The sequence below is a fragment of the Salvia miltiorrhiza genome, chromosome 3, assembly GCF_028751815.1.
Source record: "Salvia miltiorrhiza cultivar Shanhuang (shh) chromosome 3, IMPLAD_Smil_shh, whole genome shotgun sequence".
Classification (NCBI taxonomy): Eukaryota; Viridiplantae; Streptophyta; class Magnoliopsida; order Lamiales; family Lamiaceae; genus Salvia; species Salvia miltiorrhiza.
The window spans coordinates 8609346-8680573 of NC_080389.1; the positions used below are offsets into that span (position 1 = coordinate 8609346).

Below are 71228 nucleotides of genomic sequence, written 5' to 3' on the forward strand. Positions count from 1 at the left end.
CTGAAATTTCCAGGTGTTGACGAGGTGAGATATCTTGGAGTTTGAATAGTCATGTAGGCTATGTAGCTGACATCTGAATTTTGATAAAAGATCCCCAGTCATGTAATTTCTTTCCATCTGTTTACTAAAATAAATTTATTGTTGAGTTTTCCAATTCATTATGATTGGATGAGAAAAGTACAACCTAATGTGACAGGATAGCTCCTCATCCATATTAGTTGAATTTATCAAGTTTTCTCTGATTTATTCCCTTAGAAGTAGATGCACAGTTATTGTTTTCTGCCACATGTTAAGCAGTTCCTAATAATTGTAGAGAGTTGGAGGTTTATGGAAGGAGTAGTTTAAATCTCCGCTGAAGGAGGAGCTGTATGTTGAAAAACATGTGAAGCCTTCAGTTGACTTTTGGAAGGTTTTATAGACAATTATGTGATTCTAAAATTTCTCTGGGGCATGATTTTTCTAATTTAATCAATTCATCTAGTGATTTAATTTCAAAGAGCAGACACTTGGAACTCGTGTTATTTCTTACATTATGGCTTTTTCAGAAGATCTCATCTCTTACATGTAGCACATTTTCAGGTGGAGGAGATTGATGATGTTGATGGTACGTCCTCTGATCCATTTATCGCTGATGCTTTAGCAAATGAGGGAGATTTGAATCTTACTGATGAACAAAAGAAAAACTTTAAAAAGGTAAGTTTTGTTTCCAAGGTCCTTCGAATTGGTGAGTTTGCTTCATGCTGATTGAGCTAGATAACTTTCTCTTCACAATTTGAAAAATTTTAGAGAATTAATCAAGTTACCAAGTTAAGGTCATTTTCTTTCTTGATGCAGCAGGCTGTTCTGTTGTGCATTTCATGTTAACAATTTATTTACTCCCTCCGTCCACCAAAAATAGTCCTAAAAGGGGACGACACGAGTTTTAATAAAAATGGTTTAGTTTATTGTAAGTGGAGAAAGGGTTCCACTTAAAAGGTAGTGTTAATAATAATAATTAATTGTATTGTGAGTGGAAAAATGGGCCCACCATGTGCTAAAAGTGGAAATGGACTAATTTTTGTGGACATTCCAAAATGGCAAAAAGAGACTATTTTTTGTGGACGGAGGGAGTATTTGATATAATATTCTTCTAGATGAGTGAATTTACATAGAAAACTTGATAGTAAACTTGTGAAAATGGCAGAAAAAGGGTGAAAATATATGTATTCTCTCATTTTCCATCAAAGTAAATGGACCCTTATGTGATAATTTAACCCCTTCAGCTGGATCTGATAGCTGATTTGAATTACTTTTGCTTTATTTTTTATTGCTTGTTGACAGGTTAAAGAGGAAGACGATGCAAATGCTGATCGCAAGCTTCGTAGTAAATTGAAAAGAAGGAGGCGTAGGAAGCAAATCAAAGAGGTTTACTTGGTTTAGTGAATTTAATTACAATTTCTACTACTATATTTCCTAGTAGTTATGATTTCCGTGAAAAGATGCTCAAAATTTGACATTAATATGTTTTCTTCAAAGTTATATTGATAGCATAATCCTACTATTAAATCAATGGGCTTGGACAAATATAGCCTAGCTGGACAAGGATGACACACATTTCCATGCATTATGATTGCGTGACTTATTAATGCTTGAGCTGTTTGTATATACAAAATGATATTGTTTGGAACCCTTTGTCGTTATAAAAGCAACATCAGAATATTGTGACTTCATTATTCCCTACAAGGGAACTCATTGAATGACGTAATACACTCATTTATATCGATCAAATTCATGTGACTAATAACATCTTCAAGTGTAATAGCTTCAAATTATGGAATTAGATTTTGATGTTACATCCCAGATAGCTCATGCTTAGAAAAGTTAAGGTCACAGGAGCCTAACCAGTGTTGGTTGGGCCTTTTTGGGCTTGATTTTGGTAATTCTTTGGCTTAATTTTGGGAAAAGAGGAGGCCCTTTTACCTGGTTAGGATATCTGAGTACAGCGAGATAAGAATTCATATATCTAAAGCTTTCCGTCTTCAGGTCACTCTCGTGAACTGAAAAGATAATTGCGAAGAAGTCTTATTCAACACCTTCTTCCACGTTTTCCACCCTTCTTTTGCTGACCGTCACATTTATATCTCATGGAGGGCATGCCACTCTTGCACATTTACTGATAATTGTTACCAATTTAGCCGACGTAATCAGCCATTGGATCTTGCTTGTTTTTTTCAAGCTGTAGATCTATGGCTGGGATCTGGTTCTAATTAATATTTACCTAATAGTTCCTACTCTTAGCAAATATATGAGTTTTGGTTGCTTTGAATTGCTCTGTCTTGAATAATATGTAATCTAATAGACTAATACAAAAATTTACCGTATCAAAAAGATACTTTTCAAATAACATTCTTTCTTATCTTAAAGATATTGATTTAAGAGTAATTCACATGGAGTGGACCAATAGATATTTTGATGCTACTTAGTATGAGCTGGGATTTTGTTACAATAATTTAGAAATCCTATGATGTTTGGGCAGAGGGGGTGCAGGGAGGCAGAACTCATTTAATAATCTTGGCATTTAGACATTCTGCTCTTAGTATTATGGAAGGTCCAATCACAAGGTTTTGGTTTAGTTGCAGTTTAATTGGTATTTTAGTATGTTACTGGTACATGATTGACTCTTTATAAGACAAATATATCTAATTAAACCTGCCGAATAATTATGTCAAACTTGAGCGGCATGTACTACTCGTTTTTTTGTTGGTTCATCTCTTACTACGATCATGCTGTCAATGACTTAATGTGTTTGATTGATTCTTTGCTGCTTAACAATAAGCTGCATTACAGCATGCAGATGCGGGAAGATCTTAGATTTTAGTGCTCTTCTACAGTAACAAGAAAAAAAGAGAATAAGAAAAAGAAAAAGGGAAAGAAAATTAGTGTCCACATGCTTGATGTTTGGATCATTATAATTTGGGCCAATCTTCTAGGAAATATTGATGGTTCACTAGATTTTAAAAGAATTGGCAGTAAATCGACAATTTAAAGTAAGGTCACTCTCATAACCAGAAAATTGTAGCATCACTTTTTTAAACTCTAGAATTACAGAAATTTTTGTGTTTTCCTCTTTAAGTTAATGAATCAAACTACTAAATCTTCAAGGCCAACTATTGTGAATCAATAGGTCGTTGACTGTATTTATTTATGTATAAAGCGTGAATCCTAACAAATCATTGCTTTTAAAAGTAGGTGATTCAATTAATGTAATTGGCTTTTTAATCATGCAATCACTAGGTTGACATTATAAATCGAATAGTAATTACAGCGATTTGCAATCCCTGCAAACTAGTAGGTCAGAAAGTCAATTCTATTATTCTATTATTTTCCTTATTTACTTTCTACCATTCTCTCAGTCATTATCGTCATCGGCTCTCTATTTTTGGGTGTTCTTTGGAGACTGATTGGGTATTAAACAAAAAGTATAATAGCTAATGTTTACTGCTTCGCACCTAGAAAACGAAACGGCAGTTCATATGATGCATGTAAGGCCATCTTCTGAATCTTTTAACAATATGCAATTGAGTGTACAAACCATCTAACTGATATTATAGGCATGCATGTTTTGATTGTTTTTTGCCCTTTATTTGGTAATAAAGGATTACTATTGAAACAAAGCAATTGAATAAACCAGTGTTCTACCACTTGGAAGAAAATCTTGGTCAAGAGCAAAGAAACTGAATTTGGTTGTGTGACTTTCTCATGTAAATTAGAACGATAAGAATAAAGTCGAGAAAGAAGTTGGCGACAACATGCTGGTGCAGTGGTCAAATGTAAATTTGCTTGAACTCGAGAAACTGAATCTGGATATGTTTATTATCAGTTTATTAGATACATACCTGTTCTTGCAAGAAATGTTAATAGCTTTCTTACTTGTCAAACTTATTCCAGATTTAATATATCTGTACAACCAATTTGTTGGATATGTTTAGCGTGAATGCCTATTATGTCTTGGTTCTGTATGGTCCATATTTATTACAATGGGTGTAATCTGTTTCTGGCATTCCTTTTTTTTATTATTATTATTTATTTATTTATTTATTGGTACTTGTATACTTGATGATGTTCATGTTTGATCTATCTTAGGCATAGTACCCACCTTTCCTTTCTTGCAGCTAGCCCTTCTAAAATGTTGTTGGCATGGTTTTCTTATTTGGATTAGGATTCTACTCAAGGAGAACTTTCCTCATCTGAAGGCATGAGAGAGCGCCCACTAGATTGTTCGATGGGTAAGGAGGATGGAACTGCTGAAAAAGATGTTGGAGATCAAGAACTAAATGATAGTGTGAACGAGTTGTCTGGCATTGTTCACGGAGAGAGGGCAAAGAATAATCTTGAGGCCTCTTCTTCTGTGGATGTGGTTGAGTTGAGGGGCATCAAATGTTCAAGTGAATGTGATGAACAACCAGATAGTAAGAAATTCTGTACAATTAATTTGGATAGTGATGGTGAGGGTCCAGATGCTGGATGTAAACCATTGAATATGGAGGAAGCCACCAAATTAGATAGCCAAATTATCTCTAGTTCAGAATCTGATTCAGATTCAGATGATTCAGATGCTGACAGAAGTGTCAATGCCAGGTACACTGGATTCATATTCTGTGATTGTGTACATAAATTTACGTGAGCCATGAATTCTCTGCACACACACACATAATAAACCAAAGACCCTTCTTTTCTTATGATCTTATTATGCAATTTCTATTTCCTTTGCTTTTGATACCCTATGCCATTTCTTGAACACATACAGTGATCTTCTGATACTTGTTTCTCGAAATTGAATTTATGTTTCAATTTGGGTGTGCCGTTATTTCAATGCTATTGTCCTGTCTTTTGTTCCAGTACTAAAAGAAGACGTAAAAAGATAATTCGGAGGATCATTGATGATGCTGAATTGGGAGAAGAGACTAAGAAGAAAATTGCAATTGAGAAGGTGAGAATTCATCCTGCTTCTTATTTTAGTGCCCCATATCAACATGGCCCCTATAAATATGCTTTTACAGGAGCGTCAAGAGCGGCTTAAATCTTTGGAGGCACGATTTTCTACCAAATCTCCAGTCATGAGTTCTTCAGTCAGTAACAGGAGCTCATTTGATGGCACTGGTTTAGAAATACTGGGCGACATATCTTCTGGTTACGTAGTAAATGTGGTCAGAGAGGAAGGCGAAGAGGCAGTTAGAATTCCTCCAAGCATCTCAACGAAATTAAAAATCCACCAGGTTTGGCTTGCCTACTATCATACTGTTTTCTTGATGTCATTTATGTTATGAATTTGAATCTGGTAGGTTGCTGCAATCAGTAAATTGCTGAGTTGAAGATACCCGTCAGTTATCGAACTTCTTTTTCATCATTTTTCATAATTGAAAAGGAAGAATATTTTTATGTGCTTTTTTTCATGAGAAGAAACTGCAGAAAACTTATCTGAGCTGTGCATAAAAATGTCTGCTGTGTTTAAGATTGGGACAAAAATTCATTGATTTTGATTCTTAGCTACTACAATAAGGATTATGCAAACATTTCAGGTAAGCCGTTGGTACCTTGAACCATGATTAATGTCTCATTTGATTTTCGGATGTTACTCATAATATAAGATAGAGTAATATGGTTCTAGACTTCCATTTGCTGACCTATTTTGTAAATGTTCTTGTTAATGTTTCTAACCTAATCTAAGAGTTCACTCATAACTCATAATCCTAATTTCATGTGAGCTTCAGGTTGCAGGAATCCGATTCATGTGGGAAAATATTATTCAATCTGTGAGAAAAGTGAGGTCTGGTGATAAAGGTCTTGGTTGCATTCTGGCGCATACTATGGGGTTAGGTAAAACAATTCAGGTAGTAGTTCTAAACTGGATAGAATATTATTTCTCGAAATTTCTGCCTGTACCTCTTTTCAATCACCTATTAAACAAAAGTTAGGATGATTGTTCATTATTTGGTTTTTCTTTTGAGGGATCGTTATGTGATTTTAAGGATCAATGCAAATATAACATTTCAGTACATGTTCAATAACTTCAGAAGCAGCCTAAGTAAACATCACCACCATGTCTCAGATGCATTGAATCAGAAGCATACTTATCCACACACAAACATATGATGCAATATGTGTTGTACCAAGTCAGCTTACAGATAAATATTTTACGGTAGGCATAAGAGAGGGAAATAACCTTATTGGAATAATATAACAATTAAAGTTGGCAGCTCTTAGGTATCCTTGTTGTGCCATGAGGTGACTCAGGACTTTATGAGTTCCTAATAGCATGAAATGCGATTTTAGTCCACATTATTTTTCTATAGTAGGATGAAGCCTCTACTTGCTAGGGTTATTAAATGTTGGAATTAGGTCTGGTCCTCGCTTGCCTAATCTAAATTATGTCAATATGGATATATTGTTAAGTTGTCAGATTTTTTTTTTTCCTGCACGCAGGTCATAGCCTTTCTGTATACTGCTATGAGAAGTGTGGACCTAGGACTGAGAACTGCGCTCATAGTAACACCAGTAAGTGTTTTACACAATTGGCGGCATGAGTTTATGAAGTGGAGACCATCTGAGCTAAAGCCTCTTCGTATCTTCATGGTTGAAGATGTTCCAAGGTATCTCTTTCTTCAACTGAATGCATGATTGGTAGAAGTTACAAAGTTCAGATTTAGGATCTAATTTATAGAACTTGGTGTAGAAGATCCCTGGATTTGGCAACATTCTTTAACCTCTTTGTCTGTTGTTTATAATTTGTTTGCTTCTGCTGGTCTTTCCGAAGATCTTCTCAAGTTTATTTATTTTAGCTGTCTTTCTTTTATTTCACAAAACTTTATGCTTGTGCTTATGGGAGATTATATCCCTAGAGCATAAAAACTTAAGATGAATAACTTGGAAGTTTTATCAGATACTACTTCCATTTTGTTTAATTTTTATTTTATTTATTCTTTTTGTTCAGGGAAAAAAGGGTTGAGTTGTTCGCGAAATGGAGAATTAAAGGTGGTGTCTTCTTGATTGGCTATACTGCCTTTCGGAATATGTCTCTTGGAAAGTACGCTAAGGACCGAGATGTGGCTAGAGAGATTAGTAATGCACTTCAGGTGATAATCATTTTGTTCAATATGCAAGAAGAAAGTATTAGAAAGTGAATTTGTAATTCCTCCACTTATTCTTTCTTTTTCAGTAAAATTGATCCTACATTATATAATACAGTTAATATTGTAAAGATGAAAATAGCCACAAAGATAAATAAAGGGAAAAAATAGCCGTTTTGCGCTCAAAGTACTGTATTGCCCTTAATTCACGTGAATTAGCTTTAATTCACTACTAAAAAGCTTTGTGGTTGTGGATTGTAGGCAAAATAAGGTCAATTCATGACTAAGAAGTTTCGTGGTTGTGAATTATTATAATAATAAGGGTAAAACTGTAAGAGTGACTATTTTTTATCTTTACAATAGCCAAATGGATATTTTATTAGTTCACTCTTATATTATATGTGGACTATACTTTTAAGTTTTTTGGATAATTCCAGGTTTGCTAGTGCTTGTTCAATTATATTTTCCTCTTTGTTTTCGATTAAAAAAAGTGTTCATCTCCTATCTTTTCTATCTGTTTCTTGCATCCATGATACTGAACGAGTGAGTACAAATAGAAGAGTTTGGGGATTATTTGAAATGTAGATGCTAGCGCGATGTTTGGATATGTTTTGTACAATAAATATTTTTTGTGCGATCATTCCCTCCCTGGCTTGCTGCAATAATGAGAGTTTGCCGACTTGCTCTTCTCATAAAAAATGAGCTTTCCCATCCCTTTTCTATATTCTATGAATGCCCATGAGCTCAACTTTGCTCAATATAGTATAGTGTTATCTCATTTAGATAAATTTGTTAGACTTTGGTTTTAGTGCATTCTCTTTCTTCATCATCCAGTATCGTGATGGAATCTCCTTACTCTTTTATTGATTGACAAGTCCATTCTTATAAAGACAACATATTTTTCACCAGGAGGGACCCGATATTCTGGTCTGTGATGAGGCACACATTATCAAGAACACCAGGGCTGATACAACCCAGGCATTGAAACAAGTGAGGTGCCAGAGGAGAATCGCATTAACTGGATCGCCTCTTCAGAACAATCTTATGGAGTACTATTGTGTATGAGTTTCAAATCAGAAGATTTTTAGGTTTTCATAATTTTTTTATCCACTATGTATTCATTCTGAATTTTATCTGAAACAGATGGTCGATTTTGTTAGAGAAGGATTTCTTGGTAGCAGCCATGAGTTCAGGAACAGGTAAGAACCTTTATCTCATGATGCCTTCCCTTTACCCTTTTTCCTTACCTGCTACATAATTGTGTTTTGCTTTTGCAGATTCCAGAACCCGATAGAAAATGGTCAACACACCAATTCTACTGCAGAAGATGTGAAGATAATGAATCAAAGATCTCACATTCTATATGAACAGTTAAAAGGATTTGTTCAGAGGATGGACATGAATGTGGTTAAAAAAGATTTGCCCCCTAAAACTGTATTCGTTATCTCTGTGAAATTATCTCCACTGCAGAGAAAATTATATAAGAGATTTCTTGATGTTCATGGATTCACAAAGGACAAGATCTCGGGTGAAAAGATAATTAAGAGATCCTTTTTTGCAGGGTATCAGGCCTTAGCCCAGGTATGTGAATTTCCACTTTTCCTTTTATTTACATGTATGTAGGCTTGTGAATGCATGCACAATTGAAATCTGGGAATCGGCTTCATTGTGCTCTGTTAAAGTGAATGTAATACTAAGAAACAGTTGAAGTCGAGGTCTATAAATGAATCAACTTTTTATTTTACATTGTCTCTTCAAATTTCTGAACTTATGCGGAACCACACAGCATACAACATACTTCAGATCCACGTATGTTTATTTTCATGGTTCCTCGCAGCTAGCGAGGTTGATATTACTGGCAAACTAGAATTTTATGTCACACTAATGTATTGAAAGTTCAACAAGAGCTTCTAATTTGTTTTATGTACATTATCTTTTATTGTTTATCTTATCTTAACAATTTTTATATATAATTTTTTTTCTTGTTTAATTGACACTTCTCTCTCTCCGTTAATGTCTGTTCTGGGAGTTACTAATTTCCGCACAATATATTTCTTCACTGCCTTTAAATTTATAGGAACTACTCTATATTCTGAAGAGTTAGAGCTGCCAATATTATTTTCTGAGTGCAAACAATTTCGTTATATTAAATTTGTGGCTTATAAATTCAATACTATATATCATTTTGTGCAGATATGGAACCATCCTGGAATATTGCAACTGAGGAAAGAAAACAAAGATTCTGCTAAATGTGAAGATGTGGAGAATCTTGCAGATGACTGCTCTAGTGATGAGAACATCGACTACAATTTACTCCCTGGAGGTACTCTAGATTTATCTTAGTCATTTTCTTTTCTTTTTATTTTTTAATTTGTTGCAACAACTAACAATTGAACTAGTTTCAATTGCTACTTAAATCATTCATTCATCTCCTCAGCACATAGAAATTTATAATTTAATTTAACTTCAGTCTTTTATTTCTAAGCGATATCGGCAAGTTTTCATCTAGGTTGCCCTGATGACCTAGCTGAAACCGTTGTACTTTATCTTCTTTAAATTCTAGCATCAGCCGTCTCAATATTCCTAAACTCTCTACCCATGTGGCTTGCAGAGAAGCTCGTTAATCCTCAGAGAAAGAATTATAATGGATTCCTTCGTGAGGTGCGTTAACTTCCTTACATAAACTTCCCCTTTACTTGATTTGTAAACGTTGCAGAGTCGCCTAATACATAGTACAGTTTTGGACCTTACTGTTTCTTGCATTACTCTTCTAACAGGACTGGTGGAGAGATCTTTTGATGGAAAATAGCTATAAGGAGCCCGATCAAGGCGGCAAAATGGTCTTGCTACTTGATATCCTCACAATGTGTTCGAGTATGGGTGACAAGGCACTGGTGTTCAGCCAGAGTATATTAACGTTGGACCTAATTGAATATTATCTTTCAAAAATGCCCCGTCCAAGGAAGAACGGAAAATGTTGGAAAAAGGGGAAGGACTGGTACAGGTATATATATGATTTCAAGCATTTCAGAGATGTCACATAAATCTTGATTACTTTACTGGGAATTTCCGACGTCATGATAATAGTATGTCACTAGATTTCATAAGAAAAGGAAGGGGAGTTTACTTTCTTGTGGCTTTTCAAAATTCTTAGACTCCCATTCGAAATGAATTATATGATAGTGTTTTCTTCTGCATCTGCAACAGATTGGACGGAAGAACAGAAAGCTCGGAGAGGCAGAAGTTGGTCGAGAGGTTCAACGACCCATCAAACAGAAGGGTGAAATGCACTTTGATATCGACTAGAGCTGGGTCGCTGGGGATTAATCTTCATTCAGCTAACCGAGTAATTATAGTTGATGGTTCTTGGAACCCAACGTATGATCTTCAGGCTATATATAGGGCTTGGAGGTGCGTACAACAGATTTTTCTGTAAAGGAACAATGTAATTAGATCCATATATGGTTTAAATCGGATACTTGTGGTTTGCAGGTATGGGCAGAAAAAGCCTGTTTTTGCATACCGGTTGCTCGCACATGCTACAATGGAAGAGAAGATTTATAAGCGTCAGGTAATAGGAATTCAAAAATTTGAATGTGTAAGTTGCTAGGTTGAGTAAAAGCCTTATCGAGATAATTCTGCAGGTGACTAAGGAAGGACTTGCGGCAAGGGTCGTTGATCGACAGCAGGTGCACAGAACGATGTCCAAAGAAGAGATATTGCATTTGTTCGACTTTGGTGACGATGACATAGTGCCCGAGTTGGGAACAGAGATCGGAATTGCTGCCGAGCCAAATAAAACTATTCGTGTAGGAAACTTACCAAAGCAGAAGCTGCCACTTGGAAGTTCATCTTCGGACAGGATAATCGAAAGCTTGATAAGCGATCATCATCCCAGGTAACTGAATTTCGGATTTTTATGGATTTTTGGCTACCTCAAGTATATTAGTGTCACATATATGCATCAAATCATAATAAATTGTAGTTGGGATCAAAATGCTCAATTTTGTGTGTCTGCGATGCTATTTGCTTTCGATCTGGTCTCGTTTTTCCACATTTTCATTATGAATTACTTCATACAATAGGTAATGGGGTAATTACGCTTAAATACACAAACTTTTCACCAAATTCTAGTTTTGTACATGAACTGAAAATTCTGCCTTCAAATACATGAACTCTTACGCTTTTTTACACGGTTGTCAATTTCTGGCGAATGAATGTCATCGGGCTAGCTGAAGTGATAAATTAATATCATCATGACTAACTGAAGTGGCGTAAACATCCAACTACATTGTTTAGTAGTACCTTGGCCGCTTAAGCCATGTCGACATTTCAGGCATCCACCTCAGCATACTTTTCGAGGCAATTGATAACTGTGTGAAAAATCAAAACAATTGAAAGTTTGTGCATTTGGAGGAAGAATTTAGATCATGTGAAAAATATGAAAGTTCGAGTATTTAGGCGTAATTACCCAAAAGGAAAAATGCCTGTAAATATGTTTTTTCAGTGCTTCACCTTGCAACATCACATTCCATTTGCATAATTTATAATTTAGCCAAATCCTATTTCTTGCGGTTACCATCCATGCTTCCCATTTTCTTCATTGTTAATCAAGAATATCTCTATAATGAACTATTCTTCTTTCAGCTGGATCACTAATTACCACGAGCACGAGACCCTGCTGCAAGAAAACGAAGATGAGAAGCTGTCGAAAGAAGAGCAGGATTTGGCTTGGGAAGTGTATCAGAAGACCCTCGAGTGGGAGGAAGTCCGAAGAGTTTCTCCGGAAGAGTACATACCCGAGCAGCAGACCGCACAGAATCCACTCATTGCAGAACCTGCAGTCGACCCTCCCCCCATACCGACTCCTAAACGTGACTATGCACTCGAACGAGCCAGACAACGCCACCAGTACCGTTATGGGCTCCGACACTGCACAAACCTCGCCCACCTGCTGACCTTGAGGAGTCAGCAGATAAAAGCAGGCGGCCACGCCATATGCGGGGAATGCGCTCGCGTGCTGCATTGGGAGGACCTCCAGCCAGATCCGAGGTGTTGGTGATGATCTTATGAAGTTAGGGTTTCAATTTTTAAATTATTTTCACCATAGTTTAACTGGAAAAGTATTGCCTCATTTTTTCCAGAACAGATTTCAAACCACATTTTCAATAGAGGAACCACAGTTTGTGTTTATGCTATATTCCAATAATCCTTCGTGAATTGCCACGTTGAAGTTCGAATTTCACTAACGATTTCTAGGTTTAGAAGAAACACTCATAAACATCATTGATTATACACAACGTCCCCCCCCCCCCCCCCCCCCCCTTTTTGAAAAAATGTGTTTTAATGATAAATGGTATTTTACTAAATACCACTCAGTAATACTCCCTTCCTCCATAAAAAAATTGTCACATTGTAAATGATACTCCATCCGTTTCATTATAAATGTTCAACTTTTCATAATGAGATGTCCTATTACAAATGTTTCATTGCTTTTTTGGCAACATATTCTCTTTTTATACTTAATATTTAAATAATTTCTACCAACACACTTTATCTACTAATTACACATTTCTTAATCTGCATGCCCAAAAGTAATGGGAATATGGGATGGAGAGAATATGACTTTAATAAGATGTGAGTGTAGTTGCTAGTTAAGTTGTGAGTGGAGTAAGGATTTTAGTAGAGTTGTGGATCCTATAACTATATATGAAAGTGATTAATTTTTTGTGAACAGACCAAGAAAGAAATCGTGACAAATTTTTCGTGGATAAATGAAGTATATTTTTTTTGAGATATAAGACGAGAATCGTTTGTATCTAAATTTTGTGATAAAGATTTATCCACATTCTTTGCAGATATATTTGTGATTTAAATCCAATATTGTCACGTGCCTACTATCCTGGTAGTCTAAAAAACCACCTAGCCAAAGGTCTTGAGTAAATTTGAGCTGATATAATTTTAAGTAAGCTCGAGCCAATATATGTATATCAAATCCTATATACAAATGCAATTTCTTTAACCAATTCCTACCAAATATACAATAGCTACACACAATGTTACTTGCAATAGTAACAAAATTCTATACACAAGAATCTCAATTGGATTACCTTTTAACCCTCCAATTGGCATGTGGAAATATAATTTATACAGAAGCACAAAAATCACATAGAATTTGCTATTTTGCATCTTTCATCATACAATCTTCAGATGCAATTTGTGTGGCATTCAAAGGCGATCAAGAAGAAGCACCATCATCACCTCTCATCCCCCAACCAGTTATCCTTCTCCTTCGGCCCCGTCGGCCCCTCCTCGCCGTAGAGCTCCGTCGGAAAAAGCTCCACAAAGCTCTCCACTGAAAACCTGAGGAAAAATGGGAGGTTGTTCAGTATCTTCTCCAGCTCAGTCCCTGAGCTGTACACAACAGTTGGACCCCATTCCCTCATGTACTGCAGCCACGGCGGCTCCGCAACGACATCGCCAAGGTACTCAGCCGCAATGACCCGGTACCTCGTGCTAGAATCCACCGAGTAATCGCTCCTAGCACAGTCGTTCTGCGCACCAATCCCGAGTGCAGACGAGCCCTGTATGTAGGACCCCTCGTGGGGGAAGCTAGCGTGGCCGTTCCTCGATGCATACACGACGGCCTTGTTCCCCTCGATGAACTCCAGCTCGGAGGCATCCACCCACTGCCCCCCGCTGTGCTCCGAGTAGTAAATGCTCCAGAGCTCCCCGTTGAAGTTGCTCACACGGAGCGTGTAGTGCTCCCAGTCCCCGACGTGCTCGCCTATCGTGCTGAGGGAGAAGCTGAACGAGGCGACCTCGACCGTGGCCGGGCCGTTGAAGGGGCAAAATATCCACATTGCAATGTCTGTGAAGGTCCCTCCTGAAGCTGGCTTCACATGAACATAAAGCTCTGCTGTCTCAATGCTTCCCGATTTCACATACTCGTGGCCCTTTGCGTCCAGTGGCAAGTCGAGCCAGAACTCCCCGTCGTTGCAGCCACCACAAGGTAAAACCGAGCCGTGAGAATCAACCTCCACTCCTTTATCCATCCCCTCTTTGTAGAGAAGGGCTCCATTGTCGAAGAACCAAGAAACCGATGAGGGCAAGTAGGCTTCATCGGGGTGGAAGTAAAGAGTCGGCCCGTAGTGCTGAATCAGCGCGTGAACCTGCTCCAGATTCGGCATTGCATCCAAGAAAGAATCGAGGTTTCTCAAGCAAGCGATGCTCAGTTCCTCACAACTGTCGTTTTTACTGCAGTAGAACGTGCCAACGGGAACACCTCTACAGAGCATTCCTCGTCTACACGCCCTCGTGCTCCACACGTAAAACTGGCCACTCGAGAAGATTGCATTCCTATCAAATATGACCTCATCAACTTCACAGCTCTCAGTGAGATCACCTCGGACGCATCTCACCTCTTCAAGATCAGGCTGGCCCGATTTCGTGGTGACCACGAATCCCATAGCTTTGTAACCCTGTGGTGGATTCGGGAGCCAAATGTAGCCACTTCCATCGCGATGAGTGCTTTCACTCCACACCAAAGTGTAACCTAGAGGCCTTTCAAGAGGCGGGGAGCTCGATTTCAGGCCTTGAGGCGCGTCACTTGAGTTGCATTTCGCTGCAAGAACATAGCCCCTCAGTTTCTGATCACTAGGCTGACAGTAGTGGCCGAGGCTGAAGTATCCGGCTGGAACGAGGCTAGGCTCGTAGAATGTAACGCCACTAGACGCCCCGAGCAACGGGGTGCAGCTCCATATCTTATCAAAGTTGGTGATTTTAACTACTTCTAGCTCCCCTAGGCTAATTTTCCCAGTAGCAAAGCCTTTGCCTATGAAAGCAAAGAGTTGATTTAGCAACACAAGTTGAAATAAAACCAAATTTGATGATGATTTCATGTAGATTTTCCAAATTGTTGTTCAAAGTCATCTAGTTTTAGAGCTCTAAAGTTTAACATTTCTAATAATTCCTACATCATCCAGTTTGTATATATAAAGCTGAAATGTGCAGCATTTTGTGAGGCATGGAAAAAGGCAAAACAAAACAAAACAAATCAAGAAAGATTTTTCACATTTTCAATCAAATGATCAACTTTGTTGCCTTCTTCAACTGTGCAAGATAAAGGTCACACAAAATGACTAAGCAATGTAATTTTTTATCATACATAATAAAATTTTGTCTGTAGCAAAGATGCTACTGAATGCACACATGTATCATATGCCAAAAACATGAATATTTTCAATACTATTTTTACATATTTAAGTTTGCGTGCAGACTCCAAACTCCGAGCTATTTTTCCACCCCTCAAGAAATTGACTTTTAAATAAGAAGGAAATTTCACTAAAAATAATTGATCCGCACAAATTGACCAAGTCCACACACTGCCAATATTACAATTTCTTTTAATACTAATTGAAATGAGATTTTTTTTCCCTTCAAATATTATTGCAAAGATTTAAAAGGAATCAGTGCTATCAATCTATCAAAGAAAGAAAAAAAGATGGTCATTATTTTGCTCAAACATGCTAGATAATCTTGAGCTAAGAGAAGCTAACTGTAAAAATGAAAACAGAATTCGAACTGCAGAAATACAGAGAACCCAACTTTCCAATAATTAATCAAGAATTCGAAGTTCTTGAGGAGGAAAAAGATTCGATTTTTTTTTTCTTTTTACCAAAATTAATATTTTCAAGAACATACCTTTGGGCCATTGTGGAAGTGGTTGAGGCAGAGAAAAAGGCTCTGGTTCTTGAAGAATCTCTTGAAAATCACCAAAACAAGATGAAGCACAACACTCCCACCACCCAGCTGACATTTTCCCTTTTGAATTCTTGAAAAAATATATTGATCAAACCAAGAATTTCCAAAACCCACAAAGAAAAATAGAGGTTTTTTCTTTTTCTTTGTTCAAGATAGGTGCAAATTAGTGGGATGCTTTGTGACGTTTCTTTGGGAGAAGTTCGGTGAGAAGACGGCAAAGTAACCAACTGAGAGAGAGAGAGAGAGAGAGAGGAAATTGGGATTAGTTGAATAAATAGATGAGTAAATGATACTACAGACTACAGTGCCGTTGAAGACCGGTGATTCAGCGGTTGAGCCAAATTTTAACTTATTCTGTTTTTTGTATGCTAGTAACTTTTATGAAATAAGATTAAATTCAAAAGATTTAGTAAATTAGAAATTTAAAAACAGCCTCATTTGTTGGGGTTTGTATCTCACTTTATCTCATTTAAAAAACACTAAAAGCTCTAAAATTGCAGAAATTTCAAATACTGAATTATTAGACATGTCACATAGGACTTTAAAATAAGGGGAGAGCAGGAATCTATAATCAAATAAAATAACTTATGTGAAATTGTTTTGCCACCTAAGATATATGTTTTAAAGCTAGAAGCTCGCAGGGATTTAAAATAAAGCTTTTTTACGATGCCACGTAGGACCTAAAATCAAGGGGAGGTCAGGAATCTCAAACCATATTATATAATGATGATGATTACCAAGAATCAATATTAACTAATAAATTAAACATCAAATGTTAAAAAAGATAATTGTTTATTCTAATTGAAGATAATAATGATTTTAAAATCAAATTTAAACACAATAAATAAAAATGAAATAAATTCAATATAAAGCTAATAAAAATTCATTGTTGATGGATATTCAGTTTGTGGAAAAAAAATACAATAATATTTAAATAAATGTCATATTTTTTTTTAAAAAAGGATTTAATTCCCAATAATATCATATTTCAAAATTTTATTAAAAAATGATGTCAAACACTATCATGACTTTGCATACTTTTTATATTTCCCACAACTATTATGTTTAAAAAGTGATTTTTTTTTCACTTGATATATATTAATAATATAAAATGACTTATTCGGGACACAAATGGAGTGATTCAATTTATAATTAATAGCATCATGGTCGGATAGAATCAAAAGTTTCATTACTGGAATGGATGATAATTAATGATATAAATGATAATGTTGGGCCGAATTCTTGTTGTTGAAATGATAAGGACAATGGATAATACACTCTTACTCTCACAAAAACATAAATATTTATAAATAATATAAATTTTAAGAAAATATTAAATAAAAATATATTATAAGAAGAAAATAAATTTCACTTAATAAAAATTAGAGATAAAAAGTAAACGAATTGTGGTGAATAGTATACAAAAATAAAAATATACATGTTTTTATGACACTGAATGAATATAATTTTTTGATACAAGTCAATCAATAATAATATTGTCACGACCGGCCTTAATTAAGGATAATTAATCCGGGAAAACCATGACTGGGGAAGGGAAATTAAGAAGCGGGTTTAGAAAGGGGTGCATAAAAGAATACTCAAAGAGCTTGAATACACGTGAAATATTCCTTAAAAAGGAAAAAGACATTTTTAGGGGCTTGGCTAAAACATTATCAGAGTTTGCAACGGAAGGCGTAACTGAAATAATCAGTGTTTACAGCGGAAAGCATAACTGTGATACATGTATGAAGACATGTATCCTTTCTGAGCCTACTTTAAGTTCGACAAAAGCTCCACTCAACAACAACACTTCATCGCCCATCACAGCTCAACCTGCACAATCATAAACATACGAAGGGCTGAGTACAAGAGTACTCAGTGGGCAGTGCCAAACTAAAGCATAACTTAACATCAATAACAACATACAACATCGCATAAGAGACATGAGTTTTCTTTCAAATCCTTTGCTCACTAACATTTCCAAAATCATAAACAGCATAAGCGTATTCTTCATCATTAACAATCATAAACACGCATCGTGTCGTGGAGAAGGCCTTCCCCAACGAACACGGGCATCGCACCGTGAAGGGGGCCTCCCTCAGCGGTCACGGCATCGTACTATTGAGGGAGGCCTCCCCCAATAGACGCTGTAACACTGGCATACTGGCATACTGGCATACTGGCATCCTGGCATCGCGCCGCTAGGGAGGCCTCCCTTAGCGGACACGGGCATCGCGCCGTGAGGAAGGCCCTCCTCAACGGACACGGCATCGTACTGTTGAGGGAGGCCTCCCCCAACAGACGCAAGCATCAAACATAAGCATAAACTTATCAGTGTAAAGCATTCAAGCGTAAATAAGCGTAATAAAGCATACCACACTTGAAGATCCAATTTACATTTTAAAGCATAACACTTGCATAGCATTTTATTTACGCGTAAGAAATTGCCCACCTGATAGCAAAGTTTTGCTAAGGTATTGTGACTCCTTGAATAGTTTTTACTCTCGCGCTTGACCTTAATCACGAGAATATAAAATAAGACATTGCCTCGAGGAAAATTCTTAATTAATGAGAAAGCGTAATTAACTATGCATGAATCTTGTATGCATGAACTAATCTTCTGAGCGATAATCGGGAATTCTACTATTAATCCTCGTTAATAGATTTAGCTAATTCTCGTCTAGCACGGTCGAATAAAACTGTGATTCTTCTTTCCTCATCGGAATATTCTAGTCGTGAAATAAACCTCGCATTTGTAATTGATTGAAAAAGGACTAACTCGGCTTTAAACGAGGTGTGACCTTGTAAAAATTATCGGGCTTTTCGATAGAAACATCATTACTAGTGTAACCTCAAATAATTAATAGGCTCAAAAGAGAGTAGCCAATTAATTAAATAAACCAGTGGCTTTAATGAAATAAACCATGATAGCTTGCTTTAAAATCTGAAGTCCAAAACAATAATTAATAAACTGGGCGGCTCATTTACTGAATACGAATCGGCTCACCCACTGATAAATAATTGGGCTCCATCAAAATTTGATACTGCTAGGCTTAGCCAAAGGAGTAACTTCAGCTCAAGCTTTAAAAGAATTAAAGCCCAACTTAAAAAGTCTTCGACCCAAAATAATTAAAATAGGGGTCCAAATAATAATTAATGTGGATTGAAAAGAATTAATCTTAGCCCAAAAAGGCAATTTAATCGGCCAAAATGATGAATTAAATTGGCCCAACGAAATATAAATGGGACTAGAATAATAGCCCATCATAAAATATGCATCAGCCCAACTCCTTAATTAAATCGAGCCCAATAGGATTAATAAGAAGGACCAATTAAATAAAAGACTGGCCCAGTTCGAATTTAAATGAAAGCCCAATCTTTTATTAAAAATCGGCCCAAGACTCGGCCCAACATAAAGAAATAACACGGCCCAGATGATTTAATTCGGCCCAGTTCGAAATTATTATATGGAAGCCCAAAACCATTAAAACAATTCTCAGCCCAAAAATTTTAAAAAGGAATAAGCCCAAATTCTTTAAACAATTAGAGCCCATCAGCAAAATAAAGAATAAGGCCCAAGCTTAAAAGAATTCGGCCCAAAAGAAAAGAATTGCAGCCCAAACTCTCTCTCTTTAGACTCTCGGTCCTTCTCTCTCTCCCATCTCTCCTTTACCTCAATCACAGCCGACACTCCCCTCTCTCAAACCAGCCGCACGCCTCTTCTCCCTCTCACTCTCGACTCGCCTTCACACGAGGCGTCCGCCGCCGAGACTCCAGCCGTCATCTGCTTCGGTTGGCTTCGACCGGCGACGTCATCTCTCTTCCTCAATCTGCACGCAGAGTTCAAAATCAAGCCCTAACTTCTCCTGGTAAATCGCAGCTGCCGCACCTCCGTATGGAATCCGGCGAGCGGTCGGCGCCGGTCGTGGCCGTCTCTCTCTCCCCTTCTGAAATCCGACGGCTGCTGTCTTCTGGAGCCATCGCCGACTAGAGTTGCTGCTGCTCGGGCTCGGTACCGGTCGAACAGAGCGGTTGCGTCTCGTTCGTGGCTGCGTCGGCTGTTCTTCTCAACCCAATGAAGGGGCAGCAGAAGCCCTAATTTCCTCTCCGATTTTGAACCGCCTCTCCCTCTCTCCCCGCTCAGCGCCGCGGCGTTTTGTAAATCCGGCGATAGCAGCCCCAGCCACCACCGCTCCTTCCGTCGTTGGGCCCTAGTTCTCAGAAAAAGGGAAAAACGCAACTGTCGAGCGACCGCTGCTGCTGCGCACGAGTCTCAGCTCGTCGCCGGGCAGCTGCTGTTCGGGGCTCTGATGAGGTTGGACGAGTTCGCCCTGTCCCGACCGTCGTCGTCGTCCCCGTCCCCGTCGGGCAGTCAGCCCTTCTACAGCTAAGTTCAATACTTAAGTCTATGTGGAGTCTTGGTTTTTGCTACTGATTTATGAGAGTTTTCTCATTGCCTTTATCTTAAGTGAAGAAAATATATACTGATTTCTGTATTATGCAAGAGATAAAACTAAGTTCGTGGTTTACTAATGTATCAAGAATTTTCCTTGCTTGCCTCGTGTGATAAGAAAATATAGCATAAACTGATTTCGATTGCTAAGTCCCTGTGTGCATATATATACACACCTGTATACTATGTATTTCCTTTTTAAACATATGCTTGATGATATTATGTATGAACTGGAGCTGAGCTAAGTATATACCTGCTATGCTTGGTGTTGGTGGCTGTTTGTTGCTATTGAATTCAATGGGGAAGGAACTGAAATTGCAAATATTGTTTTCTCAACAAATGCAGAAAGAACCAAGTATGGAATGAAGAAAACTTAGGCCAAGACTCACCTCTCGATACTTGGCAGTTGGCAGCAGCTTAATGAATTTTCCTCGCTTTGGTGGTTGAAGGAACTAGTAGCCTTAAAGAACTTAAAGAATTGAAGATGGTGGGGAGCAAAGTGGAAAAATGTAGTGGAGGAAAGCAAAAGGTGGTGGCGTGGAGTGGAGTTATTGGGAAGTTTGGTGGTCGGCTCTTTCATATACATTCCCTACTTTTGAATTTTCTCTCTTATTGACTAATGTGCCTACACTTGAGTGAAGGCATTAAGTAAGCCTCGTAGAGTCCAATCCTTTGTAATATACTAAACGATTTTTCCCAAGCTGGGAACTAGCCTGTAATCTATAAACTGTAAATAAATACTGGCTTCGATTTTAAATCATCGCATTTTTGTATCTGCTTGATATTTTTTTCCTTGCCTGCTAACTTGATAAACTGTAATATAACTTTAATTAAATCCGTAGATTTAATCTGCGTTGCAGTCGGAATAATTCCTCGACTTCTAGTAAATAATAGAAATAATATTTCTATCGCATATAAATTAATAACTTGACTTTGCTAAGTCAGTTATTAAACTGGATAATAAATTATTGAATGACTGAATAATCCTCATCGCGTTTTTCTCATACGTAAAAAAAAATATAAAGCTAAAATAATAACTCCGTTTCTGATATAAAAAAAAAAATCAGGACCATAAACTGGATTCATTTATAAAAATTTGCATTTACTAGTTTTAATCATAATTAAAAGAGCGGGCTACTACATACTACTCCTCTTAACAAAAATTTCGTCCCGAAATTTGCATATCTCTGCTAAAACAATTCGGGTACTTCTTTTTCATTTTGTCTTCAAACTTTCATGTAACTTTTTCTTGTCTGCGGTATCTCCATAAGATTTTCACTGGTGTGATTGAGGCTGATTTCGCAAGTGTCCACGTATTGCTGGCAAGGAGGTGCGAGTGTTCCCAATTGCTGAACCTCTTTGTCTGTTGGGCATTGCGTGGAGTAGTGACCTTTTTGGCCACAATTGTAACAACCGTTAGTCCCAACTCGACAAACACCCCTATGCATCTTACCACAATTTGGGCAAGGTAAAACTCCTTTCTGACCTCGGTTACCCCCAGTTGGCTTGAGGTTAGTCTGTGCCTCGTACCTTGGTTGAATAAACTGTTCGGCCCGTTCCTTTTCTTGCCACACTTTCTTACTAGTCTGATTGATATTGTCTTCATTGTTGTCCCACTTGCGCTTCCCTTTGAGAGTATGTGAGGCTACTGGTGGATCATTTGGCATTGAGATCAACAATGGGGCTGACTTGTCCGACGGCATTGCAGCTTCAACGTCAAGTGCCCTGTTCAGAGACTCCGTGTATGAGAGTTCTCTGTGGCTTGCTAGAGCCATTCTAATTTCGTGTCGCAGACCAGCACAAAATTTCTCTGCCATCTTCTCATCTGTGTCCACTTGTTGTGGAGCAAACCTAGACAGGTTGCAGAATTCCTTGTCGTATTCAACCACAGATTTCTTTCCTTGCTTTAACTCGTAGAACTCAGCTTCTTTCTTCTTCCTATAGCTTTTCGGAATATATTTATCATATAATCATGTCTTAAAATCTTCCCAAGTATAACTTGCCCATTGTTCAGGTGTCAGAATTTTTCGACGTGCTTCCCACCAGAAGTCAGCTGATCCTGTTAGCTGGAATGAGACGCAAGATAGGCGCTCCTCATCAGTACAACGTAGAAAGTTGAAAATGCGTTCCATTGCACGCACCCAAATCTCAGCTTCAGCCGGTTCACTCGTTCCGTCAAACGTATGTGGGTTCTGCCTTAAAAAGAGTTCTTCGACTCTCCTAGTCGGGGGCGGAGGGAATGGGTTATGTCCTTGAGCATCTTGTGGTTTTTCGGGTACAGCGTTATGGTTTCTGCGATTGTTATTGTTTCTCACATGGCGTCCTCTCTTAGGCGGCATTCTAGTAGCAAAGATGTGCCAATTAGTACACTCTAGCATAATCTAATACAAGCCTCAAAAGAATTCTTGTACATGTTAACTTATTCTAACTTGTAAACAAGTCATAACTCCAATGTCAACATTGATGTAGTAAGCTTTAAGGGTCCTTAGCATCTCAAATCCATAAGTCATATCAATTCTTAAGCATGTAATATCTCATCATCTAAATTGGATACTTAAGCATAAGTCATGGAGATTCATAGCGGCTATAAAATCATGAGCTTAAAAATTATTCTATACGCATCGCTTATCTTGTTGCCTTCACTATAGCCACCAAAAGATACAATCTAATTTCTTCTATGTTATGTCGTAGTGGTGATCTCATATCTTAATAGCTGTATGTTCATAGGGATTCATTCCATAGGCATATTTAATCGTGCTTGAGTAAATCATTTCATTCAATAACAACATAACATAGCTATTAACAGTTACTCACTTTGCTAGTACGATAATTTGCACTTTTCGTAAACATTCACTCAAAACTTGGAAGAGTTTACCATTCTGCTTCGTTGAGTGTGATGCGATGAAGTGCTGAGCTTTGTCGATTGAACTCTAGACACTTTAGTAATTCATTCTAAGTTTGGCTTAAATAAACTCTTAGGCTCAGAGCAAACGAACTGCTCTGATACCACTCTGTCACGACCGGCCTTAATTAAGGATAATTAATCCGGGAAAACCATGACTGGGGAAGGGAAATTAAGAAGCGGGTTTAGAAAGGGGTGCATAAAAGAATACTCAAAGAGCTTGAATACACGTGAAATATTCCTTAAAAAGGAAAAAGACATTTTTAGGGGCTTGGCTAAAACATTATCAGAGTTTGCAACGGAAGGCGTAACTGAAATAATCAGTGTTTACAGCGGAAAGCATAACTGTGATACATGTATGAAGACATGTATCCTTTCTGAGCCTACTTTAAGTTCGACAAAAGCTCCACTCAACAACAACACTTCATCGCCCATCACAGCTCAACCTGCACAATCATAAACATACGAAGGGCTGAGTACAAGAGTACTCAGTGGGCAGTGCCAAACTAAAGCATAACTTAACATCAATAACAACATACAACATCGCATAAGAGACATGAGTTTTCTTTCAAATCCTTTGCTCACTAACATTTCCAAAATCATAAACAGCATAAGCGTATTCTTCATCATTAACAATCATAAACACGCATCGTGTCGTGGAGAAGGCCTTCCCCAACGAACACGGGCATCGCACCGTGAAGGGGGCCTCCCTCAGCGGTCACGGCATCGTACTATTGAGGGAGGCCTCCCCCAATAGACGCTGTAACACTGGCATACTGGCATACTGGCATACTGGCATCCTGGCATCGCGCCGCTAGGGAGGCCTCCCTTAGCGGACACGGGCATCGCGCCGTGAGGAAGGCCCTCCTCAACGGACACGGCATCGTACTGTTGAGGGAGGCCTCCCCCAACAGACGCAAGCATCAAACATAAGCATAAACTTATCAGTGTAAAGCATTCAAGCGTAAATAAGCGTAATAAAGCATACCACACTTGAAGATCCAATTTACATTTTAAAGCATAACACTTGCATAGCATTTTATTTACGCGTAAGAAATTGCCCACCTGATAGCAAAGTTTTGCTAAGGTATTGTGACTCCTTGAATAGTTTTTACTCTCGCGCTTGACCTTAATCACGAGAATATAAAATAAGACATTGCCTCGAGGAAAATTCTTAATTAATGAGAAAGCGTAATTAACTATGCATGAATCTTGTATGCATGAACTAATCTTCTGAGCGATAATCGGGAATTCTACTATTAATCCTCGTTAATAGATTTAGCTAATTCTCGTCTAGCACGGTCGAATAAAACTGTGATTCTTCTTTCCTCATCGGAATATTCTAGTCGTGAAATAAACCTCGCATTTGTAATTGATTGAAAAAGGACTAACTCGGCTTTAAACGAGGTGTGACCTTGTAAAAATTATCGGGCTTTTCGATAGAAACATCATTACTAGTGTAACCTCAAATAATTAATAGGCTCAAAAGAGAGTAGCCAATTAATTAAATAAACCAGTGGCTTTAATGAAATAAACCATGATAGCTTGCTTTAAAATCTGAAGTCCAAAACAATAATTAATAAACTGGGCGGCTCATTTACTGAATACGAATCGGCTCACCCACTGATAAATAATTGGGCTCCATCAAAATTTGATACTGCTAGGCTTAGCCAAAGGAGTAACTTCAGCTCAAGCTTTAAAAGAATTAAAGCCCAACTTAAAAAGTCTTCGACCCAAAATAATTAAAATAGGGGTCCAAATAATAATTAATGTGGATTGAAAAGAATTAATCTTAGCCCAAAAAGGCAATTTAATCGGCCAAAATGATGAATTAAATTGGCCCAACGAAATATAAATGGGACTAGAATAATAGCCCATCATAAAATATGCATCAGCCCAACTCCTTAATTAAATCGAGCCCAATAGGATTAATAAGAAGGACCAATTAAATAAAAGACTGGCCCAGTTCGAATTTAAATGAAAGCCCAATCTTTTATTAAAAATCGGCCCAAGACTCGGCCCAACATAAAGAAATAACACGGCCCAGATGATTTAATTCGGCCCAGTTCGAAATTATTATATGGAAGCCCAAAACCATTAAAACAATTCTCAGCCCAAAAATTTTAAAAAGGAATAAGCCCAAATTCTTTAAACAATTAGAGCCCATCAGCAAAATAAAGAATAAGGCCCAAGCTTAAAAGAATTCGGCCCAAAAGAAAAGAATTGCAGCCCAAACTCTCTCTCTTTAGACTCTCGGTCCTTCTCTCTCTCCCATCTCTCCTTTACCTCAATCACAGCCGACACTCCCCTCTCTCAAACCAGCCGCACGCCTCTTCTCCCTCTCACTCTCGACTCGCCTTCACACGAGGCGTCCGCCGCCGAGACTCCAGCCGTCATCTGCTTCGGTTGGCTTCGACCGGCGACGTCATCTCTCTTCCTCAATCTGCACGCAGAGTTCAAAATCAAGCCCTAACTTCTCCTGGTAAATCGCAGCTGCCGCACCTCCGTATGGAATCCGGCGAGCGGTCGGCGCCGGTCGTGGCCGTCTCTCTCTCCCCTTCTGAAATCCGACGGCTGCTGTCTTCTGGAGCCATCGCCGACTAGAGTTGCTGCTGCTCGGGCTCGGTACCGGTCGAACAGAGCGGTTGCGTCTCGTTCGTGGCTGCGTCGGCTGTTCTTCTCAACCCAATGAAGGGGCAGCAGAAGCCCTAATTTCCTCTCCGATTTTGAACCGCCTCTCCCTCTCTCCCCGCTCAGCGCCGCGGCGTTTTGTAAATCCGGCGATAGCAGCCCCAGCCACCACCGCTCCTTCCGTCGTTGGGCCCTAGTTCTCAGAAAAAGGGAAAAACGCAACTGTCGAGCGACCGCTGCTGCTGCGCACGAGTCTCAGCTCGTCGCCGGGCAGCTGCTGTTCGGGGCTCTGATGAGGTTGGACGAGTTCGCCCTGTCCCGACCGTCGTCGTCGTCCCCGTCCCCGTCGGGCAGTCAGCCCTTCTACAGCTAAGTTCAATACTTAAGTCTATGTGGAGTCTTGGTTTTTGCTACTGATTTATGAGAGTTTTCTCATTACCTTTATCTTAAGTGAAGAAAATATATACTGATTTCTGTATTATGCAAGAGATAAAACTAAGTTCGTGGTTTACTAATGTATCAAGAATTTTCCTTGCTTGCCTCGTGTGATAAGAAAATATAGCATAAACTGATTTCGATTGCTAAGTCCCTGTGTGCATATATATACACACCTGTATACTATGTATTTCCTTTTTAAACATATGCTTGATGATATGATGTATGAACTGGAGCTGAGCTAAGTATATACCTGCTATGCTTGGTGTTGGTGGCTGTTTGTTGCTATTGAATTCAATGGGGAAGGAACTGAAATTGCAAATATTGTTTTCTCAACAAATGCAGAAAGAACCAAGTATGGAATGAAGAAAACTTAGGCCAAGACTCACCTCTCGATACTTGGCAGTTGGCAGCAGCTTAATGAATTTTCCTCGCTTTGGTGGTTGAAGGAACTAGTAGCCTTAAAGAACTTAAAGAATTGAAGATGGTGGGGAGCAAAGTGGAAAAATGTAGTGGAGGAAAGCAAAAGGTGGTGGCGTGGAGTGGAGTTATTGGGAAGTTTGGTGGTCGGCTCTTTCATATACATTCCCTACTTTTGAATTTTCTCTCTTATTGACTAATGTGCCTACACTTGAGTGAAGGCATTAAGTAAGCCTCGTAGAGTCCAATCCTTTGTAATATACTAAACGATTTTTCCCAAGCTGGGAACTAGCCTGTAATCTATAAACTGTAAATAAATACTGGCTTCGATTTTAAATCATCGCATTTTTGTATCTGCTTGATATTTTTTTCCTTGCCTGCTAACTTGATAAACTGTAATATAACTTTAATTAAATCCGTAGATTTAATCTGCGTTGCAGTCGGAATAATTCCTCGACTTCTAGTAAATAATAGAAATAATATTTCTATCGCATATAAATTAATAACTTGACTTTGCTAAGTCAGTTATTAAACTGGATAATAAATTATTGAATGACTGAATAATCCTCATCGCGTTTTTCTCATACGTAAAAAAAAATATAAAGCTAAAATAATAACTCCGTTTCTGATATAAAAAAAAAAATCAGGACCATAAACTGGATTCATTTATAAAAATTTGCATTTACTAGTTTTAATCATAATTAAAAGAGCGGGCTACTACAAATATATTCATGTTTTTTGATACAAATCAATCAAAAATAAAAATATATTCATATTCATGTATACAAAAATAAAAATATTCATATTTTTATGAGACTGGAGGAATATAATTTTTTGATACAAGTCAATCAAAAATAAAAATATATTCATGTTTTTTTTATACAAGTCAATCAATAAACAGATGGACCCAAAACGATTAATAATACTCCATCCATCCTATTAGTAATGTTATTACTTTTTGACACGAAGATATATAAAAAAAATGTATAAAGTGAGTTGACGAAAGATATTTAAGATTTATTTTAAGTAGTTGGACCCATCACTAATATTAATAATATTAATAATACTCCCTCTATCTTATTAGTAATATAAAATTACATTACACACTGATATAATTGAACTCAAGATCTCTCAAAAAAAAAAATCTCTTGGATAATTCAACTTTATCACTTAGCTATACCCCCATGGGCTCAGAAAAGTCAACATAAACTAAATGAATCCACATAGTATATCCAATGGTGCTAAAACTTGAGGAACAAAAATTCCAACACCTCCTTATACTAACAATTAAGGTATTTCATTGTCACAATAATGCGTGTATTTCATTCGATTATCTACTTTAGAAGAAATGAAAAGGCACCACGATAAATTATACGCTAATTATTGAGAGAGAGTTTCTTTGAAGAATATTCAATTTTAAACCTACCAGATCCTAATTTTGAGAGAGAAGAGGGAGTTCTTCTTTGAAGAATATTCGATTATATTCTTTGTTCCATTTGAAGCAATGTTTCTTTAACATAGAACTAATTTTCTCAACAAAAAAAGAAAAAACATAGAACTAATTAAAGAGACGTTTTGTTCATGCTTCTCGGATGAGGATGTATACATGAATTGATACAGGAAGACGTTTAATGCTTAATTAAAATTCATAAAATAACGAAAAAAAAAAACACAAATAAGAGTGAAAATTTGTTGATTTTTTTATTGAAAATAGGAAGGACGATGGAGATAAATCCTAATTCTCTCTCTCTCTCTATATATATGTGTGTGTGTGTGTAGACTACTTAAACAAATATTGAAATAAAAGACACAAATAAATAAAATATCTAATACTTAAAATACTACTACTAATAAGTAGTATTTTTATTTTGTGCTGTGCTTTCACTACGTTAGGAATTATACTCAATTAGTAGGTCGGGATATAAAGATAGTGTCAGTGCGTGAGTTATTTTATGCATTTTTTCTAACATTAATTTTTTTTTATTGAAAAGAACACAATGATAATCTTACTTACTCCCTCTATCCCACTTATTTTGACACATTTATTTTGATCACGAAAATTAAGAATAAGATGTTAAAAGTGTAAATTGAGTAGGAATCATTTATTTAATGTGTGTACGAAAATATATGAATCATGTATTATTTTAAAAAAAATACAAACTAAAAATAAATGAGTCCAAACTCCAAAGGAGTATATTTTATTTGGACTAATGGGCCGATCCAATTCGGAACTGGACCCAGCCACGTCTAACAGAATTCTGGGCCATGATATACATACCCTTAATAATTATACAAAACCAAAATAATAAGTTTTCCTCCACCATTTATTTGGGCACAAAAGATTTTAAAAAAAAAGTGACAATAAATAAATAAAAATGGGAAACCAAATTTAAAAATTGAATTTCAAGTTCAATTAATTAACTACCCTTTAATTTCTCATGGTTCCTTCACTAAAATCAAAACTCATATAATATATCAATCAAACCTCATATGTCCTCAAATGAAACGATCAATCCATCTAATTCCAAAACGATGTGTATTAAATATAGCTCCTCAAAATAGGCTCACCCATCCATCAAAACCTCAACACATGCATTACCATTATTTTTACCAATCCCACACAACCATTTTCCTTTGTCCCTTAATTTCTTGCACTTCAAAACTCCACATCTCTCATCTCCGGCCACATCTGATCGGCCCACCACCGCCCACCTCGCTCGTCGTCGTCGACGCCGCGGCGGCAGCAAGGCAACCAATCTAGAAGCTTTGACATATCACAGTTACACATAAAATCGATGTCGAGAGTCCCTTTCCAGCTCTTGGAGCTGAGCATTCTCTCAGCACAGGATCTCGCTCCCGCCATCAAGAATCTCTCGAAGAATCTCAAGACCTACGCCGTCACATGGGTCAACCCGGACCGCAAGCTCCGAACCCGACCCGACCCGAAGGGCGGTAACAACCCACATTGGAATCAAAAGTTCATATTCCGGGTCGAGGACAAGCTTCTGGATTCGGACTCAGCCTCCGTCGTCGTCGAGATCTACACCATCGGGTGGCTTAAAGACACCCTCGTCGGCTCCGTCTCCGTCCTCCTCCGGGACCTCATCCCATCCGCCGCCCGCCGCGACCGGCGGGTGGTGGCTCTGCAGGTCCGCCGCCCCCACTCTGGGCGACCGCAAGGGATCCTCAGCATGGGCGTTGCGCTCCTCGACAACACTATGAAGAGCATGCCGCTTTGCGCAGCATTCGCTGGCGCCCCCGCCGGAACCGCCGCCGGCGGCGGCGACGCCACCGGAGAGAAGAGGAAACTCGTCCGGACACTGAGCGATCAGACGGATTTGTCGAAGATGGTTCCGGGAGAGAGGAAGAGGAAGAGGGGTGGATCGGTTTGCTCCGTCGCCACCGGCTACGGCGGCGGCTCCGTCGTTAATCCGGCCGTCGGCGGCGAAGGTGGGGGTTCGATGCTGAATGGCTCGGAGGTGTCGGATTTGGGACCATCGCCATCGGTGGTGGCGATTGCGGTGGCGCACGGGCTGTACCCGCTGCAGCAGCGGCCGGCGCCGAAGAAGGGGGGCTCGGTGCTGGAGGATTGGACGGTGGAAGAGGAGTCGAGCGTGGAGGATTTGCAGACGAAGCTGGAGCAGTGGCGGCTGGAACAGCACCAGGGGTACCAGAGGCTCGGCGGCGACGGCAAGAGTAGCAAGAGGCAGAAGAAACGGGACCACCGCCGTAGTAGATCGGTGGGCGGCGGCGAGGGCGACGGCCGGTTCTCGTGCTTCGGAAATGCGTGCGGCTGCGAGTTCACAATAGCTTACGGCGGCGGCGGAAGGAAGAATAGGCGTCGTGATTCTGCTAGCAGCAAATGTAGTGATTCAGAATTGTAAATTTTCTTGAAATTAATTTTTTGGCTGCCATTGGCATTTTTTTGAGTTTTTTTTTTGAGAAGATGACAGTTGATGATGTAGCGTTGGAATGTTTTGATTTAATTTAATTTATTTTTGTTTTTGTTACAGCGGTCGTTGGTTATTTTGGATTATCTATCTTTTACTCCCACCGTCCCATGAAACATGACACACTTCTTTTCGGCATGAGAATTAAGAAATTGGTATTTTTTGTGTTAAGTGTGGTAAGTGAAAAAGTGAATAAAAGTAAATTTTTTTGTCATTTTTAGAAACGTGTCATGCTTCGTGGGACAAACCAAAAAGGAAACTGTGTCATGCTTCGTGGGACGGAGGGAGTATTTTATTTTTTATAAAATCCTATTTTTTTTTTGTCATTATTTTTTTTATATAATTTTCTTTCATTAGTTATTTGTTTTTTATTTAATTTTTATTATTGTTTGGGAATTATTATATCCAATTAAAATTTGAAAATAATTTTTAATATTTTAGTTAATAATTATTGTCTCGGGTCAATCTTCCCAATACGTAGCCTAGACAAATTGTTAGAATAGTGAAAATATAAAAAATTGTAAGTGGATTGTTTGTGATCCTAAAAGCATCCGCAGCGAGGCTCGTGGAGCGTGGCGCGCTTGCTTGCGCGAGCCCCTGCCACTACCGAGCTTTGAGGATGCGAGCAGTGCCCGCAATTGGGCACCGGTTACACGAGGAGAGAGAGGGGCGTGTGCTTTACACGAGGAGAAATGCGGCCAATTAAAAAAGAATTGAGAAAAATATGGCAACAATATTCTTGCCGATTTATTATTATTATTATTATTATTATTATTATTATTATTATTATTATTATTATTATTATTATTATTATTATTATTATTAATACAACAACCTAATTTTTGAAAATCTTGAAATTTAATAGGGGAAAATAAAAAGGCAAGAGAGTTTATGTACCTTTATTAACCCTAGAATATGCCAATTTAGCTTCGAATGTAAATGAATCAAATCAAAATGAGTATCATTTTATTCGATTTGTATTTGTAAAATATTTACATATTTGAATATCTTTTGAATTTTATTAACAATTTGTATTCGATTCGCACTCGAATCAAATATTCATTTAAAGTTTTATTAAGTATATTCTAAATAATAGAAATCGAATATTCAATTGAAAATTTTCTATTGTTCGATTTGATTCAATTCAAATATAACCAATTCATAATTTTGAATGAGAAATTTTTCTAAAATAATATGAACCTCATGCACAATTCATTTATAATCTATAATATATTAAAAATGCAACTGTTAATTTGAAATCAATTTTAAAATTGAGTGGTATTTTGTAGTTCTAATAAAATTGAAAGTCTATTTGTAAGTTATATTTTTTTTATTTTTATTTCGTTTTTCTTTATCTTTTTTTTTTCTTTCTAACATTTTGAAATTTGACTAATTATAAAATATTTACTAATATTCATTTCAAATTAAAGATCATAATAAAGGCTTTAAGTTGATATATATTTATGTAAATATTTGGTTTAACATGTAAAATTAAGTTATATTTATCTAAATATTAAAATTTAAAAAAAATTCTCTCCTCTCTCATCATTTCTTGAATAAATGAATATCAATTCATTTTTATTTTTATTTTTATTTTTTTAACTTCTTTTTCCCTTTTTCATAATATCAATTATTATTATTGTGAATATTTCTTTATTTTTTATTTTTTTAATATTAAGCTCAAATATATTCAGTTAAAAATATTTTTTATTATATATATTAATATGATAATTGAGTTGGTATCAATTTTATATAAATATAAAATTATACTATAAATGTTTGCAAATTCTAGTTTACTTTGTAAACAGTAAATAATACTTAAAAATTAAAAAGAAAGAAAAGAATTAAAGATACAAAACCAGTACATTAAGATCGTAAATATGTAGTCAAACAAATTTAATCAATAATCAAGGAAAACCTTTTGCTAAGATCCAATCATTACTGTACTAGAAGAAAAAAAAAACACTTTTCAAATATCTGAACAAAAATGCAGATTATAATAAAAACTTTAATCTAAAAAAAATCATTGCATCACTAATGTAATTCTTTCCTTCTACCCGCGCTGGCGCCGCCGTGTCTACCGCCGTCTGGAATATTGTTGCCACCGCCGCACGCTATCCGGAACTCAATCCCGTACACGAAACACGAGAACAGGCCGCCGTCGGAGTTCCGCCGCGAGTGGCGGTCGCTTATGTTTGACAACTCCGACTGATCGCCGTCGTAAACCACCCTCCGCCACCTCTCTCCAGTGGTTCGGGTTCTGTATCCTTTGGCTATGGCCTCTTCCATCGTCAGCTCCCCGACAACTGAGCTCCTCGAATCATCGGCATCCACGTGTCTGATGATCGGGCGCCTCACCACCGGAGGCGGCGGCTGCATCTTCATGGCCAGGTCAGCCGCCACGATGGAGGCCGACGGCCCGATGTCGGAGCACAGCTCCGACCCGTTTATCATGGACCCGTTGCAAACGGATCCGTTGATCATAGATCCGTTGCAAACGGATCCCGCCTTTAGAGGGAAGTCATCCGGGTTGATCTCGGATTCGCTGGAGGAGCGCCGCCACAGCTGGATTTTCTTGCGCCAACCGGCGTCGCTGCCGCCTTCTCGATGATTACCCGCTTCCCGAGGCGGGGCGGGGCCCTTTCCGTAGATCTCGGAGAAGTTGTCTTGGTGGTGCTGCCGGAGCATGGCGCGGAGGCTGTGGTCATGGAAGGTGATGCCCATGTTGAGGATGCCCTGAGGGGTGCCGGAGGGGCGACGGACTTGGAGGGCGATGAATCTCGTGCTTTGTTGCGACGAGGCCTGGAGGACCGGGGCGAGGAGGTCGCTGACGAGGACGTTGACCGTCCCCACGAGGACGTGGCGGAACCACGACACCGTGTAGATCTCCACGTGGAGGGCCGCATTGGCATCAAACAAGGCCTGAATGTCCACGTGGAACGTGAATTTGTCGTTCCACGTGGGATTCGTGTGGTGTTGGTCGGTTCGGGTTGTGACCTTCTGGTCAGGGTTGATCCATGCGACCGCGTAGGTGCGCATGGATTTCGAAAGGGGGGTTAGATCTTGAGCGGATATGAGGCTGATCTCGAGGACCTGGGCCGGGAGGGGTGCCCCGGCGGGGCCCGAGGTGGAGGGCGGTGGCGGACCCTGAGTGGTGATGGTGGAGGTGGCGGCGGGGGTGGCTGTGGGATCCATTCGTCGCCCGTGGTGGGATGCACGGACGAGTAGTGGGAATTGATGGAAGTAGTGAAGCGAGGATGAATGTTGAGTGGTTGTTTTATTTTGGATGTGTGGTTGCAAGTTATTGTGGAAGTTTTATTGTTAATGATGTTTTTTTACCTTTACTTCTTGAAGTTGAAATTCTTTTATGTTTGTGGTTGCAAGTTATTGTGGAAGTTTTGTTGATTTTTTTCCTATGATGTTTTTTGACCTTTATTTCTTGAAGTTAAAATTCTTTCAAATTTGTTTGGCTACAAATGACCAGTTCTTTGCTTCGATGTAGTTCGCCAAAATTCCCATGAGAAATGGAAGAATGTTCGGAGCTAATAATTTCGTGTTTAAAAAGGATTAACCACACGACAAATATCATATTTTGAAAAGAAAAATCAGATTGTACTATGGACAATATAAAAATAGGGTTATTATTAAATTATAGTTTAAATTTCAATGTCGTGATGACTTGTAGTTCGAAGTTAAAATATTACAAAGAGAATCTCGATTCTCACACACTCTCTAATGAGGTAGTCTTGGATGCACCCGAGTATACCGTACAACTGAGTTATATTTTTCACTTAGACTTTGACCCGTACCCTGATTTGGACTCATATTCTGACCCAAATCATATAAATAACACTATTTTAGATACGGATCAACCCGATTGTCACCTGTGTGTACCTAAAATTTTGTGCTCTCCTAATAGGATACTTTAAATTGTCTTATTACATTGTCCTATTCACAATCCGCCTTGATTCAGTTATATTACATAAATGTGTAGTGATTTTTAGACACCTAGGCTAAAAACCGATTTTTAGGCTTAAAATGAATGGGCCGATTTTTTCACAATTAGTGGATTGACTAAAATATCATCTTCTTAAAATACTAAAGTAATTTGAATCTAATCCTATTTACTTTGTATTTTTGTTTTTCCCCCTATTTTTCCGTTTTTTCGAAAATAGTTTTTTTTTCTGAAAATTTTATGTTTTTTTTCGAATTGTTATTTATTTATTTATTTCCGAAATTTTATTATTTTTATTTTTTTTCCACGAATTTATGAATTGTTGTATAAAAAATAAATAAATTAGTGAACTTGGAAAAAAATATAAAAACCGAAAATAATAACAAAATCGATTGAATATATTTTTGGAAATGATATTTTAGACAAATTACTAAATAATAAAAAATCGATCAAATTAAATATTAAGCAAAAATCGATTTTTTATGAAGGTGACTAAGACACCTGGTGTCCAAAAATCTTTTCCCATATCTTTATTATATTTTATTTTAAAATTATTTTAAACATTATATATTTATCCAATAAATTATATTTAGTAAAAATAATAAAATAACTAATGGGGATAGTCTAAAGATTGAGATGGATTGAGTAACAATTAAAAAGCGACAATTCGAAATCAATTGATTGGCTCAAACCGAGCGTGTGGGCCCAATTAAAAGTATCCCTAAAAAGTATTTAAACCCAAACAGTCGAAAAACGAACCCTCTGCCTCCCGTACCAACGAACTGAATCGAAAATTGAAACTCAAAAAAAATTCATCAGCAAAATCTTTTTAAAATCTATTCGAAATTTAAATTCTGTATCTGTTATCAATTTGATCGGTAGAATTGAGGAGCAGACTTTTTTGAGGTAGAGGAACAGACTTTATTGATGGAGCACAAGGCGATATCCAGAAAACGAAAGAAAGAGGAGGTGGTGGGTGGTAGATTTGTGTTCAATTAATTTGCTTGTTTTCAATTAGTCTCACATAGTTTTGTTTAAATGCTGCCATAATATGTTCAAGTTCAACTGCAGAATTTGAATCAATACTGCTGGTATTGATAGGTTAACTGATGATGCACTAATTGACATTCTATTGTTCAATTTGTGCTTTGGATAATGTGTTACTGATAAAAAGAATTTTGAGATAAAATGGTTGTATTGATAACTTAATTTACGATACCCTATTTGACATTTTGTCCTTGTGCTGTGATTAGGTGCATATGTTAATTTTCTATTAACATATTATTATATGGTGTGAATGGCCTCTCTAAATTTTGTGATAATATGTGGATATGCAGGGAATAGATGGATGGTAATCTTGGTATTGGAAACATAACTAATGATCTATTAATAACAGGGATTAATGAGGCCAAAGGTCTCAGGTTTGAGTCTACAGCGTCGTTGTCTTTAAATTTGATTGCCAATTTACCAAAAAATATAATAGTATGTGGTGTGAATGGCCTCTAGATTTTGTATAATATGGCCAAATGCAAGGAATAGATTAGATGGTAATCTTTGTATTGTAAACTTAACTAATGATCCTAATGTGAACATGCTATGTCAAATATTTGTACTTGGTGCGAATATATGCCCTCTTAATTTTTTTTGATAATATGTGGAAATGCAGGGAATAGATGGTGCTAATAAAAAGCATAGGAGCGATAATGGTGGTATTGACAAGTTACCTAATGATGTACTAATCAACATTGTGTCTCGCATGAGCTTCAAGGAAGCCGTGAGGGCGAGTGTCCTTGCACGTAGATGGAGATGTCTGTGGAAGTTTTACCACGGGACTATGCGATTTGATGTTAGGGATATCTCCCCCAGAAACCTAATGGGAATAGAAAAGTTCAAGTCTTGCGCGAATACTGTGATGGAGCTTCATCAAGGCCGGGATGTTGAGGGCGTTGTCGTTCACCTTGAGGGCATAGTGAATGGTGGGCTATTTCAGCCGATGAGCCGTGCACTCGATGAATTGGTGTATTTTGCTACTCATAAGGAAGTTCAAACGCTCGAAGTGAAGCTCTCATTGAAATTCTTGAATTATCGCAGATATGAATTACCACATGTTGGGTGGTTGAAATCCCCTTTGCCTTACAGCAGCCTGAGAGCCCTTAGATTGACCCATGTTGATGTCACTGACGAGCAGGTTTGTTATCTCCTAGCGTCGTGTCACAGTCTCGAAGAGCTCTGCATACGGTCCGCTAACAAGCTGAACAATCTTCGTGTTGTTGGAGATAAGCGGATGCGGTAGTATCAAGAGTCTTGAGATATCTGCAGTGGGACTCGTCTCGTTAACATATGGAGGGAGTAAAAGCTGCAGGCTGTTGCTGAAGAATGTTCCGAATGTTCGTGAACTTGCTCTTGTCGATGAATTGTGTCTGTGCTTTGTTCTGGAACCAGAGAAGCACTCGAGCTATTCCCCTCAGCTGGAGAAGCTTGTGTTGGATATAGGAAAACTGGTTTGTGGCCAAACACACAAACTCTTCATACGCTTGTTCATATAAATCGTTAACATGTGTTTCTGACTCTTCGATTTTTTCTCAGGATAACCAGTACAGATGAATTGTTGCCCCTCCCGATTCGCCTCAACTCTGCTCTCTCATACGGCTCGAAGTGAAGGTTTACACATTGCTCGGTCGAAGGCTCCTCTTCACACCGTTGATCAAGGGATCTCCACATTTACGCGAGTTCAAAATTGAGGTAAATCATTCCTCGCACAAAGATTTAAAATGCTCGTTAACGTTTCGTGGTCTTGTCAAGCTACAAGAAACGTTATATATAAACTTGCCAAGGTGTAAGGTTGATTGATAACTAGTTAAAGAATCAATGATTCTTATGAGATAGATTGAAAGTTACAAGATCTTGAGGGTGCTACTATTGATATAGACAAGTTCTAATCCATTTGTGTTTTTCTCATGTTGTCACAGCTAAGCTACTCAGTGTACCCACAGGTACTCCAATCTAACTCTACTTGTACATTTTTTCTTGAAACTCTTAAGTAATCCAAAGTTCTTCTTCTTCATCATGATAGAATCATACAAGGCCAGCATTTCCTGGTATAATATCGAAGGCCGGGAGATTCGTTCATAGAAATCTTAAGGTGGTTGAGATGGCCGGGTACATAGGGTGTAGTTGTGCAGAAGAGTTGCTGTTGGAGTTGATGAGGAAATGCCCATCAATCGAGAGGATTGTCATTGATACTGAGAGTGATTATTATTCTGATAATCCTCGATTATCCCGTGAAAGTCGTTCGAAAGGAGGCAGACTTACATATGGCAGGCGATGGTATATGAGGTCAACCACACGGAACGTAGCAAAAGAGTGCGCCCAACGTTTCGTATCGAAAATTCTGAAACAGATCGAAGTCAGCGTTTCATGATAAGTGTTTGTTTATGTTTTGCATAAATTCTCTTGTTTGTGCAAATCACTCGCATATTCTAATAGGACACTTGTAAGTGTATTATCAGAGTATGCGAGTGGTCCGCATTATGCAAACGTATGCGTAGACCTCCTTTATGTGTTGATTTGCTGCCATATTTGAAGGTATTTATTTATTTGTTAGTATTTTATTTTGGTCGAATTTGAATGATACTAGTTCCATTGATGGAGTAGATCCTTATATAGTCTTATGATCTGAAAAAGGTGATGATGAATGAGAATAGCGCATTCAGATATGCCCAGAAAACTTGAACTGAAATTCATAAAATTAGTTTCTATATTTTTATTTTTTTTTGACTTGGGGGGAGTTGGGGAGGGGGAGCAATGGGATTTGAATCCGGGACCTCACTGTTCACACACACAGGAGGTCGCACCGCTTGGTGTCCCAAGAGGACGAAATTAGTTTCTATATTTATCACCTCATGAATATTAAGAATACAAAATAATAATTCTCTATTTGCCGTATTTGTTTGCTATGTGATTTTGTATGCAATGCTTTCAAAATGAATTGAGCATGCCCTTTAAATACGATTTAAGTTCTACAAAATAGTAATGTATCAGAATATTCTTGAACAAAATTCTGTCCCACTCTTCTATTCTCTTTCTGTAACCATATTTAAAATTTAGAGGAAGTGGTTCAAATGAGTCTGTGATGTTTATCTTATAAAATAGGAATAATTTTAGTCCTAGATCATGAAGATCCAATAGTGAATTTATGACTTTTGTAAATAAATTAATGGCTGAGGGTTCGAATTTTGTAAATGGAAAAATTTCTATTTATTTTTTAATTCATAATTTTTTATAGTAAATTCATAGTGGGGCTCATTTTATATAATAAATGCGGTTTGTACAATAACAACTTTATATATCAGAGTATAAAATAGAAATAGATTTACACCATTGATCTACCTGTATTCTAACGGTTGAAATTTAATATTTGAATATAGTATATAAATGTCTAAAATCTATGTAGGATACGTCTGAATTTGTAATGTCTAAAATCTATGTAGGATACGGTTGAAATCTATGTAGGATATGACTAATTCTATACCAAATAACATATAATTGAAGGCAATGACATTATAATAAAGTATTGAAGTCAATATAATAATAAGAAAATGAACTACTATAGGGTAAATAATGAAGTCGATATAATAATTATACTCAATGAAATAAAGTTTAATTAATTAATTAAAATAAATTAGTGAAGTTGAAAAAAAAATGAATCGTACGATTGGATTTTGTTCGCAATACCAAATAACATATAATTGAAGACAATGTATTATAATAAAGTATTGAAGTCGAAATAATTAAACTCAACGTTCATCTAGTTTAACTATATAATTGAAATAAATTAGTGAAGTTGAAAACAAAAATAAAATAAAATGAATCACACGTATGGATTTTACTCGGAAAACTATATAATATATACTTGAAGACAATGTATTATAATAAAGTAAAGTAATCGATATGATAATAATAAAATGAACTATTATAGTTTAAATAATGAAGTCGAAATAATTATATTCAATGAAATAAAGTTGAATTAATAAATTGATATAAATTAGTGGATTTGGAAAGAAAAAAAAATGAATCATACGTATGGATTTTGCTCGGAAAACTATATAACATATACTTGAAGACAATGTATTATTATAAAGTGTTGTAATCGATATGATAATAAGAAAATGAACTGCTTTTGTGTGAGTAACGAAGTCGAAATAATTATATTCAATTAAATAAAGTTTAATTAATTAATTGAAATAAATTAGTGGATTTGAAAAAAAAAATGAATCATACGTAGGAATTTTGCTCGGAATACTATATAACATATACTTGAAGACAATGTATTATAATAAAGTGTTGTAATTGATTTGATAATAAGAAAATGAACTACTATTGTGTGAGTACCGAAGTCGAAATAATTATACTCAATGAAATAAAGTTGAATTAATTAATTGAAATAAATCAGTGAAGTTGAAAAAAAAATGAATCATACGATGAGATTTTGTTCACAAAACTATATAACATATACTTGAAGACAATGTATTATAATAAAGTAAAGTAATCGATATGATAATGTGTTGGGTCCTAGAGGGTTGACTGAACATGTGTATGGAGGGGGGAGGGGGGAATACATCTGTAGAGACCTGTAGGCTAGATTGCATAGGTGCGGGGGGCGGGTGCGGGAGCGATACGATTCCAGTGCGGGGATACGGATTTTTCAAAAATGGTAGGGTGCGATTCGTGAAGGATACGTCCGTGTTATATATATATTTTATTACATATAACCAATCAAATATATATATATATATATATATATATATATATATATATATTTTTATTATATATAAAACCAATCAAATTTATAAGGTGCGATTCGAGGATTTAGAAGAGTTAAATTAGAGAGTATAATGTATTAGTTCAAATATTTAATACTACATTTAAGTAAAAATATATAAATTGAGCCCAACAAAATTAAAGTATGACCCATAAAATTAAAATAAATCGGCCCATGAGATTTAATTATCCACCAAGAAATCGGCCCAATTAGAAGTCAAACCCATTTTCTTCACAACCACCCTTTTCTCTCTCCTTCCTCACACCCACCGCCCCCTCTCTCTCTAATCTCTCTATCGGCTCATTCATTTTCTCTCTCTCGAAACTGACCACGCCGCCGCCCTCCTTCCGGCGTGAATCTCCAGCAGTCGTGCCCCCTCCACCGCGAATCTCCGGCAGTCGCACCCCCTCCACCGTGAATCCCCGGCAGTCGTGCCCCCTCCACCGCGAATCTCCGGCAGTCGCACCCCCTCCACCGTGAATCCCCGGCAGTCGCGCCCCCCTCACGGCCCCTCCACCTTTGCCACCGCCTCCGATCTGTCCTGCCTCTCTCTCTCTCCCACGCGTTTTTGACAGCAGACGGCCAAGGAGGGCCGCCGTTGCCACTGCTCCTTTCTCGGCTGCATCAGCGGCGCCTGCCCTTCAGCCCCGCCGCCCTGCTCAGCCGCCTCGCCTCCTGCCAGCCAACAGCCGTCCGTTGAGAGTGAGAATCCCGATTCGCGAATCGGATTCGCGAATCCAATTTTTTTTTTTGATTTTTGGGGGGATTCGCCAGGTGGCGAATCCCGTGCGAATCCCACGCGAATCGCGCCCGCACCCGCCCCCCGCGCGAATCGGATACTGCAATGTGTTGGTTTATGGCGAATCCGTGCATCCCAGCCTGTAGGTTATTTTTCGCAAATCAAAACAAACTAACCAAATTTCAGTTAGAAAATGGTTGTAAACTGATACTGAAAGACTGCAGTAATTTTGACATCAGTTGAGCACTGGGCTTTAACTGATATCCACGTAAGGCTTCAGTCTAGAGTTTGTAAACAGAGTAGAGTTATTGATCTCACTGACTATCAGTTGAATAGTCAATTAGACAAATAACTCAGCAGCGAAAATTAAACTAAGTGCGAATAGCCTTTAGAAAAGGTTTGTCACTTGTAAATCCTCAATTACACTTTTCAGTTAAGTCGGTTAAGTTGAAAACAGTTTTAACACAGATGAACACTACAACAAAAATTGAAATAGAAACCACTAAAAAGAAATCGGTTTTTGCTTAAAACCGGTTTTTGCTTAAAACCGGTTTCGTAGCTTGAAAAACCGGTTTCGTAGGTACAACCGGTTTCTATTTAAAAAAAGTGCGCTAATAGAAACCGGTTTTTCATTACCGGTTTCTTTATTGCGGTGTCGTAGTTACATTATGACACCGGTTTTAATTAAACATATTAAACCGTTTTTAAACCGGTTTTAAAGGCTTTTTCAGAATTAAAAAAAAAAAAAATTTTGAAAAGAGAAGAAATCAGTTTGATCGTTCAAACACATTAGCCCTAATTAACCCCAAATGCGCCGCGCCTACCACCTTCTTCCCAAATCTGCCACCTATCTTCTTCTTCCCAAATCTGCCGCCTACCTACGATCTCTCCGGCGCCGACTCACCCCGACCAACGCCACTCGTTCCTTGCGCCGCCGCCGTCGTATCAACAGTCAACGCAGCCACGAACCACGTCCTCTGTCGCCTCTCTCCAATCATAAAATCGTAGGTTTCCTCGCCGCCGCCGCCGCCACAATCTCCGCCGGTCAGCAAGCAACGAAAAACGACGCTACTAGTGTTTTTCTGATCCCCTTAGCGCCATACTTCGCCGCCGCTTTGAGCTGCTGCTGTACTCCAGAAACGACGCTGCTGTCAAGTTTTCTCCGGTCGCCGCCACGCTGCTCTGGTTTACCTTACTGTACGGCAGCACGTGCATTGCTCTTCCGGTCTGTTCTCGACTTAGCCGCTGCTCCTTGAGGTTAGTTTTATGTGTAGCTTGTTTCATCCGAGTATTTACGCTACTCTGAGTGTTTTTCTGATCCCCTTAGCGCCATACTTCGCCGCTGCTTTGAGCTGCTGCTATACTCCAGAAACGACGCTGCTGTCAAGCTTTCTCCGGTCGCTGCCACGCTGCTCTGGTTTACCTTGCTGTACGCCAGACGAGGCAGGAGCAGAATTAGCTGCTTCAATCGGAGGGCAGCACGTGCACTGCTCTTCCGGTCTGTTCTCGACTTAGCCGCTGCTCCTTGAGGTTAGTTTTATGTTTAGCTTGATTTCTTTATTAATTACAAACAGAAAATTAGTTTTATGCTGCACTACAATCTTGTTTCATCAGAGTATAATTATGCTGCACACACACACATTCTCGGTTGCTTTGCTGTTCTTGAATTTAATTCCAGGAAAGTGACATAGCAGACCCTAAAGAGAAAACTCTAGCTTTACTTGACTGCGTGAATATGAACATAACAAGTAGTACTAATACTTATAGCATCAACTTTGTATTTAATTGTCCTAGTTGAAAAGTTGAAAGCTATTCTTATTTGCCAAATCTAATGTGAGATGGTTGCTAGCAGAGAAAGTTTAGAAAACAGAAGAAGCCTTGAGGATAGGAAGAAACTTAACAGCTCAAACTTAAGGGAATTTAATATAATTGGATGCATTCAGCGGCAAATGGCTAAGTTACTTGCGCTTGATTTTCAATTAGATTGTCTCGACTACCAGGCAGAGAATTGGTATCATGCTGATCTTGACTTAGAAACTTTTAAATTACTCCAGGTATAATTGCATCCTCATATCCTTAAAGTAAATTGTGTTGCTCAACACCTTTGTCATTCAATATAAAATAACTACATCTTGATGAAAAAAGCTACTACTAGAAATACCTACTTGTTAGTTGTTGCCATTACATTTTCGAATTGTAATTACTGGAGTCCTAATGGGCTAGGTTTCTTTCCACGGTAAAAGAACTCAGAAAGCTATACTGCTTCTGCTATGAATTTTGTCAATTTTGGCTTTTTTTTATGAGAACAAAACTATATCCATTTGTTTCTCCCAAAACTATACATATACCATGGTTTATGTACAATTTCCTACAATAGCATCACATTTGTTCAATTAGCTAGTTTTAGTATTATTATTATTAACGGGGTTTCATGACTAATTAATTTTATATGCGTGTGATCATTTAGTCTCTTATTTGCTTATCTATCGTTGCTTTATTGCATTGGAAATCTTGTAAGAAATGTATAAAATGTTGTTAGTTGTTTATATAGGTTCATAATGGATAAAACATGGATGTCAAAGAATAGGTTGACTGATGAGTATAAAGTTGGAGTAGAGTCTTTCATGCAATTTGCCATGCAAAATTCACCTGATGATGCATTGATGCCATGTCCGTGCGCAAAATGTGGAAATTTAATAGGAAAAAGACTAATCTTGTAAAGTTGCATTTGTTGAGTAACGGTATCGATTTAACATACCATACATGGATATGGCATGGAGAAAGATCTATATCAAATTACTCAATAACGGGAGTTATTGAATGGTAAGTCATTGTTGTTTTACTATTTTCGTACTATGTATTTTATAATGGGATAATTGCGTGAAAATACACAAACTTTGCCAAAAATCCATATTTGACGCGAAGTTAGGATTTTACATTTTAATACACCAACTTTCGTTGTTGTCCAAATTTGACACGACTTAATTCTTAAAAATTCAAAAAACAACCCCTTTTTGTAAATAATAATACAAAGACCCACTTATGTTATTATTTGGGACATTTAAACCAAAACAAGATATTTCTTTATGATGTTTTCTTTTAATCTTTGATCCGCGCATAAAATGGTTTAAAAGAAAAACATCATAAGGAAATATCTTGTTTTGGTTTAAATGTCTCAAACTATAACATAAGTGGGTCTTTGTATAATTATTTACAAAAAAGGGTTGTTTTTTGAATTTTTAAGAATTAAGTCGTGTCAAATTTGGACAACAACGAAAGTTAGTGTATTAAAATGTAAAATCCTAACTTCGCGTCAAATATGGATTTTTGGCAAAGTTTGTGTATTTAGGTGCAATTTTCCCTTTTATAATTTATTAGTCCTTGAATTAAACTCTTTATGTCTCATATATGAAGGGCGTTAAAGATGTTCAATGCCACGATGCAGAGGAAAGGAAGAAAGACACTAAACTGGTCAATACCTAAGGTATGTAACTTCATAAAAATAAAATAAATGATAAGGAATAAACTTTTCATTAGCAATTTAATTTGAATGTAGGTTCCTAAACAATCTGACAACTCTCAGTGTGGTTTTTATGTCATGAGATATATGAAAGATATTATTGAGTCTGCTAATTTTGAGAGGATTAGCTCGCTGCAATTATTGGTACGTAATTATTATAATTATATCTTGTTGAACATATTTGATGGTTTGCCATATTCTTATGAGGCATATCTATTACTTTACAGTTCAATAGCAAAAGTTATTCTAGTGTGGAGATTGGTGAAGAACGGAGGGAGTGGGCTGATTGTGTTTTGCAGGTAATATGATCAAAGCTAACTTGGATGCAAAGAGGAAAGAAGACCATATTTAGTTTTTGAAAAATTGAGGCTTCAAGAACATTTGATTTTGAGAGTTGATATTAGATTTTGTCTTCCTAGAAACTTGATATTAGACTTTCTATTGTTATATTGATAGTTGAAACTTGGTGCGAGACATTGGAGATGATTGTAACGTACGTTGGTGCTAATTGATTGTGTAATTCGATATTTGTTGTTATTAGTTATATATAATTTTATTTAAAAAACTGTTTTTATAGGGCCTACAAAATGTATTTAAAAATTATTTTTTTTTCCTTTAATTTAGCTACGAAACCGGTTATAAACCGGTTTCTATAAGTGACTTCTTTGCGGTTTCTTTTATGGTAATAGACACCATTAATTGTTGTGCTAATAGAAACCGGTTTATAACCGGTTTCTAATCTATCTACGAAACCGGTTTCTATCAGCGCCCACTTATAGCGGTGTCTATTACCGCAAAAGACACCGCTAAAAAGTCACGCTAATAGAAACCGGTTTTAAACCGGTGTCATAAGTACTTACGAAACCGGTTAATAACCGGTTTCTATTAGCGCATTTTTTAAGACACTTATAACACCGGTGCCTACGAAACCGGTCATTTTAGTACATAGAAACCGATTTTTAACCGGTTTCTATCAGCATTTTTGTTGTAGTGGAAGGAATAACTGAAAGCAGATAAAGAACACAAGAGTTTTTATATGGTTCAGAAACAACATTCCTACTCCACGTCCAGATGATTAGTTTGACAAACACTCTGGGCTAATGCATATATGTGCACAACAAATCTACCAACCCACTCTGAGTTGGATTTCTCGCTCACTCTTAGCACGCTTTGTAACACCCCAAATATTTAGATTTATTATTGAGAGTGAATTTCTAGTATTTTCTTTTGTAGCTTAATTTTTAATAATTACGTGATACATATAGATATGCACCATTAATTTTATTATTATTAATTCGATTCCTATTAGAACTAGAACTCTTTTATCATTTTTTTATTCCTAATCTTATTAGGAGATTTATATAGAATACAATCTTTATAATTATCAAACTCCTTTAAAAACTAGTATAAATAGAGGCACAATTAGTACCCTAAAAAAAAAGAGACACACGCGGAACTAGGAAGCAAGAATTTAAGCAAAATCGGAACGGTGCGATTAAGACCTTCATTCCGGATTTAATTATAAGTCCCGATATTAAGGTGAGGGATTATATGCTTGTGGTTATATTCATGTATGTTTTTATATGCTCTTATTTCATGTTTGATTATACTTGCTCAGCCATGTAGAAATACATGTTCAGCCATGTAGAAATACATGTTCAGAATATTAGCCATGTTGAAATACATGTTCAGGGGCTTTCAGTTCGCCCATCAGATTATCAGTATATGTGTATGATAATGTGAATTATTTGCATGTTTAAGCATATGTGAATATTTGCATGGTTTCTCACTGAGTATATTTTCAATATGCTCACCCCTTATCTTTTCAGTTTTGCAGTTCCAGAGTCGAGGTGGCCATGGAAGTGGAGGATGACTAGGGATAGAGATTTTTGCATTGAACTTTTTAGTTGAACTTGTTAAGTCTTAGTTTATCGTTTTATTTTTTTATTTCACTTTTATTTTACTACTTTAGTTTGGCAAATTGATTTTTAAATTAGTTTGAATTTTTCCTTATAAATCAAGAAATTATTATTCTACTATCTTTTGTTCTCTAAATTTTTAAATAGTAAAGTTTATGAAAAATTGGGGTGTTACATAGTGGTATCAGAGCGGGTCTACTTTCCTGTAGACTCGTATTTCAAAAAAAAAAAAAGATTTTCTTTTAAAAGATTAAACAAGCCTAGTCATTCGAAACTCATGCGCTGCATCGACTCCAAGGTATGTGTTTTAATTGTTCAAGTATATGGCGTTATGATGTTTTACATGATATTTTTTATGATGCTTTTACGTTCTACTACTATTATGTTCAATTTTGATAGAACAAGTTATGACAATTCAAGAAACGTGACTAGAAATTTCGAGGACGAAATTTATTTTAAGTGGGATAGGTTGTAACACCCCAAATATTTAGATTTATTATTGAGAGTGAATTTCTAGTATTTTCTTTTGTAGCTTAATTTTTAATAATTACGTGATACATATAGATATGCACCATTAATTTTATTATTATTAATTCGATTCCTATTAGAACTAGAACTCTTTTATCATTTTTTTATTCCTAATCTTATTAGGAGATTTATATAGAATACAATCTTTATAATTATCAAACTCCTTTAAAAACTAGTATAAATAGAGGCACAATTAGTACCCTAAAAAAAAAGAGACACACGCGGAACTAGGAAGCAAGAATTTAAGCAAAATCGGAACGGTGCGATTAAGACCTTCATTTTGGATTTAATTATAAGTCCCGATATTAAGGTGAGGGATTATATGCTTGTGGTTATATTCATGTATGTTTTTATATGCTCTTATTTCATGTTTGATTATACTTGCTCAGCCATGTAGAAATACATGTTCAGAATATTAGCCATGTTGAAATACATGTTCAGGGGCTTTCAGTTCGCCCATCAGATTATCAGTATATGTGTATGATAATGTGAATTATTTGCATGTTTAAGCGTATGTGAATATTTGCATGGTTTCTCACTGAGTATATTTTCAATATGCTCACCCCTTATCTTTTCAGTTTTGCAGTTCCAGAGTCGAGGTGGCCATGGAAGTGGAGGATGACTAGGGATAAAGATTTTTGCATTGAACTTTTTAGTTGAACTTGTTAAGTCTTAGTTTATCGTTTTATTTTTTTTATTTCACTTTTATGTTACTACTTTAGTTTGGCAAATTGATTTTTAAGTTAGTTTAAATTTTTCCTTATAAATCAAGAAATTATTATTCTACTATCTTTTGTTCTCTAATTTTTTAAATAGTAAAGTTTATGAAAAATTGGGGTGTTACACGCTTAGACACACTCGTGCCCTATCAGCGCTTAGCTAAGATCTCTGGAGTCAGAACCCTGAACTCCCTTTTGGCTTACCGGGTGCCAAGGAACCAATCTGTTTAGTTTCTTGGTACTAAACAACCATTGAGTTCGGTCTAAGTCTCGAACTTGTTTATAATCACTCTTCCAACAATGAAGAAAATGTTATGTAATAACCAACTAGGATTACTGAGAACATACTCTCGAGTAATCATTAACTAGGCTAAAGGTGTATCTATTAAAGTGCCTAGAAGTACTAAGAGAGGTCTTGCTATCAGTTACTCTGATTATGTAATCTCTTTGCTCTCTTTTTCGATTCAATGCTTATGGAGGTTAAGCTCGAATTGATCTTTCGATGTAGCTTTTACATTGATGATTGAATCAGATTTTCTCTCTCTTTCTTCCCATCTGCTTGGGGTATCCTCCTGAGCTATTTATAGGCAGCTCTAAAGAATAGATCTGTTGGTGGAGATTCCTTCTTCAAATCTTACCGTTGTGAGATGTAGTCCAAGTCAGCTCAGGTTCTTTTGTCATCATTCTCCTTTTGATGAATGGAGAGATGGTCTTCCTGTCCTCCAAAGGAGATGTTGCAGACTTTTATACTCAAAGGCTCTGTCCTTTTGCAATTAATGCATTGACTTCGAGCATTAGATGTGGCGTGTCTTGGACTCTGTCTACGTGGCTGGAAGACATCATTTCTTTCTTCAGTCCGTCATAGTCTTTAGTGTGACTGCACTTGTCTTCAATTGAACTGCTTCCTATGACTCAAGGGTTCTTCAGTTGAGTTGTCATCTTCAGTCTTGATCTAGCTACTTGAAGGGACTAAAACATTTAAGTCCACAAAGATAACTTCTAGCTAGAAAGTGCCTTCTAACAGTTTTGGTATCATCAAAACACAAGGGTTGGATATATCTTTCATTTCCCAATAATTTCCCCATTTTTGATAATGCCAAAGCTTTACAAGAGTCCTAAGGCAAAAAAAAAAAAAAAAAAGACAGACATAACTCAAACACAGGTACAAAAATAGAGAACTGAGATTGCCCCTTAATAGTATAGTTATTCCCTGTAATCAGCAAGGTTCATCGAGATATGATAGCAGAACAAGAGCAATATCATATCATTTTTTTTACAAGAAGTTGTTGTCATAAGGTGAAGAATGAGAGAGATAATACTTCATAAATTAATCAAGAAACTGATAAGATATCAGTTTATGATGAAGAGTACAATGCACTTAGCAGATAAATAAAAACACTACCTAAGGCAAAAGTACATACAACCTTATGAGCTCTACGATGTGACATGGTAGAGTTGGTAAAAAGCATTTCTTTGTTGAGCATATAAGTCTTGTCAATCTTCTAAGTGATTCTCCAAACTTCGTTGATGCTCCATACTTCTCGTTCAATGGTGGCACGGTCAATGAGGCCTTTTCTTCTTGGTGGTGTGATGGTGTTGAGCAGTGGAGGATGAACGAACGCCATCTTAGCTGCTTTCCTTGGTTGTTCAATCTGTTTGAACCGAGTTTGTTCATCCCAGTTTCTCATGAAGTATCTCCAAGCATCAAAGCAATGCTTCTTCTGATCGAGCTTGGCAACTAGAAAACATTTGGTGAAGATTTCCTTTACTTTGATCCACCAATCGCTTATCTCTCTTGGAACCCAAGTGTCAGGGTTCTTCAGTTGGTTCCCATGAATGTGGGATATCAAGAACCCTGAGTTCCGATACGCTTGAAGCTCTTGAAATGGCTTCAGTGTGAATGGAGAGGTAGACGAGCCAAGTTCCAGTCGTCTCCTTGGCTGAGAGGGATTAACACCATCATCATTCCTTGGCCTTTTCTTCAGCAGATCTTGAGGTGTTGATTTGTAGGCCGGAGCTGTGAAGGAAGCTGCGGATTTTCCTTTGTCTTTGATTCTGATATTGGCCTGGATGGACTCCATCAACTCTTCAACCTCTTGATTTGCTGGGTTGGATGATCTTCTTTATATGATCTTTCCCTCTTTTTGGCATCATAAAAAAAATGACCCATATGATTCTAAGGGGTGTCGAGCTTCCTTTGAACAGTGTTTACACCAGCATTATCAGTCATTTGATTAAGATCGATGACTCTTCGATTTAGAATGTGTAGCTTCTCATACACTGACTGCATTTCTCGCTCGACAAAGGTGTGGAGAGCACTCCCTATGTTTTTGGGACTTGCAAAAATAAGCATTATGAAATCAAAGTTGAGCTATATTTTAAGAATAACCCATAAATTATTTTACTTTAATCATATAAAACTTCTTAATTCTCGTGAACTTAGGGGGGTGTATTCGTTGTGGAGTTTAATAGATTTCTATGGATTTTAAAAGTCTGGGTGTATTCGTTCCAGACTTTTAAAAGTCTGCAGAAATCTGGGTGTATTCGTTCAAGACTTTTAAAAGTCCATATAAATCTGGGTGTATTCGTTTCAGACTTTTTAAAATCCATACAAATCTAGGTGTATTCGTTATTCCATTGACTTCAAATCCGGAATGACTTTCATGGATTTCATCCAAAAAATACACACGACGAAATCCGGCCAAGAACCACGAGAATTGAAATCCATGAAGTTTTAAGCGAGCGCTGAGTTCCAGCGCCCGCGGCCAAGAAGCCAGCGAGCGCTGGAACTCAGCCAGCGTTGAGAGAGTCCAGCATATGCTGGATTTGAGCGAGCGCTGGATTATCTCCCCAATCTCATTGAGTATTGCTCATATAGTGGCCTCAAACTCATATAGTTGAAGGGATTTTGGTGGGTGAGTGAGAAATGATGTCGAACTTTCTCAAATCTAATTTATACTTTTCCGCTTTTCGTATTACTTGAATCGGCATTATATGAATTATACAATTATTTGGATTGGGCACTAATTTCTCTAGTGGAGGTCAACTATGATTAAGTTATCTTCAAATTTCAATAAGTTTAACATCATTTCCTTGATGCTTGATCCTGAGTGCTGCTCTTGCAGACAAAACAGATTGTAGTTTTGAGTAGTAATAGTTTGAGTCGACAGTTGAAGAGTTTTTTAATTTCTTTGTCTTGGTTAAATTTTTCTGATGTCTTTGGGCGTGAATACACCTCCGTAATCTCGTTCATTTATCATTGACATGAAAATATTGTGTATGAAGTGTCAAAACTTTAATTCCTCTGTCAGAGTATATGGACTTTGAATGAGTAAATTATGCTTTTTTTTTTGCTGTCTGATAGATTTTCAGAACTGCTTTTCACGTTCTCACTGTGAAGCTTGGTTTCCAGCGCTCGCTGGATTCCCAGCGGTCGCTGGGTTTCCAGCGGTGCTGGGACTCAGCGGGCGTTGGCATCATGGATTTCAATTCCAGAATTATCCCCTAAATTCTTTGAAAATCAGTGAAAATCGGGGTGAAATCCAACCACGAATTCTTTGAAAGTCGTCTGGAATCTATGTGAATTCCATAGAATTTAAATTCCACGGACTTTTTAAAGTCTGTGGAAATCCACAACGAATACACCCCCCTTAATCATAACACGGTGGTTTTGATATGAAATTTATCACAATTACATAAGAAAAGATAACACGATGTTATTTATATCTATCCTAATAGAAAACAGCCTAAGGCATCTTAAGGCACAACTTATGGATACTTATTTTACTCCTATTACATATTTTATTTTAAGGTTTTTTTACATATTATATATTTATAAGAATATATTAATTTCATTAGATATTACACGTGATCTATGTGATATATATCTATAGCTAGCTATTGATAAGGCTTATAGATAAATATATTCATTCAATAAATAATTCAATAAAAATAATGAATTAATAGATGTTCTAAAATAATAGATTATCAAATAAAATAACATTAATTACACGTACGTTCTTTCTGCTAGTTATATTAAAAAGTCAAGACTTCAATTTGAAATCAATTTCAAATTAATTTTATAATTAAGTGGCAATTTTATAATTATAATAAAATAGAAAGTTTATTTGTAAATTATATTTTTTCTTTTTTATTGTCTTTTTCTTTATCTTCTTATATTTTTGTTTTATTTTTTCTAAAATTGTGAAATTCGACTAATTATAAAATATTTAATATGCAAATCAAATTAAAGATAATATTACTAAATAATATCAAACACTAGATAATACTGGATCGTGGGATTAAATCGGGTCATCCGCATTATTACTAAATAATATCAAACACTAGATTGATGTGTACTAAATTAGTTAATACAGTGTACTAGCCAATATCAAACACGCCCTTAATGAAATCCTTAGTTTATCTTTTCAGTTAAGTAGATTTAGTTGTAAAACATATTTGGCGCAGATAAAGAATTACTGAAAGCAAATAAAGAACACAAGGATTTTTACGTGGTTCAGAACAAGTTCCTACGTCCACGGCCAGATGATCAATCAGACAAACACTCTGGGCTAATGCTTACGGGTGCACAGCAAACCTTAAACTGAAAATACAATTTTCAGTACCAACACACTGGGTTGGATTTCTCGCTCACTCTTAGCACGCTAAGACACACAAGTGCCTTTTCCAGCGGGTGGCTAAGATCTCTGAGTCAGAACACTAGTCTGAACTCCGTTGGTTTGCGGGTGCCAAGAAACCGCACTGTTTAGTTTACTGTTTAGAGTGGAGAGTGCTGGTGAGGAATAACTCCACAAGCTCAATTTGAATTTTAATTGTCTGATGGTCATTACATTAAATTGTTCTTGTTCGAATTTTACTTCTTGAAGTCGCCATGCTCCTTGTGGCTTATTTTTCTAGTGTATGCTGACTTTGTGTGTCTTGAGTCTTTGTTTTGTCGTTTTGGGCAAGTTGCGCGTGCATGCTTGAAGACAAGTATGGTTAGAGTGTGTGCGTGTGACGAGCCCAAGTTTTGAGCTTTTTTTTTGTGCCGTGTCTTGATCTAGATTGAGTCGTTTTTTCTTTCTTTTTTGTTGTTTTGTGTCTGGGAGGACACACTGATGAGGCAGGGTTCGAAGAGGCTGGAATGAGCACAATGAAGCACTTATTAAATTTCTGGGAATGAGTTGGAGCATGGTCGTGATATTAGAGTCTCGTGGTGTGGAATTTACAAGGCAATTTGTTACCACAAAAATACTGGAGCATGGTCGTGATATTAGAGTCTCGTGGTGTGAATTTACAAGGCAATTTATTACCACAAAAATACAGTTATTTTATAATATATATTAAATGCAGTAACTCTATAGGTACGTATGTTATAAGTTTATTTCTACACAATATATATGACAAGCTTGCTTAGCTACGACAAAACATTGAAAATTATCAAGGAATAAAAAATATTCCTCATTAGAATTATAATTGATGACATCATATAATTTATTTTAATTCAAAACATACACTACTAAATATGCCATTAATACGTTAAAAAACTGCTAATAAACAACCATAAAAATGAATTTATTAGAGAAACTTAAAATATCAAAACGTACTGTCATAAATGAATAACATTATTCTAGCATTGTATATACATGTATAGCACTAGAGGTGGCCACGGTTCGGTTCCCGGTTCGAACCGGAACCGGAACCGTCGGTTCCCAGTTCCAAAAACTGGAACCAGAACCGAACCAAAAAATAACCCTCACGGTTTCGGTTCCGTGAACCGGCGGTTCCGGTTCGAACTGTTAGAACCGTCCGTTTTTTTAAAATGTAATTTGTATTATTTTATGTATTGTTGTGTAAAATTTAATGAAATTTGCTTTAATAAAATAAATGACACAAGAAAATATAAAGTCCATATACATTATTTTCTAAATTGAACTTATAATTCAAAGTTACACCTTACAACTCTTATAAATAAAATTTACAAATTACAACATTTGAATGCTAAAATAAAAGTAAGGAAAATTAAGGCAATTTAGTTTACTTTTTACAACTAAAATTACAAGTTTTCGTGACTAAAAATAGCAATTTTCGTGAAAAAAAGTAATAATTTTGAAATATTACATTTCTTCATGTGAATAATTACTTTTAATAAGCATAAAGACCACGGTTCCACGGTTCTAACCGTGGAACCTTCAGTTCACGGTTCCAAGGCGGTTCTGGCACGGTTCCATCTCGGTTCCTGGTTCCACGGTTCGGTTTCGGTTCGGAATCGGGAACCGGCGGTTTGAGAAATCCGAACCGTAACTGAACCAGTCGAGCACGGTTTCGATTTCGGTTCGGAACTGTGTATCACGGTTCCGGTTCCAGAACTGTCCTGGACGGTCCGATTTTTCGGTTCGGTTCCCGGTTCCGATTTTTTTTGCCACCTTGATATAGCACTGTATATATAACTAGTGAGCAGCTCGGCGAAATTAATTTCGACGGGAAATCATCACTTCATGTTTATTTGGGGATGCTTTCGTCCCCGTATTTGGTCCTTGGGATTTTTTTGGTCGCATTTTCTTGGTCAGCGAGAATCGGGGCTACTTGGGGGCGATGGTCAGGCCAGAGCTCCTGAAGTAGCCTCTCCCCGCTCTCCTACCATTTTTTATAGTTTTTTATTTTTTATATCTAGACGAGTCAGGGCCGATCCTCATAAAAAAGAGGCCCAGGGCGAAACAAAAAAATGGACCCTCTCCTCGCTCTTCTAATCTAGACGAGTCATGTCACAGCCCGACCTAAGTTAGTGAATAGTTAAGTCGGGAAAAAGTGTGACTGAAAACAAAGTAAGAAAAAGAAAAAGAAAATAGATCTCAATAAAAATCACTAACCTGCTTAAACAATAATTTACCAAAATATTTGGCAATCATAAACAATCTTTTCAAAAACTCAAAAGCAGACAACTCACAATACATAACCACAAGTTGTCTAAGTATCAAGTGACATAATTCTGTAAGCTATTAGTTTGAAATCTTTGCAACACATCAATAAATAAAACGTACTAAGCGTTGCAGCGGAATAGCTTAAGTGGATTACATGTATGAAGACATGGAATCCTGAGCCTAATTTAGTACTTATATATCAAAAGCTTTGCTCTGCTGACATCCATCTGCATCACAGCTTAACCTGCACATTTAGAAAACATATGCAGGGCTGAGCACTAAAAACATACTCAATGGGCACATGCCGAAATAACTTTAAAGCTTGCTCTTAGAGCTATATATTGAACTTGCCATCTCAAGCATCACACAGGAGTTTTATTTAAATAACCTGTGCACGCCAAAACTGTAACTTCTATATATATATCATATACGTCTGCAGACATACTTCGTTGTACTATACCATATCTGCAATGATATATGTGTGCCGAGAAGGTGGCCACCTTCTACGGTCACTGACCGGCCGATACGCTAAACCGGCTCACGGTCCTAGACCGGCCGATACGCTAAACCAGCTCACGGACCTAGACCGGCCGATACGCTAAACCGGCTCACGGTCCTAGGCCAGCCGATATGCTTGATCGGCTCACGGTCCCTTGTGTACACTAATCCTGTCTAACATCTGGATAGAACAGGATCCGAATTCGATTAACTTCTGGTGCCAGATAGGTATCATACAAGCTCATAAAAGTTTTGGCAAGTCAACAACTTTAATATAACTTCATTCATGTAAACATCATGAAATAGTGTGCACTTCATATTTTGAGTTTAGAAAGCCCACCTGATCGTGGTCTGACGACACTACCCTTGCTTATATCCGACCTAAGTTAGTGAATAGTTAAGTCGGGAAAAAGTGTGACTGAAAACAAAGTAAGAAAAAGAAAAAGAAAATAGATCTCAATAAAAATCACTAACCTGCTTAAACAATAATTTACCAAAATATTTGGCAATCATAAACAATCTTTTCAAAAACTCAAAAGTAGACAACTCACAATACATAACCACAAGTTGTCTAAGTATCAAGTGACATAATTCTGTAAGCTATTAGTTTGAAATCTTTGCAAGACATCAATAAATAAAACGTACTAAGCGTTGCAGCGGAATAGCTTAAGTGGATTACATGTATGAAGACATGGAATCCTGAGCCTAATTTAGTACTTATATATCAAAAGCTTTGCTCTGCTGACATCCATCTGCATCACAGCTTAACCTGCACATTTAGAAAACATATGCAGGGCTGAGTACTAAAAACATACTCAATGGTCACATGCCGAAATAACTTTAAAGCTTGCTCTTAGAGCTATATATTGAACTTGCCATCTCAAGCATCACACAGGAGTTTTATTTAAATAACCTGTGCACGTCAAAACTGTAACTTCTATATATATATATCATATACGTCTGCAGACATACTTCGTTGTACTATACCATATCTGCAATGATATCTGTGTGCCGAGAAGGTGGCCACCTTCTACGGTCACTGACCGGCCGATACGCTAAACCGGCTCACGGTCCTAGACCGGCCGATACGCTAAACCAGCTCACGGACCTAGACCGGCCGATACGCTAAACCGGCTCACGGTCCTAGGCTGGCCGATATGCTTGATCGGCTCACGGTCCCTTGTGTACACTAATCCTGTCTAACATCTGGATAGAACATGATCCGAATTCGATTAACTTCTGGTGCCAGATAGGTATCATACAAGCTCATAAAAGTTTTGGCAAGTCAACAACTTTAATATAACTTCATTCATGTAAACATCATGAAATAGTGTGCACTTCATATTTTGAGTTTAGAAAGCCCACCTGATCGTGGTCTGACGACACTACCCTTGCTTATATCCGACCTTCAGTATAAAAATTGACTAATAAATAATGAGGAAAATGATATGGACTGATTTAGACAATACTTATGTTGGTTTTAAGGTGATGGTTCTATTGAAAATTATGGTATGAAGACTAGTTGACATTTGGCAAACTTACCAACAAATAAATAGCTATTAACTGAAAATAATATAAATCTATTTTTCTCTTCTTTCAAGAATTTGATTCTATAATAATCTAGTGTCTAATTTATGCATAATTACATAGAGTAGTAGCATAATTTAATTATATGTCTAGGCCATTTAATAAATCAAGCCAATTATTAGCAAATAGCTAATAATCTTTTATACATATTTATAGGCTTGAATTAAAATAAACTCATCTCAATTAAATGAATTAAGGACCCAAACCAATAATTAAGTCCATAATCTAATTTATTACTAAGGTCCAATAGTAATTACTGGCCCAAGTATTTTCTAAGCCCAATCAATTATTAATCAGATTAAAATTATCAATATCTAAATCAAGAATCCCTTTGTAAATTAAAGAAATCAAATGCAGATCTCCCCCCTCACACACGGTTCTCTCTCTCACTTCTCTCACCTGCGTCTCTCCTCTCCCTCTCGCCCGGCGAAGTCGCCGGTTTTCGCCGCCTCCAGCGCGGCGGGGCCGGTGCCACTTCTTCACCCTCCTTTTCTTCCCCATTTCATCTCCTAAATCTAAAATCCCAGAATTAAAATAGATCTAGGGATTCCTATTTTCAATTCATGTTCTCCGGTGAGTTCCGCCACTGCCGCCGCCGTCTCCATCACACCACCGCTACCTCCGTCTCAGGTAAACCCCTTATTTCTTTCTTTCTCTCTGCGACTCTCTCCTTTCTCTCCCTCTATGTCGCTCTGCTTTCTCTCCTGTCCACCTCTCTCTCTTTGTGTCTCAGTCTCTTTCCCTCTCCCTCGCCCAAACTCTCACTCTTCTCTGCTACTGGCGGCCACTGCAGACCGCCTAGCGTGGGCAGTGCCGGCGGTCGCTGCCGCCAGTCGCGCCTTCGCCGCGGTGGCTCGCGGTTGCTGCTGCCATCCCTTCCCCTGTTCTAATTATTTCCTTCTTCTTTTCTCTTTTTCTTTATTTTCTATTTCAATAACCTATTTCAGTTCTAATACCTCAAACTAATAAATCCCTAATTTTTCTATTTCAGGAGTCCATGATTCAGGGTGTCTCTAGGAGTGGCTACTGCTGACTGCTCAAGATCCGATTTTTATATGTGATTATAGCTATTATTCATCACTGTTCTTGGTTACTACCTTTATCATGTAAAGTTAACTGAATTAAAAAGAAAGACTACCTTCTTTGATGTCTGCTGTGGATGTGTGTAATTTTGTGTGTTGGATGGATGTTTACTAGCAGTTAAGATTTTGCAGAATGAAGAAAATGGTTCAACGCGTGAGGGATGAAGCTTACTGACTTGAGTCAGTTTGTGTGAGCAGCTGCGTAAAAGCTAAATGCTACGTGTCAGACGAATATCTAATCTGGATTAATAAATCTAATCGACAGCTTAGAGCTAAATGATTCACTGCTAACACAAAGAATTGGGCTTGGGCTTCTTTAATATAATCATTGGCCCAAATGATAAAGTATTGAGCTTATTTAAACTTAGCCCATATATACATGTATTGGACTCTATTCCATAACTTAATAAAATCTCTAGCCCAAACAATAATTATTGGGCTTTTTGCATATAATTGAGACTTCTTTTTCTTATTTAAAATAATAGAAAATAGAAAATAATATTAACAATATATATATACCGTAGTGAAAATGCCGGATGTTACAAGTCAGGGCCGGTCCTGATAAAAAGGAGGCCTGGGGCCAAACAAAAAAATGGACCCTCGACGATACAATCTGTATATCATATAAAAATAATTAAAAAAAAAATATTATTCATAAAAAATGACTTCTTCTAGCTTTTTTACTTGCAAAATCATTTATAATATCATTTGTCTCAATATTATCTAAAATATCTTTTTCTATACATAAGATTGGCAAACCATTTAGTATTTTTTGTGACATTGACGATCTCAAATATATTTTCAATAATTTTAATTTTAAACTGATCACTTTCGTACTTTCCTTGCTCCTTGGATGGTTCAATTATCAATCTATTTATATTGATGATTTAACGATAAAGAAGCTAAAGAGCCTTGATAATTTTTGGGAAATATAAGGATATCTTCATATTAGCGTTAACTTAGCGAAATTTCAACAGAAATAAAGGAAATTGGAGAAAGGAAGTGGTGATCCAATATTTTTCATATTTTGTAGTAATACGGATGAATCTCTTTTTGGAAATTGAAATAATGTAACTATACAATAAAATAATACTCTCTCCGTCCGCCAAGATTATGTCACAATTACTATATCGGGCGTCCGCCAAAATTATGTCACTTTCCTTTTATGGCAATGGTCCCACCATCCTCTTTAATATTTTATCCTTACTAACACTCTTTATTTACAAAAAAACCACTCAAAATTCCATCTCAATCACTCATCTCATAAAGTGGTGGGACCCTTTCTCAACTACATCAAAATCATCACCAATTTTATTAAATCCCGTGTCCAAGCAAATTTCCATAATCTTGGCGGACGGAGGGAGTATATTTTAGGCCCCACAAGTATATATTGATGGAATAAATTAGATTGATGGAATAAATTAGGCCCTCTTAACCCAAATGGGATCCTCTGTCCCAAAACATAGTGTGTACCACGTGTACCACTCTTCATATCTTTATATTTTAAAATTATTTTTTATTCAATTTTAATTTATTATGCTTTTATATAATATAAAGATAATTAACAAGGGTTCACTCATCCATTTAGGGTTTATAATTATTTTTTTATATTTATTTGAATTAATAATAGATTATTTGGGTTCATTAATTCAAAGTTGGGGTATATAATTTCTTAAATTTTAATTTTTCAATGATAAATACTAATTAGAGTTTATAATATAATAATAATTTTTATTTTTATAAAAAATAATTTATAAAACAAAGAAATGAGTGGTACACGTGGTACACACAATATTGTGCGACAGGATCCCATCTGCTCCTAACCCTTTTCTTTTCGGCCATAAGAATCAGTAAGTTTTGTTTCCTTTTGTATAATATATATATATATATATATATATATATATGTATGTATGTATGTATATATATAATACAAGGTTTATAAAAATTTTGGGACCCTTAATTTTCTAGGCCCTGGGCCATCGACCTGAGCCGCCCACCCTTAGGGCTGGCACTGAGACGAGTATTCTTTTTCCTCTTTAAGGTTTCGCCCTTGAGATTTTCCTTAAAGATGTTTTAATGAGGCTCGACCCTTAGTCTGTTTTTTTGTGCTTTTAAGGGTTTTTTATTTTTTTTCTTTATTTTAATTTATACAATCGCAATTTAATAATAAGTATTCGTTGAAGAAAGTATTAAATGATAAAAAAGTTATAATAGAAAAATATGTTAAAAAGAGCATGATTATTTGATTTTTTATTTTGGAACTTACATATTCAAAAAGCCTGTATACCTGTAACTGTCACATACTCAACTGAAAAGTGATTTTACTACGGAGTTCTAGTTTCAAATACATATAGCAATGCCTGTTAAATAACTTGTTTTATCAATGCAACCACCATACATTGTATTCATGTATATAAAGTAGTATGCATAACAAAATATTTCTAATGTGTTAAAAAAACAAAATATTTCTAATAATCTAATCGAAAATTGCATTGTACAATAAATGTCATTTCAAAAGAGCATTGATAATATCTATAAGTAAATCAAAAAACAACATTGTGCAACATGTTTATTCCATCCTTAAATGAAGTTTGGTTAGATAACTAGAATGGCCACATTATTTTACGTGATCTTATTATAATATGCATGCCAAAATTGAGTAAGATTATTGACAGTCGTAGATGCAAGAACAAGCGTATTTGCCCACTAAACCAATAGCTTCAATGCATGATCCAAATCCTTTTGGGTAAAGTTTAAAGCATTGCTCTCTGCATTTTGCGAGGTCGCAAGCATTTCTATCTAGTATTGTTTGGCACCTTTTTTGGGCATCCACAACTTCCAATGCTACTGCAACAAAGACAAAAAAATCCATCAAAATAACAAAAGACAAAAAATACTACAAGTTTAGAACAAAATAATAGTTTCAAATAAATTTTGAAATGTGAAAAATACATAATAATACTATGCACACATTAATTACACAAAAAAATAATAACTGCAGAGATTGGATAATAATCCATACAATTCATTTATATTCAAGGAAAAGATAAATTCAGACAAACCAGATAGTGATAGAACGAGGAAAATTAAGCAAAAAAACTTAACGGCCATCTGAGAAGTTAAATTTCTTTTGTGTATTTGTGCTTGTATATTGGTTGATTGGAGAAAATATTGATTTATGTCTGATGAAAGATATGTTACATGTTATATATATAGTGTGAGAATAGCTCCTGAAATTTGGTAAGAACTTATTCATTTGTGAATGATTTAATATTTAAGGTATCTCTGAAGCATTTATTTATGTGGTTGTTAATTTGCAATTTTTTTAAACGTATATATGGCGTATTTATTACGGTGTATGTTTGGAATGAAAATAAATTATGTGATTTTATTAACAATTAGAACGACAGAACTAATATATGAATTTCACGTTTTCCATGATTACGAATTTCATGTTGTAGCTAGGCATAATTTGCCAAATTGTGTTGAAATAAATTTATAACATGACATATGTACACATATAAAGGTAATTTTATGTACGGTCTAGTAGAGTATTAATGAATATATGTATTCTATATGCATTGCTAATATTGATGGCGTCACGATAGGTTATATATATAGAGGATCTCATGTAGATATAAGTTGATAAAAATTGATAATTATTAAAAGGAAAAACAGATACTCCCTGCATCCACGAAAAAAAGTCCCATTTGGGGTTCAACACGGGTTTTAACAAAATTGTTAAAGTAGGTGTAAGTGAAATAAAATTACAATTTGTAGGGGTAGTATTTGTTGGGTCACGGAGGGTTGACTGAACAGGTGTATGGGGAGGGGGGGAGCGGAGAATTCACATGTAGGCTATTTTTGAATGAAAAACAAACAAACCAAACTTCAGTTGAAAAGTGGTTGTAGACTGATACTAAAATGACTTCAGTATTTTGATTTCAGTCAAGCACAAAGCTTTAACTGATATCCACAGAAGGCTTCAGTCTAGAGTTTGTAAAACAGAGTAGAGTTACAAATCTTACTGACTACTAGTTGATTGATCAGTTAGACTAATAACTCAGCAGCGAAAATTTAAACATAATTCAAATAGCCTTACGAAAGGTTTGTAATAGGATTTTAAAAATGGTTAGGTGTATTAGTTTTATATTTAGGGACAAGTCTGGATAGACAAAATTACAATTTTATATATAAAAAAATAGTATAAAATACAACCTAAATATAAGTAACTAAAAAAATTGATTGGATGATCGCCGAGTTGAGCACAGGGCTTGGCTCTGTCTCTGGTTATACTGCTTAATTAAATGGTAGGTACAATGCCTTATAGATATATGATGAAACATCTAATTGTTCCAATCATATTTCTTCTGCAACAATGTAGCTTGGGTTTGATTACTGAAATAAATACCGTCGCTCTTTGCTATCCACCACGATTGATCCGTCGGTACCCCGGTCCATGTTTCACGAAAAACGTCGAAAGCTTTATCTTTTGATCCCCACCAAAAATGACAGAAGAATAATGTATTAGGAATAAAATTTAAACAAAAACTCCATCGAAAATCTTGGTTTGGATAAAGGGTGTGATTTCCGAGATCATTGTTTCCAGATGCACAATGAACCTTCAATGGTGCAGAATTTGAAGGGAGATTACTCACAACATAAACATGATGTTTTGCTGTGAATAAACATGCAGAGACAAAGTATTCCCCAAGAATGCTAGCTTCCAAAAGTAGAAACAATAATAGAAACTTCTTCATCGTTGTTAGTCTCATTTGATGAGTAGTGTGATTGTCTAAGATTTTAATTTTTGTTACTTGTAGTAGTTGTTATTTTTGATATGTTATAGTCGAATGGAAACGGAGTTACAACTAAAGATGTTGTTAGTGAGGGCTTATTTTTTGCCATATTGGATGGATCTTGAATGATGTATTCAATTTTAGTTTATGCAAAGCATATTCGTGTTAATTATCGTGAATACATCTCTCTCCAAGTAAAACCACAAGCTTAATCTTGAATACATCTCTCTCCAAGTAAGCTACTCAGATTAATAATTGTTGGGAACTTAATGAAATATCCTAATTCTAATTTTGATGATACCAAAATCCTTAGATTTTCTTGTAATAGACTAGAACTGTTCGAACTCAAGTGTTAGAGTTCTTTTTCTAGTTTAACTGCTATTTTGAAGACTGAAGACCGGAGGACTGAAGACTGAAGTTGCCGACTGATGTGCGAATAAAGGCAGAAGTCAAATACTGATATTTGACTTAACAGTCTAAGAATCAGTTACGACTGATTATTTAATGCAGGCCACGTGGATTCAGCGGATTGATACTAAAGTTTAGTATCAGTTAACATCCTTCCTCGGACTGAACCTCCAAAGTTAAAAGGAAGCCACGCACTCCCGAAGTACAACCGCATTAAATGCAGAGATTTCAAGGATCGTCCTTTCTCTGCAGAGCCTTCATTTTTGGTGATTACCTTTTCAGATACGTCGTATCTCCTGTACTAAGTAGCCGTTCTCACCAAACAAGGACCTCGAAGATTGAAGCCTCAACAAAGTTCAAATCTATCTCCAACGGATGAATTCTTGAAGACCTTCTCCGCCAACGGATCTATTCAAGACCTGTCCTATAAATAGAGCTCGAGGATCACTTCAATATTCACCGATTCAAATACATAAGATGAAACGCTGCCAAATTTGTTACTCAGCAATTCAAAGCCATTTCAAGTTTTAATCGAAAAAGAGAATCACAAAGCCAAAAATCAGTCACTGCTGATTACATACATTCTCTTAGAACTTAGGCAAATATTGTATATCCAAAGCCTATGTATATCTGATTACAAAGAGCCTGTTCTTTGTAATCTAGTTGGTAAGTTTTCGAACCTCTTTTCAAGTGACCGAATCGAGAGTTTGAGCTGAGAGAAGTTCAGACCAGTGTTCTGACTTCGTGAGATCTTAGTCTTTACGGAAAGGCATAGTGTTGTCTCAGTGAAGCTAAGAGTGAGAAATCCAACCCAGTGTGTTGGTACCGAAGATTGGATCTTTGGTTGTTTCGGTTTGCTGTGCACCCATAAGCACAAGCCCAGTGAAGTTGTCAGTGTGATCAACTGACCGTGGATGTAGGAATTGGATTCCGAACCACGAAAAATTCTCCTTGTTATTTATTGCTTTCAGTATTTACCTTTTTTATCTGTGCACAAATCTTTTGATAACTGAAACTGATTAATAGCAAAGTGAAATATAAATCTTGACAACTTGCTTAATCACAAAGGCATTTTCGAAATAAAAGTTTTTCGTTGCCAGTGTTATTAGTCTAACTGATAAATCTTCGGATAGTCAGTAAGATTCATAACACTCCTCTATTTTACAAACCCGACTAAAGCCTATCACATATCAGTTAAAGTCTCGGACTTAAGTGATAACTCTTTACTGAAGAGATATTCAATATCAGTCGACAACCTAAGTTTTGCTAAACTCTTTCAACTAAAAAGGTTGAATTGGTTTGTCCTTCAGTTTCGTTTAAAAATAGCCTATAGGTGTATTCCCCCTTCCCCATACACCTATTCGAGACCCCAAGGGACCTAACAATTGGTATCAGAGCAGGTTGTTAGCAAGAACAATTTGCTTTGACCCTGTTCTAACTGAACTAGATCTTGTTCTTTAGAAGGTCTCAAAACCTCTTTCTTTTCAAAAAGTGCTTACTGCTTTCCCTATCTGTCTTTATCTCTTTTATTGTTCAATGGAAACTAACTACAACAGAGCCGCATCACTCCCGATGTTTAGTATTGAAAAATACGACATCTGGAAGTTTCGATTAGAAAGCTTTCTTACTGCTCAACATTGCCGAATGTGGGAAGTCATCACCGAAGTGGTCAAGACGATTCCACTGGACACAACAAAGGATCCATTTGATGAAGTCTAGATCAAGTCAAAGGCCAACTTCACCACAAAAGAGAGAAAGCAAGATTAGCTCGACAATCTTGCCAAAAGCATCATCTTCGGAACAGTCCCAGACAAGCACGTCACCAAAATCATCAAGTGCAAGACTGCAAAGGAGATGAGGGACATTCTTGAAGGAATGTGCATCGGATCAAAGGAGATAAATGAGAATAACCTATCCATAGCTTGTCAAAAGTTTGACACTTTCCTCATGCTCAAGAATGAATCTGCTGACGAGATGGAGCTCAAATTCAACCAGATCCTGAACGAAGTCTAATCCATCTTGAAGATTCTATGGCGTTGCTCATTAGAACAAACCAGGATTCAACCAGCTCCCCAGAAACAAGCTTTTCTCGGATCTCGTGGCGAATGAATTCGACATCCAGAGAAATCTAGAAACAAAGAAAGCTGGAGAATCAGACAATGATGCTCCATCAGCATCAAAAGGAGCAGCGCTGAAAGTTTCAGCAAAAGAAAGTAAGAAGCAGTCGAAGGAACCGACTGAACTCAAACTAGAAGACTTCTTCAGTCAATATGCTTTGTTGACTGAGAGGTTTAAGTCCAGATATTCCACTAACAGAATCGGAGATAAGAAATCATCTGCAACTGATCTAAAAGATGTGGAATACTATGGATGCAAGAAGAAAGGGCACTACAGATCAGAATGCCCTGAATTGTCGCAAGCAGAGCACAAAGAGCTGAAAGCTAGGAGGGATCGCAATTACGTGAAGAAGAAAAACGATGGTTGCTGAAGATGTAGGATCTTCAGAATATGCATCAGAATCATCAGCCTTCAACTCCACCAGCTCAGATGATGAGAGCCAAGCCCTCATGGCCAAGGACACCAAAAGCGTAGCTGACAACACTGACGATAGCTACGACAATGGAATGAATGGGCCAAAGGTAAACTCTTACTCAAGAACTCTTAATACTGATAACTCCTTGTTGTTTATAGGAGACAATTCAAAATTTGGAGGCAGCTCGGTCAACGAAATTGACGAGTATGATCAGCTCATGACTGATCATTGTCAGTTAAGAAAAATGTTTGAAGATCTCCTGATGCAGAATCAGAAAATGGTAAAGGAGATCAATGAAGAACGAACCAAGAATAGGACAGTCATCTATTTTCCAGATGAGAACTGTCTTGATGGACTGATCATGGAGAACAACTGACTAGAATAAGAGCTCAAGATATCTACATTAGAATGTGAGAAAGCCTCACATGAAATCAAGAGGCTCAATTACAAACTGGAGGAAACAGTCAAAGACTGCATGAAGAAATCTCCCATGATGAACAACTTTCCATCAAAAGCTATTGTGGAAAATATCGGAGGAAAGGTGGTTCTTGCCGACAAATGAAAGAAAGTCATGATCCAGGACGTGACTGACACGTCGAACGACAACACCTCAGAAGAGAAAACTGATGGCAAGAAGAAATGTTCCTCCTCCACAAAGTTACAGACGAGCCAAGGAGGCCCCCAATCAGTTCATACTCCTGAGAAGACTGGAAAGCAGATTTCAGTAAAAGTATGGGGAAGGAACATCCAGAATGAAACAACAACACCCCAGCGGAGCTAAGAAACAGAGTCTTCCTCATCAGTTAAAATGGAAGAACAAAAACAACCAAAAGCTGAAACCAGTTCAGTTCTAAATAGAGCAACAACCATGGAGACAGAACACTGACAAGTCCAGGCAAGCTCAATATCATTCACAACATAATGCAATTGGACATCATCAGTCGCAGCTCAGACAACATCAGTCTCATGCTCCACAGCATCAGTCAAGACCTCATCAGTCAAGGACAACTCAAGTATCTCAACGGAGATACGCAAGGAAGCAAAGAAGACCTCCACACTACTCAAGAAGAATACAACTGCAATTTGCGGCCTAGGGTTTCCATGCGCTTTTAGTTGCATAATTTCTTGAATTTCTTGGTAAGCTTTTTGGATTTCTTGAATTTGTTGGTTTTCTTGAATTTGTTGGTCGGCCTTTCGTGCACCTGTTTGAGATTCTTGAATTTGTGGAAAACACATTTTCTTAGTTGTTTGAATGATGGTGACGGCGGCGCTGCCGGTGGCAGCAGCCTCGCCGATGTTGAGTAAGACGACGGGAGCATAATTTTGAAGAAGATGGCAACCGTATAAGTTTAGAATAAGATCGAGAGAGTTATTTTATTAACAATATTTAAGATTAATTAACAATACCATTAAGTATGTGGCCCCTGCAACTTTTCTCCTAATAAAACTCTTCTTAATACCTGTGCTGAAAATAAACGGGCCATGAATAGCGGAAAAGAGCTAGTATATAGGTAATTATTTGATGAGATGATCACCTATGATCATGAGCGCACAGTGAGAACCACTCAATTAAATAAGTACTCCCTCCGTCTACGATATCCTTTTCTCATTATGGACGACACATGTTTTAAAAAAATGGTGAATACTAAGCTAGAAATTGGGCTGGGCGTATCAAAGATCGTGATATAAACCAAAAAATTGACAAATTTGGGTATTTAAGCAAAGAATTTGATTGCAAAAATTTCCCTCCAAAACTATCATTGATTTATCCAATGAATATTATATTTAAGTTTTTAACTATTAGTTAATTGGTCGTGATTGATTTCCATCAAATATTTTATCAACAAAGAAATAATTTTTTTTTCTAAAAAACCACTATATATCATTCATTGATGAGTTTAATTATTAAAAAAAATGGGCACTGACCTAATATCAATATATAGTTCATTTGAAAAAAAAAATACAAATATAAAGTACTCATAATTAATGTTTACGATATTGTTTATATTTTAAAATATATATTGTCGGTCCTTACAATTAATTGATGCACGAATAAATATATTTTGTATAATTTTAATATATATTGTTACATTTTAACTTATCATATGGATATTTTATTATACAAAAGAATTATATAAGATATTCATATTTTGTAATGCATTGGCACAAACTTAATTATATTTGTAGCAACGAAGTTGTATAAGTCTAGTTACTATCAAATATAATTGCAATCATATTTAATTCCCCCCCCCCCCTCCACTTTGTTATCTTTTTGAAATATATTTTTTTAAAGAAGTTTAGTTACTATCAAATACTAAGCTAGAAATTGGGTTGGACGTATCAAAGATCGTTATATAAATAAAAATTGACAAATTTTGGGTATTTTTTGGGCGTATCAAATATAATTGCAATCATATTTAATTCCCCCCCCCCTCCCACTTTGTTATATTAAGAAAGTATATTTATTACTATGTTTAGTATAATCAATGTCACGAGCCTTATAATAGTAAATTGATGGATATTTGATTTTATGAATTTGCATATAAAAATAAAATAGTTATTTTATATTCATTACATTGAATTATTTTATTTTTATACATTTTTTTTAATATTAGACAATATTTTTATAAAAGAAATTAGGAAAATTATAAATTCAATAATCCACACACGAGAGCTCAAATGAGTGAATTAAGTCGAATGATCTGTGTACACTAATACACAAAAGTTTTGTAACTCTTTTTAGATGGGAAAATTATTCGAAAACTAAACTAACTAAATAAATAAACAACGGATAAACGAGATAAGTAACCCATCTTCACCCTCCCCCCAAACTTATTTCACACAAAGGAGAAATAAGTTTGGATGAAGGAGAAAATGGTTACTTGTCTCGTACTCACAAACGAGGTGGAGGCTTAGGCGGTGGCCATTTCTCATCAAATTTGCATGCTCCATCCACCGCGACCCAAAAATATGGTGGCTTTGCAATTCTTGAGACATCCCGGGCGTCATGGTAATCTCGTTCACCATCTAGAGTACCACCACACTCAAACAATTCTTTATTAGATAAATCAAAATGAAAATCAAAAGATGAAGATAACTAAAAGTGAAAGAAGCAAGGCTTCATAGAATCGCCCATGTCGAGGTAAGGATCGACAAAATTTTTGACTTTGCATTCTTTAAAACTTGTGAAATCTTCATCTTTTTGGAATTGTAAAGGTTGTGTCGGAAAAGTTGGGCTCTCGACTTCAAGGGGTTTGGAGAATTGATCCTCATCTTCTCCATACTCTTCTTCAACTTCTTGAGGCTCTTCACTTAGCATTGACATTGGTTCCTCATACAAGGTTCCATTCCGTAGGCTAATCACCATGCACAAATCGTCAATTCGTTTTTGGTTTTCCATAGTGGTAGCCAAAGACCTCCTTTGCTCATCTAGCATAACCTCCGATTTTGCTAGACTTTTTTCTATCCAAGCTTGCGTAGCTATGAAGCATTGTAGGAGATCGTCTTTCGAATTCGATTTTTCCTCTTGATAGTATCGATTCCCCCCTTGGAAGCCTTCTTGAGTTGAATAAGAATTTTCATAATTCCAACTATTGAGATGGTCCTCATACTCCAATGATGATTGCCACTCCATGGCATTGCACCCCATGTCATAAAAGTCACCATATGAAGGAGTTGGTTGGAACACTCCTTGGAGAGACGGTTGCCCATAATTTCTTTTGGCTTCTAAAACACGCAACTTAAGTTGCATCATCACCAATTGTAGTTGGAGTTCCTCAACCAACTCATTCCTTCCATCATCCATTTAATTTTTTTGGTGCCGCTTCTTCGGTTGTGCGGCAATTTTCTCTAACAAAAGTAAATAAACATATAAATAAACTAATATATATAAAAGGGCAAAGGTGCAGATACCCCCCTGAACTCCACCCCCTAGAGCTTTTAGCCCCCCATACTCGGTCAAAGCGCGTTGACCTCCCCATAGTCTCGGAAAAAGGGTGCAGATTGCCCCCTGCGTTAAACGGCGGTTAGACGCTGTTAACTTTTTTTTTTTTAATTTCTAGTGGGCCCCACCCCCAACCAGCAGCAGAACGGACCGGAGCAGATCTGCAGCGGCGGCTCCTTCTTGGCCGTCTGTTGCCGGCAACGCGTGAGAGGGATGAGGGAGAGGCTAGCGGCGGGGGAGGCGCTCCATCCTTGGCCTTCTGCTATCAGAGATGCGAGAGAGAGATGGAGGACAGATGGGAGGCGGTGGCGAGAACAGAGGGATGTGAGGGGTACGGCGACTGGCAATTCTCGCCGGAGAAGTGAGCAATGGCGGACAGAGAGGAGAGAGTCGAGAAGACAGGGTCCGCGCCCTTCTTCAAAGCATTCAAGAACCTCTTCTTCATCCTTGTAATCTTAGTCCTCAGCTGATCCCTCGAGAAATCCACCTTCAATTTCCCCTTGATGAAGCTGTGAAACACCCCCATATCCGCGTTCAATCATCCCATTTAGCACGGCGATCTCATCCTCGTTACTCCACAGCCTATTGATACACCCCAGCCCACCCCCACCCCCACCACCTCCCGCTGGAGTGGAAGGAGATTTCTTCTCCTCAATTCTCGAGCTCTTACAGCTCCTCAACAAATCCTCCTGAATCTCATCACGGCTGCGCTTCGATGAGGAGACGGAGCCCTTGCGGATCGGCTGTAGCATGTAATTGGAAGGGGAGCCGTCGGAATCCAATCTGTTACCTCGCGAGGCCGATTTGGCAGCTGATATTGGGGAATTGAGACTTTCTAGGGTTCGTCGATTTGGGGCTTCTCCGATTTTCCTGTGGAGTTGTTGAGGCCAGCGGCAGGGTTTTGTGTTGGGGAGGCGACGGCGGCGGCAGCGTGACTTCATCTTCGAACACCTCCGGCGAAGACTCTCCCGGGGCCCTGCGCCGACACGCCGTGCTCCTGCAGTTGAGGTGGGGCCCACAGGGATTAAAAAAAAAACAAAAAAAAATGGGAAAAACGGCGTTAAACAGCCGTTTGGGGGCGGGGTGTTTTTTGCACCCTTTTTCCGAGACTATGGGGAGGTCAACGCGCTTTGACCGAGTATGGGGGGCTAAAAGCTCTAGGGGGGTGGAGTTCGGGGGGGTATCTGCACCTTTGCCCTATATAAAAAAATCTAAATTAGACAAAAGCAACTTTACATAATATCAAAAGTAAAAACTCAACCAATCCTCGGCAACAGCGCCAAAAACTTGTTCGCTAATTATTTTTACTACGCCGCAAGTGTACGGTGTAGTTGCAATATAAGGGAAGCAAGGTCGTATTCCACAAGGATTGATGAATTCAAACTTCTAAATACTATTAATAAGTTGTTTTCAATCTATTTAGACAACTAAAGTTCAAGAGGTGTTGATAACTAAAAGAAAGCTAAATAAAGCAAGTAAATAAAATAACAACAAAATAAACTTAATTAATAAATTGGGGAATGACTTGAAGGAAAGTTATCATAGGGACTAGATTTCGATGGATTGTAATGAATTTTAATCTAAATCAATATTAATC

The 71228-nt window shown here is 37.1% G+C and overlaps 6 protein-coding genes, 1 long non-coding RNA gene and 1 pseudogene across 11 annotated transcripts in view; 5 read left to right on the forward strand and 3 right to left on the reverse strand.

Moving 5' to 3' along the window:
* The window catches only part of LOC131017373 (protein CHROMATIN REMODELING 20-like), a 15006-nt gene extending 2707 nt beyond the window's left edge, over positions 1-12299 (forward strand). The window contains exons 6-24 of one of the 2 annotated variants that reach the window (XM_057946102.1): positions 1-24; positions 580-693; positions 1321-1404; positions 4199-4617; positions 4879-4969; positions 5040-5255; positions 5751-5870; positions 6463-6629; positions 6971-7112; positions 8016-8165; positions 8250-8305; positions 8384-8687; positions 9300-9429; positions 9718-9767; positions 9884-10110; positions 10314-10517; positions 10599-10677; positions 10751-11004; positions 11754-12299. The exon at positions 1-24 is cut by the window's left edge and continues 223 nt beyond it. In XM_057946102.1, coding sequence (XP_057802085.1) covers positions 1-24; positions 580-693; positions 1321-1404; positions 4199-4617; positions 4879-4969; positions 5040-5255; positions 5751-5870; positions 6463-6629; positions 6971-7112; positions 8016-8165; positions 8250-8305; positions 8384-8687; positions 9300-9429; positions 9718-9767; positions 9884-10110; positions 10314-10517; positions 10599-10677; positions 10751-11004; positions 11754-12168 — 3246 coding nt within the window. In that variant the 3' untranslated portion in view covers positions 12169-12299. The remainder of the gene's footprint in view (positions 25-579; positions 694-1320; positions 1405-4198; positions 4618-4878; positions 4970-5039; positions 5256-5750; positions 5871-6462; positions 6630-6970; positions 7113-8015; positions 8166-8249; positions 8306-8383; positions 8688-9299; positions 9430-9717; positions 9768-9883; positions 10111-10313; positions 10518-10598; positions 10678-10750; positions 11005-11753) is intronic. The other variant, XM_057946103.1, reaches the window with a different exon arrangement.
* Positions 12300-13041: 742 nt separating this feature from the next.
* On the reverse strand, positions 13042-16236 carry LOC131017375 (hypothetical protein At1g04090-like). The gene is made up of 2 exons (XM_057946105.1): positions 15810-16236; positions 13042-14940 (listed from the first exon to the last, which is right to left on the reverse strand). The coding sequence occupies exons 1-2, from the start codon at positions 15922-15924 to the stop codon at positions 13364-13366; spliced, it is 1692 nt and encodes a 563-aa protein (XP_057802088.1). The 5' UTR covers positions 15925-16236; the 3' UTR covers positions 13042-13363.
* A 13093-nt stretch (positions 16237-29329) lies between these two features.
* On the forward strand, positions 29330-30722 carry LOC131017377 (uncharacterized). The gene has a single exon (XM_057946108.1). The coding sequence runs from the start codon at positions 29506-29508 to the stop codon at positions 30592-30594; it is 1089 nt and encodes a 362-aa protein (XP_057802091.1). The 5' UTR covers positions 29330-29505; the 3' UTR covers positions 30595-30722.
* Positions 30723-32504: 1782 nt separating this feature from the next.
* Positions 32505-33995, reverse strand: LOC131017376 (uncharacterized). The gene has a single exon (XM_057946106.1). The coding sequence runs from the start codon at positions 33853-33855 to the stop codon at positions 32695-32697; it is 1161 nt and encodes a 386-aa protein (XP_057802089.1). The 5' UTR covers positions 33856-33995; the 3' UTR covers positions 32505-32694.
* A 1325-nt stretch (positions 33996-35320) lies between these two features.
* Positions 35321-36890, forward strand: LOC131018259 (F-box/FBD/LRR-repeat protein At3g26920-like; the record flags this gene model as incomplete). Its single annotated transcript, XM_057946983.1, has 2 exons — positions 35321-35587; positions 36282-36890. Coding segments are annotated over exons 1-2 (654 nt in total), but the record flags the coding sequence as incomplete, so codon positions are not given.
* Position 36891: 1 nt separating this feature from the next.
* LOC131017380 (uncharacterized) lies at positions 36892-38221 on the forward strand. The gene is made up of 4 exons (XR_009099578.1): positions 36892-37116; positions 37202-37357; positions 37585-37608; positions 37689-38221. It is a non-coding gene; the product is annotated as an uncharacterized LOC131017380 (long non-coding RNA).
* Positions 38222-41739: 3518 nt separating this feature from the next.
* On the forward strand, positions 41740-45239 carry LOC131017378 (uncharacterized). Of its 4 annotated transcripts, none has more exons than XR_009099575.1 (6): positions 41740-42432; positions 42503-42705; positions 43028-43998; positions 44590-44659; positions 44732-44839; positions 44923-45239. XR_009099575.1 is itself a non-coding variant. In XM_057946110.1 (6 exons), the coding sequence occupies exons 2-6, from the start codon at positions 43844-43846 to the stop codon at positions 45045-45047; spliced, it is 390 nt and encodes a 129-aa protein (XP_057802093.1). In that variant the 5' UTR covers positions 41741-42432; positions 42503-43843; the 3' UTR covers positions 45048-45239. The 4 variants fall into 4 exon arrangements, 3 of the variants coding, with proteins under 3 accessions (XP_057802093.1, XP_057802094.1, XP_057802092.1); XM_057946110.1 differs by having other exon boundaries at positions 41741-42432; positions 42503-43998; positions 44923-44941; positions 45010-45239; XM_057946111.1 differs by having other exon boundaries at positions 41742-42432; positions 42503-43998; positions 44995-45239.
* Positions 45240-69760: 24521 nt separating this feature from the next.
* Positions 69761-70572, reverse strand: LOC131018261 (STOREKEEPER protein-like; annotated as a pseudogene).
* Between the last annotated feature and the right edge of the window lie 656 nt (positions 70573-71228).

Coding starts and splice junctions, on each gene's coding strand:
- LOC131017378 (XM_057946109.1), top strand. CDS start 43,844: ATGTCCGTGCGCAAAATGTGGAAATTTAATAGGAAAAAGACTAATCTT. Junction 43,999..44,589: donor ATAACGGGAGTTATTGAATG/GTAAGTCATTGT, acceptor TCATATATGAAG/GGCGTTAAAGATGTTCAATG. Junction 44,840..44,922: donor TTAGCTCGCTGCAATTATTG/GTACGTAATTAT, acceptor ATTACTTTACAG/TTCAATAGCAAAAGTTATTC.
- LOC131017377 (XM_057946108.1), top strand. CDS start 29,506: ATGTCGAGAGTCCCTTTCCAGCTCTTGGAGCTGAGCATTCTCTCAGCA.
- LOC131017375 (XM_057946105.1), bottom strand. CDS start 15,924: ATGTCAGCTGGGTGGTGGGAGTGTTGTGCTTCATCTTGTTTTGGTGAT. Junction 14,941..15,809: donor ACTTCCACAATGGCCCAAAG/GTATGTTCTTGA, acceptor TTGCTTTCATAG/GCAAAGGCTTTGCTACTGGG.
- LOC131017376 (XM_057946106.1), bottom strand. CDS start 33,855: ATGGATCCCACAGCCACCCCCGCCGCCACCTCCACCATCACCACTCAG.